We start from the raw sequence: 68,896 nt of genomic DNA, 5'->3' as shown, positions 1-68,896 counted from the left end.
CGCCTGCTGGACGCCCGCTGTCCCACTGCCCTGCTCTGCTGCTGTGCTGACCGCCAGCCTGCCCCTTCTATGACCCCAGTACCGGGGTGGGGGACAGAGGCCCCATGGGTGACTTTTGGCCAGTGGGCCGGGTGGTCCAGTGTGAGCGTCTGAGGATGTGCTTCTGTGCCCTGTGGTGCCAGGGATGGTCCGGGCATCCCAGCAGTGCTCCAGGGCGGCAACCAGTGACCTGGGATGGATCCAGGGTTGACCGCTTGCAAGGCCAGTTCCTTAACCCTTGTCCTGTCTCTGGCCCCTGCCAGGGTCCTCACCGCCACAATCCCCTTCTTGCTTCCTCTGCTCTTTGGTGCTGCTGCTGCATCTCTGCCGCCCCCACCACCTTCACTGCTGTGCCCACCTCCCCTAGAGCCCACCTCCCCCAGGCAGGCCTCCTGGAAGCCTTTCGTGCTGGGCTCAGGCTGGCAGTGAGCCTCCTCACGTCCCTGGTTCCTGCCTCTTGCTTTCACCCTCCACCTCATGCCTCGCTGCTAAGTGGTACAAGACCATTGAGCCTGGGACCAGAGAGACAGTACAGCGGGTAGGACGCTGGCCTTGCATGCGGCCAGCCTAGGGTCAAGCCTCAGCACCCCAGATAGTCTCCCGAGCCCTGCCAGGAGTGACCCCAAGCACAGAGTCCTGGACACCGCTGGGTGTGGCCCCCAAAAATCACCAAAAAACCAACAAAAATGATGGTCAAGCCTGGACCAACAATGACAAAAACAAAAACGGTCAAGCCTGCACAGTCAGGCTGTCTCCGTCCCCAACAGCTCTTTCAGCCGAGAGGGCGTGAGCCCACACCTTTGGGGAGCTGGTGAATTCTCAAGAGTGCGTCTTCTGGGGGCTGGAGCGATAGCACAGCCCTTGGGCTTTCTTTCGCCTTTCACGCGGCCTACCCGAGTTCGATTCCTCCGCCCCTCTCGGAGAGCCCGGCAAGCTACCGAGAGTATGGAGCCCGCGCGGCAGAGCCTGGCAAGCTACCCGTGGCGTATTGGATGTGCCAAAAACAGTAACAGTAAGTCTCTCAATGAGAGACGTTACTGGTGCCCGCTCGAACAAATCCATGAGCAACGGGATGACAGTGACAGTGATGCATCTTCTGGGGCTGGAGCGATAACACAGCGGGGAGGGTGTTTGCCTTGCACGTGGCTGACCCGGGTTCGATTCCCAGCATCCCATATGGTCCCTGAGCACCGCCAGGAGTAATTCCTGAGTGCAGAGCCAGGAGTGACCCCTGAGCATCGCTGGGTGTGACCCCCCCCCCAAAAAAAAAAGAGTGCATCTTCCCTGGACCAGAAGTGTCAGACTGAGTCTTGTGTCAGCCTTGGCGCTCTGAACCAGATCGGCCACTTGGGGGCACTGTCGTTCCACTGGCCTCCCCAACCGGGCCCCCCTGCCCTATATGCGAGTTCGTGGTGCTGCTGTTTTGCTTCCTGAAGAGGCAGAAGAGGCAGACGGAGGCAGGTTCTGGAGTCATCTGGGTCTGGGGCTCTTCTAAGGAAAGGCTGGTGGGGGCTGGAGAGACAGCAAAGGGGGGAAAGGTGCTTTGCATGAGGCGGACCCAGGTGCGGTACCAGATGCCAAACCTGGTATCTTATCCCCCGAGCATCGCCAGGAACGATTCCTGAATGCAGAGCCAGGTGTGGCCCCCTCCTCCAACAAAAACAAACAAAGAAGTGCCCGTGTTGGATGTCCTCACGCTGACACGACCCCGTTGTGTCGTCTGCCCAGAGAGGGGCAGGCCCGGAACGGTTCCGTCTCCAGTGCGGGTGAGACTGGACTCGGTCCGCACGTTCCAGCTTGGAGTCTCAGCTCTGCAGCCCTGCCTGGTGTGCGGCCCCACAAGTAGCCGCAGTGCCTGCTACAGGCTGCCGGCCAGGTGAGCACACAGCGTGCTCCCCAGAGGGGCGGTCTCCCCACTGCACGGCCTCCAGGGACGCGTGGCGGAGGCGGGCACAGGTGCCCTTGAAGCTCGGTTGCCTTCTGAGCAGCCGTGGCCAGGCAGGGGCGGCCACTGGGCAGATGCCACCGTGCCAGGAGCCCAGGCGTGCCACTGCCGGGGAAGCCCACACTTCTCGGGGAGGCACAGATGCCTGGGGGTCGCTGGGCCGGAATAGGGGTCCGGATTGGAGTGGCGGCTCCCCTGGGAGGCATCTCGGGCGCAGCCCGTCACAGGCAGCCAAGGACATGGGGGGCAGCCTGTGAGTGCCAGAGAAGGACCCCCGAACAGCGATCGGAAGGATCCAAACCAGGAACAAGCCAGAAAACAAAAGGGTCTAAAACATGCCTTTTCTCTTCCTTCCTTCCTTCCTTCCTTCCTTCCTTCCTTCCTTCCTTCCTTCCTTCCTTCCTTCCTTCCTTCCTTCCTTCCTTCCCTCCTCCTTCCTTCCTCCTTCCTTCCTTCCTTCCTCCTTCCTTCCTTTTTCTTTCTTTCCTTTGTCTCTTTCTCTCCCTCCCTCCCTCCTTCTCTCTCTCTTTCTTTCTTTCTTTCTTTCTTTCTTTCTTTCTTTCTTTCTTTCTTTCTTTCTTTCTTTCTCTCTCTCTCTCTCTCTTTCTTTCTTTCTTTCTTTCTCTCTCTCTTTCTCCCTCCCTTCCTTTCTTCCTTTCTTTCTTTCTTTCTTTCTTTCTTTCTTTCTTTCTTTCTTTCTTTCTTTCTTTCTTTCTTTCTTTCTTTCTTTCTCTCTTTCTCCCTCCCTCCCTTTCTTTCTTTCTTTCTTTCTTTCTTTCTTTCTTTCTTTCTTTCTTTCTTTCTTTCTTTCTTTCTTTCTTTCTTCCTTTTTCTTTCTTTTCTTTCTCCTTCCTTTCTTTCTTTTCTTTTCTTTCTTTCTTTTTCTCTCTCTCCCTTCCTTTCTTTCTTTCTTTCTTTCTTTCTTTCTTTCTTTCTTTCTTTCTTTCTTTCTTTCTTTCTTTCTTTCTTTCTTTCTTCCTTTCTTCCTTTCTTCCTTCCTTTCTTTCTTTCTTCCTTTCTTTCTATTGAATCACGGTGAGATGCAGTTGCAAAGCTTTCATGCTTGAGTTTCAGTCACACAATGATTAAACACCCATCCCTCTACCTGTGCACATTCCCCACCACCACGTCCCCAGTGTTGCCCCCTCCCGCCTCATCCCAACCCTACCCCTGCCTCTCTGGCAGACAATTTCCCCCATACTCTCTCTCTCTCTCTCTCCTTTTGTGCCTTATGGTCTGCAATACAGATACTGAGCAGCTATCACGTTTGATCCTTTTTCTGCTTTCAGCACACATCTCTCATCCCGAACGATCCCTCCAACCATCACTGACTTAGTGATCCCTTCTCTATCCCAGATGCCTTCTCCCCCAGCTCATGAGGCAGGCTTCCAACTATGGGGCAATATTCCTGACCCTTGTGTCTACTATCCTTGGGTGTCAGTCTCATATTATATTATTCTATATTCCACAAATGAGTGCAGTCCTTCTCTCTCTGTCCCTCTTTCTGAGTCATTTCACTTAGCATGATACTCCCAATGGCCATCCACTTAGAAGCAAATTTCATGACTTCGTCTTTCCTAACAGCTGCATAGTATTCCATTGTGTAGATGTACCAATGTAACTTGCCTTTTCCAACGTGACAGAATAAACATGTACCAACGTCTCCGGAGGCCCAGAGAGATTGTGCAGAGGTTAAGGGACCGGCTTAACCACTAGCATGCCCATGACACTCATTTTCATCCCTGGCACCATGTGATCTCCTGGGCACGGCTTGCAGCGACCTCCCAGCACAGAACGGGGCGTCGCCCCCACCACAGCTGGAGGGTGGTCTCGATCTCTCAAAAATGGCACAAAAGAATAAACACTAGGGGCTGGAGCAATAGCACAGCGGGTAGGGCGTTTGTCTTGCACGCAGCCGGCCTGGGTTCGATTCCCAGCATCCCATATGGCCCCCTGAGCACCGCCAGGGGTAATCCCTGAGTGCAGAGCCAGGAGTGACCCCTGTGCATCGCCGGGTGTGACCCAAAAAAGCAAAAAAAAAAAAAAAAAAAAAAAACACCATTCCGCCAACCTACTTCAGAAAGCACTGGGGAACAGAGAAGTACAAGAAAGCTTCTTGCCTTTCAGGCAACTGACCTGGTGGGTTCTGTCTCTGGCACCACACATGGACCCCGTGTACAGGCAAGAGTGATCCCTGAATGCAGAGCCAGTAAGCCCAGTAAGCCCAGTAAGCCCTGAGCACTGCTGGGTGTGGCCCAAAAACAAAGTTCTGGGGACCCCTCTCTGTTCCTTTGTCTATTTGCCTCTCCCCCATAAAGAAAGACACATCCTCCAGCCGGCGAGGTCCATTTCTTTGCTTTTCTTTATCTTACCACTATTTTTGGCCTTCGGCCCCCTCCCCATTTTTTTCTTTTATCTTTTCTTTCTTTTTTTTTTTTTTGCCCTTTGGCTCACACCCGGTGATGCACAGGGGTTACTCCTGGCTCTGCACTCAGGAATTATTCCTGGCGGTGCTCAGGGGACCTTATGTGACGCTGGGAATCGAACCCGGGTCGGCTGCATGCAAGGCAAACACCCTACCCGCTGTGCTATCGCTCTGGCCCCACCATTGTTTTTCTCAGGTATGTTTTTTCAACGGAATGATCAAGAGATACGTCTTTACAAAGCTGTCCAGGATTTGGTTTCAGTCATACAATATTCCAACTTGGGTCCACTGTTTCTGACCACCAAGGTCCCATTTCCCTCTACCCCCCACCGCCTGCCTCTGTGGAGGATGCTTCTTTCTCTTTCTCTTTCTCTTTCTCTCTGTCTCTTTTCTTTGAGGCATTGTGGTTTGCAGTTTTGTTACTGGAAGGTTATCAAGTACATCATCTTACCTCCTTCGAGTACTCAGTTCTTATCCAGAGCGATGTTTCCAACTATCACTGTCATAGTGGTCCCTTCTCCATCCTAACCGCCCTCCCCCACAACCTGTGACAAGCTTCCACTTGGCCCTCATTCCTATTGGGATTCGTCTCATGCTATATGTATTTTTTATATCCCACAAATGAACGCAGTCATTCTCTGTCCCTCTCTCTCTGACCCATTTCACTCAGTACTCTCCGTGTCCATGCATATACTAGCAAATTTCATGACTTCATTTTTTCCTAACAGCTACGTGTTTTATTGTGCATATTTTCTTTATTCACTCATCTATTCTCAGGAATCCTGAACCACTGGTTCTTTTTTTTTTTTTTTGTAAGGGGGAATCATACCCGGCGATGCTCAGGGGTTCCTCCTGGCTCTGCACTCAGGAATCACTCCTGGCGGTGCTTGGGGGACCATATGGGATGCTGGGGATCGAACCCAGGTCGGCCGCGTGCAAGGCAAACACCCTTCCCGCTGTGCTAGAGCTCTGGCCCCCGACCCTCCTTAGTTGACCTTTATAGAAGTGACATCCCTCAGCCTTTCTTGGTCACCGTTTCCTTCCATGGTAATTCATGTTGTGGGGGGCCTGAGCAGGCCGGTTTACTGTGCTGACAAAGGCAGAGAAGCACACTTCTCGGCTGTGTGAAGTGAGGATAGAACAACACAATATGGGGCTGGAGCGATAGCACAGCGGGTAGGGCGTTTGCCTTGCACGTGGCCGACCCGGGTTCGAATCCCAGCATCCCATATGGTCCCCTGAGCACCGCCAGGGCTCATTCCTGAGTGCATGAGCCAGGAATGACCCCTGTGCATTGCCGGGTGTGACCCAAAAAGAAAAAAAAAAAAGAACAACACAATACCCCAGAGCCACGGGTCCAGCTGTAAGAGGCAGGTTCAGGACTGCGATGGCAGCGAGTGGGAAGTGACCAGGGAATGGGAGGTGACCCCCCACCCCCACGCCCAAACTACTGTCTCGGATCCAAATTGCTGTTGTGGTGGTTTGATGTGGCTTCCTGGGGCTCACTACAGTGCATTCGTGGGTGGAGAAGCCCCTGGCCCTCTTCTGATTTGGGGGTCAGGGTGCAGGTTTGCAGGGACGTGGTGCCTCGCTCGGGCGCCCGCAGTGGCTGGTTTCCATGGACGCTTGGAGAGGTTCCTTTCCTGGGAGCCATCCTGCAGGGGGCAAGTCGGACCCAGAGCCGCACCTGCTGTGGTTCCTGTCTGGGCCGTATCGTTCTCCTCGACTTGACAGGAAGCCCGTGGCAGTGAGGATACAGTTACAGTGTTTCATCGCTTCTCGGCCTTTTGGCTAAGATCAAGTGTAGTATGTGCAGTTACAGTGTTTCCAGGTGAGGATACAGTTACAGTGTTTCCAGGTGAGGATACAGTTACAGTGTTTCCAGGTGTGTCCGCAGGCTTGATGGTGTCTTGTGAGAGTTCTGTTGTGAAGTTCTCATTTTTTTTTTTTTCGGGATGGGGTGGAGAATTCAGAGCCTCACACACAGCAGGCAGGTGCTCCAGCCAGGAGCCGCATCCCCCCTCCAGCCCTGAAAGGCTCATTTTATTTGTGACTGAGAGAAGCAGGAGAGACTTTGGCTGAAATTGCAGATATGCGTTTGCTTCTGGCGGAAGCCTGGGGGCTCATGTGGAGCGGACGGTCACCCTGGCTGGCAGCTTCCCTTGCAGCCCTCGATGCTCCTTTAATTTTATTTTGGTTTTAGTTTTTGGATCACACCTGGGGATGCTCAGGGGTTACTCCTGGCTCTGTGCTGAGGAATTACTCCCGGCGGGACTCAGGGGACTGTATGGGATGCCAGGGATCAAACCCAGGTTGGCTGCATGCAAGGCAAACGATTTGCCCACTGGACTATTGCTGCAGCCCAAAGTGTGACAATTTTTTTTTTTTTTGCTCCACATTTGGCATGCTCAGGGCTTACTTCTGGCTCTCACTCAAGAGTCACCTCTGGAAGGTTTGGGGGACCATATGAGATGCCAGGAGTTGAACCCACCAGGTTGGCTGTATGCTGAGCGAACACCCTCCCCGCCGTACTCTGCTGTTTGAACTTCTTTCAGAGGCTCTCCTCTTCCCTCCCCTGCCCTCCCCTCCCCTAGCTTCAGTACTGGGAGCACACCCCCTCCCCAGAAAAAGTCAGTGAACTGATTAGGTCTTGGGAGGTTGTTTTGTTTTTTTTTTTTGTTCTGCTTTTTAGTCCATTCAGCACCAAGAGAGGTCAGATGCCTTATCTAACGTATCTTGGTGCTCAATGACTTGCCCGTCCTGTGGGTTTATTTTTCCTCTCTGGAGGTCCGGTTCTGATAGAAGGTCCGCATCTGAATGCCTGCATTTAGCAGGCTCTGGACCCGCCAGGCAGGCCCCTGGACTCAAAACATGACGTCAGAGTCTCCAGGGCCCAGTGAAAGGGTCCAGAATAGCAACTGGTTTTCTTCCCAGGGATTTTGTTTATTTTTGAATAAACAAGATGAAGTGCTCTGCGTGTCCTTCTTAATGCTAGATCCGCAGAGGCTCAGACATTCATATATTCGTGGGTCTACAGTCTGGCATTTGAGTTGACTTCAGAAGATCGTTCCCGAAAAGCACTTTTCTGTGAAAAATAGCAGTTCTCAAACAGGGAGACACCCTTCTTGACCTGTGCTCTAAGCACGCATTCTCTGCAAGCTCCAGCTGTGGAAGTCTTTCCAGAAGTGTCTGGGCAGGGAGCCCCACTTTGAAGGGTGAAACATTACTTAGGAGCCAGAGAGGAGAGAGAGCTTAGGCGCTAGGCTCTGCCTGCGGCCAACTCTAGCTCGGGCCTCGGTACGTCATGTGGGCCCCGAGCACTGCTGGTGTGTCTCCAAAACAACAAAAACTGTTTTATGTTATTTTTTTTTTCCTTGTGGGCCACACCCAGCAATGCTCAGGGGTTCCTTCTGGCTCTGCACTCAGGAATTACTCCTGGCGGTGCTTGGGGGGACCCTATGGGATGCCGGGGATTGAACCCTGGGTCAACCGTGTGCAAGGCAAATGCCCTCCCCACTATCCTATCACTCCAGCCAGCTCCACAAGAAAAAAACTTAACTCCAAGCGGCAGTACCCCTCTGTGATATTTCTCCCTCGGTATTCAGAGCAAAGCACCTTGCCACGGAATTGACCTTCGTGGCCGGTGGGGCCCCTGGGTGTGTGGACTGTGTGGAGCTGCAGCCAGCCCTAGTCCACCCCCCTGCCCCCCCTCCCCAAAGGAAGGGGATGCAGGAAAAGAGAAAGGCTGATAAGGCCCACTTCCTGCCACGCAAGTCAGCAAAAGCACCGTTATCTGCCCGCATCGGGCCTGAGCGGGCTGTTCCCAGGCTCAGGTGCTCGTCAGTACCAGCCTGTGCGTGGAGCGGGGGGGGGGGGGGGGGGGGGGGCTCGGGGAAGGTGCTGACCGGGCAGCTCTGAAGCTGGACTTTGAGACTCCGGTGGCTGGCTGCCCCCAGGGAGAGCCGCGGTCCCGCCCCGGCCTGGCTTGGCTGAGGCACTTGATTTCCGCTCCCGCAAAATGGCCCTGCGAGGGGCTGCAGGGGGCCAGGGGTACCTGGCAGGAGGCTCCCTCCACCCCCACCCCGTAGGAGAGCCGTTTGCCAGGCTGCTTTCACGGAATCCCGGGGAGCAGGTCAGAGACACTGAGATGCCGCAAGTGGCCCCCGCGATGACATCTGGCTTCTTGTCAGAAAGGCTGGTGTGGGGCTGGAGAGATAGCACAGCGGGTAGGGCGTTTGCCTTGCACTCGGCCGACCCGGGTTCAAATCTCAGCATCCCATAGGGTCCCCTGAGCACCGCCAGGGGTAATTCCTGAGTGCAGAGCCAGGAGTAACCCCTGAGCACCGCCAGGGGTAATTCCTGAGTGTAGAACCAGGAGTAACCCCTGTGCATCGCTGGGTGTGACCCAAAAAGAAAAAAAAAAAAAAAGGCTGGTGTAGAAACCTGCTGGAGATCCGCTGATAAGGGCCGTGCTGATACGGAGCTGGTGGGGGCAGGGGAGGGGGTGGGCACCCCCCCCCACCCCACACACACTTTCTCAGAACCGGCAGGCCGAGGAGCGAGCTTTCACCAGCTTTTCAGTCGCTTCTCAGTCTCTTCCAAGAAACAGGCCTGCAGGGTCAGGCTTCCTTCATCACGGCCAGCCCTGGTTCTCCTGCCTCGACTTGGTGTCTATGGAAACAGGCAACCCCCCTGCTCCTCTTGTGGGGGACATGTGTCAGGAATGGCTAGGAAGGGCAGCGTGCTTGCGTGGAGGAACCTTCAGTTCCAGATCAATGGTCCTGGGCATCTGCAAAGGAGGCGGTTCTGGAAGCGCCCAGGGCCAGCCCCTGTGAGACCTTTTTTTTTTTTTTAACACCTGGTGATGGGGTTACTCCTGGCTCTGTGCTCAGGAAGCATTCCTGCTGGTGCTTGGGGGAACTCTATGGGATGCCGGGGATCGAACCTGGGTTGGCCACATGCAAAGCAAGTGCCTTCTCTGCTATTCTCTCTCTCCATCCCTCCTGTATGCTTCTGAGCTTGAGGGGTCAGGATGGGGGAGAAGGAAGAATTGAGTCCCGAGACCAGACTGATCAGCCTTCCCTGAGCCAGGCTCAGAGTCCTCCCTCACTCCCCCCCCCCCCCCGACCCTGGGAGAAAACTCCCAAAGGCCCCAAGGCGGCAGAAAGTCGGAAGGAACTTGGTCTGGCCCCAGCTGGGAAGACGCGGCCAGGGTGAAGCCACCACCCAGCACAAATCCCTGATCTTCCTGTTCCCAGACACCCTGAAGGACGCATTTAAAATTAAAAAATTTTAAACTACCGTGAGTTAAAGTTGTTCACGATTGTGTTTTGATTCATGCAATGTTCCAACACCTGTCCCTTCACCAGTGTACATCTCCCATCACCAATGTCACCAGTTGCCCTCCCTTCGCCCCCCACTTTCAGTCTGCCTCTACAGCATGCACTTTTCTTTCCTTTTAAAAAATTTAGAAATTTTATTAGCGAATCACCGTGAGACAAAGTTACAGACTTACAGGTTTTCACGCTTACGTTTCAGTCATACAACGATCGAGTGCCCACCCCTCCACCAGTGCCCATTTTTCACCACCCCCACCCTGTCCCCTTCACCCACCCTGCATCTGTGGCAGGGCATTCCCATTTGCTCGCTCTTTTTGGGCGTTGTGGTCTGCTACAGAGGTATTAAGTAGGCATCATGTTCAGTCTATAGTCTATTTTCAGCCCGTATCTCCCATCCCTAGTGGACCCTCCTAGCGCCCTTTGCTTGGTGGTCCCTTCTCTATCAGAGATGCTTCTTCACCTAGCGTGTGTCTCATTCCTTTTGGGCATTAGTTTGTAGGACAGGTACTGAAAGGCTGTCACTTATGTCCCTTTACCACCTCTTTCCGGACTCCGTTCTTGTCGAGTGATCATTGTCACAGTGGTCCCTTCTCTATCCTAACTCCCCCCCACCCCCCCCTTGTGATAAGCTTCCAACCACAGGCAAGTCCTCCTGGGCTGTTCCTACCATCCCTGTGTGATAGTCTCCTACTGCGCTTTTTACTAGGGTAGCGTATTGGAAGGAAGACAATGAATGACGCATTTTTCCACCAACTGCCCCGGCCTGGCTCAAACCCAGACGCTGCTCTGCGGCCATCTCCCGAAGCCCGGGCCAACAGACTCCTGAAGCCGAGCTCTGACTTGCCCCGGCCCCTTCCCCCCTGCCCCCATGGTGTCCCTATAGGTCATTCTGGAAAGTTCTGTGCCCGTGTGGTAGGCATGCAGAGGAGGTCAGTGGCCCCCTCCACTGGACATGTGGAGGGAGGGAAGGAGGTGGTGGTCAGCCACCTGTGTCCTTCGGGCCAGGTTTCGTTCTTCTGGCCTCCTTGGGGGCCTTGGCTCTCCTGACCCAGCCCCAGCAGCCGAGCTTTGAGGGGGCCTGTCTGGCTTCTGGGTCGGGTGACCGGGATTAACACCCCTGTTGCCGGGATTGGCACCTGCCTATTTTCTTTTGGGGACACTCCCGGTGATGCTCAGGGGTTCCTCCTGGCTCTGCATTCAGGAATTACTCCTGGTGGTGCTCAGGGGATCCTATGGGATGCTGGGAATCAAACCCAGGGCCAGCCGCGTGCAAGGCAAACTCCCTCCCTGCTGTGCTATTGCTCCAGCCCCCCTGCCCTGGCCTGTTTCCTTGGCCCCAAAGGCCACCTTTCCTTACGGGAACACTCCAAAGTCATTCTGGGGTGACTATCCACCCGTGTGTCGCATACAGAGGACGGGGGACAGGCCAGTCAGGGTTTGCAAGAAATACCAGGGTGCAGTGCTGGTCCCACAAGCAGCCTCGGCAGACCCGCTTTCTGGAGGTTTGAAATTCTTTATTGGAAACTGGAGTTCACCTCCCAGAGCCCTCCCAGAGCTTCCGGGCCTGGCGAAGGCCCCCGAGGACACCCACACCCAGGACCAGGGTGGCAGCCAGCAGCAGCAGGAACAGCCAGAGGGGAGGGTTCCAGCTGGGGTTCCCGGGGGAACCTGCGAGAGAGGCAGGACCAAGGATGTGGGACTGGCCACGCCAGCCCTTCCTGTGATCTGAGAAGGGGGTGGGGGCGGGTCTCTCCTGCTCTAGTTCTCCCTTGAGTGTGGTTCCGCTATCTCCTGCCCCCGGCTTGACCCGAGCGCCCCGTTGTTCACCACACCATGGGTGGGGGTGGGGCATGCCTCTACCTGCAGGCTCCGGCGTTGGCTCCTGCCTGGAAGCATCCTCGAAGCCCACTGGCCCCAGAGAACTCACGATGTTTTGGGGTCCGGCCGTGTCGTCACGGGGTCCCGAGGATCGGCGGCGCCCTACCCGGGGGTTGTGGGGTCAGGGGGAGGCGGGACGGTGTTTGGCTGGGGGGCATCCAGCCCCTTGCAGCCCAGAAGCTCAAGCCCATGGACTGAGGGGAGGAAGTGCCCCCTTCTCTCCCCACTGCTCGAACTCCTCCCCCCCCCCCCCCGCCCCTCCAGCCCAGACTCACTGTTATTCTCAGACTGGCAGAGGGGGGCGCAGTCCTGGGGCCCCGGGTGGGAGGAGACGGAGGCACTGCAGAAGAAGTAAACCTGGGGGAGAGGCAGGACATCAGGACCACAGCCTGAGGGTGCAGCCTGCGCCGCTCTTGCATCTGCAGGTTTGAAATCCACGCCTTGCCCCTCCTCCTGCTCCAGCTTGCCTCATTCATGCGGTTCTATCTTCGGCATCCCACGGTTCCCAACCCAAAGCCCGCCAGGAGTAACCCTGGAGCACTGTTGGGTGTGGCCCCCCCAAAGTTAAAATTAAGATCACCAATGGGAAAGGCACCTCCCCTGCCCTCTGCCCCCAGGCAGAGCCCCTGGGGGAGGCTCGGTTTCCGCCCACCGAGAGGAACACAGCCTGACCAGCGCCTCCCATCTAGCCCTGCTGGCCAGAGACGGGGACAGACGGGAGAGTAGCCAGAGGCCACGCCCCCTAAATGACAGTGGCAGGAGCGGGTCTGAGTCAGCACCCAGTGAGACCCCACCCATGAGCCCTCACTCCGCAGGGCGGGTTAGAGGCTCAGAGAGGAGCACAGCGGAATGAGCATTCTATGTTTCGCTTTTTGGGTCACACCTGGCGATGCACAGGGATTATTCCTGACTCATGCACTCAGGAATTAACTCCTGGTGGTGCTCTAGGGACCATAGGGGATGCTGGGGATCGAACCCGGGTCAGTTGCATGCGAGGCAAATGCCCCCCCCACCCCTGCTGTGCTATCACTCCGGCCCCCGGGATGACCATTAACCAGACAAACGGGCCAATGAGTGACCTCGTGAGGGCAGCCCCGTCCACTGGAGCCGGAAGGTGGCCGGAGCAGTAGATATGAGTCACGGAAGACCCCAGCTCTGCACTCCCTGCCCCCAGCCCCTCAGCCCGGCACCACCGGGCCCAGAATCCCTGGGTGGCCCTCCAAATAGATCTGTGTGTTTCTGGAGCTGCTGCCCGCTTCTGAAGCTAGATCCAGGCAAGCAGACCCCTAGAGACCTCTCCTATCTGGTGCAGGGCCCCCTCAATGCCCAAGGCTACCCGTCACCCACTGGAGAAGGTGACAAGGTCAGACACATTCAAAGCAGAATTCTGTATGAAGTAACAGAATAGGAGGATAACCGCTAAGGAGAGCAGAGAGCAGGGCCAGGAGGATCGCTCCACGGCTTGGAAGCCCATCTCACGTGCTGGGGGAAAAGGCAGGTGTGATGGAGAAGGGACCACCAAGTAAATAGTTGGAGGGATCACTCGGGATAGTAGAAACATGCGGAAAGTAGGCTATGGACCAAGCATGATGGCTTAGTGCCTATACTGCAAACCATAACAGCCGAAAGGAGAGAGGGAATGTGCCTGCCACAGAGGTAGGGGTGGGCAGGGGTGGGAAGGGACACTGGAACATGGGTGGAGAATGGGCAACTGATGGAGGGATGGGTACTCGAACACTGAAACGTGATCGAGAATTTGTAAGTCTGCAACTGTATCTCATGGTGATTCATTACAATAAGTCACCGTCACTGTCATCCTGTTCATCGATTTGCTTGAGCAGGCACCAGTAACATCTCCATTGTGAGACTTGTTACCGTTTTTTTGGCATATCAAATACACCACTGGGAGCTTGCCAGGCTCTGCTGTGCAGGTGGGAACTCTCAGGAGCTTGCCGGGCTCTCTGAGAGGGACGGAGGAATCGAACCCGGGTTGGCTGCCTGCAAGGCAAATGCCCTACCCGCTGTGCTATCAAATAAATAGAAACAAAGCAGGATTCTGGGCTGGCACACAGACTGGTTCGGGGGAGCTGGTTTCCACCCGCAGTTTCCACCACTGTTTCACCCACACCGTGAGGTGCCTGCCGGCTCCCCAGGGCTCTAGGGAGGGGGTGGGGGGCACAACTGTTGAGGCCCGTGGGCATCTCTTACCAGGCCCCTGAGCGCCTTCTCAGGGGTGGAGTCCAGGAGGGCAAAGGTGGCGACGGTGAAGCGTTGGTGGTGGCAAGGGAAGGGCAGTCCGGTCCCGTTCGTGGGCACCATTTGGGTCTGATAGCTGTCCCCTAAGTAGGGGCACCTGGGCGGGAGAGAAGCTGGGAAGTAGGGGCACAGGGAGGGGCCGAGGGGGCCTGAGGATGGCGCCTCCCCCCGGCTCTGGGCCCCTCCCTCCCCACTCACCCGCCCAACAGGATTGGCCACTGGGGCTGCTGGAAGGGGCTGGCGCTGGGCGTGGCCCAGCAGTGGTCCAGGGCCAGGACCAGGCTGGGGTCTGTCCTCTGCAGGAGCCGGACCTCCACGGGGACCGGCTGGCGGAGCAGCCGCACGATGGGGTAGTCTCTGTCCTCGAAAAAGGAGCTGAACGTCTCATCTGCAGGGGGAGGGGGTACCTGAGCCTCAGGGCTGCGGGCCTGGGTCTGTTCCCCGCCCCCGTCGCCCCCCCCCACACACACTCCGGCGGGGCTGGGGGCTCCGTACCCTTGGCGATCCTCAGCTCCAGCCGCAGTGGGCCAGACTGGGTCACGGGGCCCGGGGGTGGCGGAGGGAAGACAGATGCCTGGATGGGCAGGAAGTCCTGGGCCTTGAAGATGCAGCGGACGAGAAGCCTGGAGTCCCGTGGGAAGGACAGGGGGAGGCGGGGGCGAGAAGGACAGGGGGAGGCGGGGGCGAGAAGGACAGGGGGAGGCGGGGGCGAGAAGGACAGGGGGAGGCGGGGGCGAGAAGGACAGGGGGAGGCGGGGGCGAGAAGGACAGGGGGAGGCGGGGGCGAGAAGGACAGGGGGAGGCGGGGGCGAGAAGGACAGGGGGAGGCGGGGGCGAGAAGGACAGGGGGAGGCGGGGGCGAGAAGGACAGGGGGAGGCGGGGGCGAGAAGGACAGGGGGAGGCGGGGGCGAGAAGGACAGGGGGAGGCGGGGGCGAGAAGGCGGGTCAGCGCACCCCATTGGATACAGCGGGCACGCCTCCTGCCTCCCGTGCCGCCCACCCAGGTTCGATTCCTGGCACCTCGTACGGTCCCAACGAGACCGGCAGGAGTGAGTGAACCCTGAACACAGAGCCAGGAGTCAAGCCCTTAAACCAAAAATACCCTCTCCACAATGGGGTCCTGACTTCGCAGAGGCAGAAGCAGGATTCCTACCGGGAGGGTGGGGGGGGGCGGGGCATCTGCCCCAGTGGCCACTCACAGATACATCCCTGGACCAAGTGGCCCGGCTACTGCCTTTCTCGACAGCCGGACAGCCCCTCCGAGGCCACAGCAGGAAGGGGGCGGCGTGGAGGTCTCTTGGCACTGACCGTTTGAGGGACCAGCACGGGGTTTTGAGGCATGTGCCGGGGTCCACTCTGGACCATTACCAAGGACATGCCAAAGTCATGGTAAACAGGGGGGCGAGTGCCCTGGCCACATCAGCCTGCACTTGCAACTGGAGGGGCTAGTGTCCCTCATGGACCCAGAGGGGACGCAGGCCTGGTATCCCCCGGTATTTCGTGGGAGTTGACCGACACCTTCCCTGGTGCCCTGTTTCCTGAGTCCTCTGCCTTTGCCTCTTCGAGCCTGGAGTGACATCCCAGATGGAGAATGCAGCCTGGCACTGCCCAGTGGGGGTGCCCTCCTGCTCCCCACCCCCCTGCCCTTGCCCATGCAGCTGTTAGTCCTAACTAGGTCCCCTGAACAGTTATTTTGGGGGGGTCACACCTGGAGATGCTCAGGGGTTCCTCCTGGCTCTGCACTCAGGAATTACTCCTGGCGGTGCTCAGGGAACCATATGGGATGCTGGGATTCGAACCCAGGTTGGCTGCGTGCAAGGCAAACGCTCTACCTGCTGTGCTATCGCTCTAGACCACCCGCCCCTCCGTGAACAGTTCTTAAATCCAAGGATAGGTGGGAGACACATTTGCAGCCCACACCCTGGCTCCTAGCAGGACTTGCTGTCTGGGAACTAGAAGTCTGAGCCCCAATACCAGCTGTCTGGCCTCAGCCCTCATGGCTGGAGTTGGGGGGAGCCCAGTGCTCCCTTGGCCCGGGTTCACGTAACAGCTGTGTGGTGGGCTGCCTGGCCCCCACAATCAAAGGCAGGGCCCTTCAGAAGCTCCTGTGTACGGGGGTGCCACCTGACTCACAGCCCGAAGGCCCTTCTGCAGAAGGTGGTCTTCATCTGCCCCCAGTACACGGACATGCCCCCAGAGCCCCTGTCTCCTAACCCGAGCCCCAGAAAGGGAGGGGCCAGGGAAGCCTTGCTCTCAGCTGGGTTCTTTTTGGGTCACACCTGGTGATGCTCAGGGGTTCCTCCGAGCTCTGCACTTAGGCAGGACTCCTGGTGATGCTTGGGGGACTCTAGGGGATGCTGGGGATCGAACCTGGGTCGGCCACATGCAAGGCAAGCTCCCTCCCCACTGTGCTATGGCTCCGGCCCCCCTCAGCTGGGTCTGAGCTGGGAGAGGTTCTCCAAGAACATTGGGCGGGCAGATCCACACACGCTCGCACCAGCCCAGTGCCCCGCAGAGGTCACATCAGCCATCGGGAGCACGGGTGCACCCCCAGCCTGCCTGTCCCCAGCACCTTACCGGAAGGTGCCGTCCCGGGTGATGGAGCCCTGGGGTCCCGTCTGCACATCCTTGTCGCTCACCAGCAGGTTCTCATAGATGAGCTGGTTGCCCACCAGCTGCAGGAGAAGGAGACAGTGGGGTGAGGCTGGCCCTGCCCGGGGCATCCCCGGGAGACTGGCCCTGCCTGTCGCCCCCCCCTACCTGCAGGGTGGTGTTGCAGTGGGTGAGGGAGAAGCTGAAGACCAGGAAAGACTCGGTCTGCTGCACGGGCGGGCAGCTGTGGGGGGCGCCGGCCAGGCGGATGCTGCCCAGGGTCACCCTGTGTGCCGCGGCTGTATCCTGGGACACCACCAGGACCGCGCGGCCATCTGCGAAGCACTGGACGGTCTCTGGGGGGCAGAGATCAAAAGGTCAGTGAGGTCTTGGAGGCTCCTGTCCTAAACTGGGGTTCGAGGGGCTGGAGCGATAGCACAGTGGGGAGGGCATCTGCCTTGCACGCGGCTGACCGGGGTTTGATTCCCAGCATCCTATAGGGTCCCCCGAGCACCGCCAGGAGTAATTCTTGAGTGCAAAGTCAGGAGTGACCCTGAGCATCGCTGGGTGTGATCCAAAAAGAAAAAACCAAAAAAGAAAAAAAAAACAAAAAACAAAAACGAGTTCACTTGCCTTGAAACTTGAGTTTTTGTTTTGTTTTTGGATCACATCTGACAGTGCTCAGGGGTCACTCCTGGCGGCTGCATACAAGGCAAATGCCCTCGCCGCTGTACTATGGCTCTGGCCCCAGAGGAGAGGAGTCTGAAGTGGGGTCCCCCATTTCTCACAGAGACCAGGCTGGCTCGGGAGGAGGGTCTGTTGGGGGGTGGGATGGGGAGGTTGCTAGTTCTGGGCCACAACTGCTTAATTAAGGCCAGCTGGGACACGGTGCGGGGGTGTGTGTGGGGGGTCACGGCCTCCAAAGGTGCCCACAGTCCTTCCTGAGACGTTCACATGAGGGAGGGTGGTGGGGGGTGTTCTCGAACCCAGAATTGGGGGGCACTGTACCTGTGTTGCCATAGTAACAGGGAACCTCTCTGGTGTCGTCATAGCAACAGCCAGCTCGCTGACAGGCTTCCTGAGTCGGGGTCTCCAGGCAGGGGATGTGTCCTGAGACCAGCTGACACCGCTTCTGGGTCTGATGGGTCCCCGAGGCGGGTGAGAGGGCGGGAGGAACTTCCGGGGGGACTTCCAGTCAGATGGAGAAGCAGGACCACTACCTCCTGCTCCCCCACCGCCCTCCGTGCACCCCCAAAGGCCCCAGGCCCCGGAGAGGGAGCACCTACCTCCGTAGACTGGCCCGTCCACATCCCAGCCGGCCTGGGTGCCCCCCGGGGGGCGTGAAGGCGGGCTGGGGTGGGTGGGTCCAGGTTCTTGGGACCTGGAGGCTGAGAGGAGGCGGGGCTCTGCGGCCGGGAGGCTGGGGGAGGGCAGCAGGGGCTGGGTGGGCGGGGTGGACGGGCCCGAGGAGGCGGGGGACGCTGTCCGGTGCAGACTGAGAGCCCAGCCGAACCCGGGCTTGGGGCAAGTCAGCGTGATGTCGCGGGATTCTGCCACACGGCCGTCGGGCAGCGCCGTCTCCACGGACACCCTCAGGCGCCAGTGACTGTCCTGGAGGTGGGAGTGGGGGAGGGCCAGGAGCGGCCAGGTCAGGTCCCCTGGGTGCTGGCCCTTTCCCTGCCCAGACTGCGCGAGCCCCACCTTCTCCAGTACGTGGCAGCCTCTGTAGTCGGCGGAGAAGACCACCGGCCCCCGAGGTCTGGACGTGACCCAGTGGTAGCAGACGGAGCAGTTGTTCACCTCAAACCGGTTCCCAAATTCATCTGCGGGGAGGGTTCCAGGGTGTGGGAGGGGTGCGTGAGGCCAGAGCAGCTGCTGAGGAGCCCGACCCCCCTCCCTACTCAGGGAAATACGTGCTTCCATCTGAGCTTAGCTCGCTGTGTAACCTTGGGCAAGCTCCTTTCCCTCTCTGGTCTGTTTCTACCTCGGCAAGGAACAGTGTCCCCTGTTGCCCGCACAGAGCAGGTGAAGTTTTGTTTTGCTTTTTGGGTCACACCCAGCGATGCTCAGGGGTGACTCCTGGCTCTGCACTCAGGAATTACTCCTGGAGGTGCTCGGGGAACCATATGGGATGCCGGGGATCGAACCCGGGTTGGCCGCGTGCAAGGCAAACGCCCTCCCTGCTGGACTTTTGCTCTAGCCCCAGAGCAGGTGAAGTTTGGAGAGAAGACAGGTGGATAAGGCAGAGGAACTCGAGTTCGAGAACTTTCTCCCTTACCCTGGGCGGCCCTGAGCCTTTTGCCGGCTTACTTGGCCATTACAATCACCTGGAGGTACCTTCCCCGTGTTCACCTGCCATGTCCCCCCATCAGCAGCCGGGGTACCCTCTGGGCGCGCCCCCACTTCCTGTACAGCTGGCTCAGGCTAGAGGCCAAAGTTGGGTGGGGAGCGGGCAGGCACTTTTCTTACAGGTTTGGGTTCAGCTTACAAACTGCAGATTCAAACCCCAATTCCAGGTCCCCATTTTGCATCTCAGGCCATGCCCGGGTGGAGGCGGGGAACCCAGCAACCCCCAGGGGGTGTGAGGGCACACAACAGGGTGCCCGCTGGCTATGGTCACAGAGATGAGGGCACACTCACGGGCTGGGCCGAGTTGCACTGCAAGGGAAATCAAGTCTGCCTCTCCGGGACCCAAGGGTGAGTGAGGGGTGGGGTGCCCCAGGGGCCGGGGGACCCTCCCCCCACCCCAAAACGGTAGGTAGCTTGTGGGGGCCACACTCACCTACCACCCGGAAGTGGATCGTCTGGCCGGGCGGGGGGTACACTAGCAGCTGCAAGCCCTGGGCCCCGCAGTCATAGCTGTGCCGCAGGCCGGAGACCCCTGGCTGGAGGGGGGTTGGCTGCCCCCGCCCCAGCCCGGCCCCCAGCAGCAACAGCGGCACCAGGCACCAAGCTCCCGCCATCCGTCAGACGCCTCGACCCTCAGGACCCACCCGGCCCCGGCGCTTAGCCCAGGCTTTATATGGGGGAGGCGGCAAGGGCCGCCACCTGGGGGAGCCACCGCCCGCCCCGGGTTCCTCACAGCTGCCGCGGGTGTTGGGAGCAGGGGAGGGGGGTGGAGGGAGGGAAGGCTGCAGGCAGGGCCGGCTCCAGACCCCAAGCCTCCGGGGGTCCCGGGACCTCAGGGAGCTGTAGGGGCAGTGATGATGGTGGTGATGGTGGTGTGTGTGGGGGGGGATGCTGTCGGCTGGGTTCGTTGGCAGCCCACCCCTGAGGCCCCGCTAAAGAGTTTATAGGGCGTCAGGTGAGGAAGAGGCTCGTGGGCCCCCCCACCCCCCAACCCAGGCCTTCTGAGGATGAAGCAATGAGTGGCAACAGCAGGTGTTTCGTTTCTTTATCTTTTTTGGCTTTGGGGCCACACCTGGCAGTGCTCAGCGCCTTCTCCTGGCTCCGTGGCCAGGGGCCACGCCTGGTGGGGCTCAGGGGGCCACATGGGGTGCTGGGGTTTGAACCCGGTCGGCTGAGTGCAGGGCGAGGAGCATCTTCCCCATGGGACTCTTGGCTGGCCTCGATGACAGTTGTTTCTAATGAAGGGACCACGGAAAGCTAGCCACACCTTCCGTGTGGGCCTTGCTTTGTTTTTCCTTTTAATTTTAGAATTTTTTCTTTTTTCTTTTTTTTTTTTTTTTGCTTTTTGGGTCACACCCAGCGATGCTCAGGGATTACTCCTGGCTCTGCACTCAGGAATTACCCCTGGGGGTGCTCAGGGGACCGACCATATGGGATGCTGGGAATCGAACCCAGGTCGGCCTCGTGCAAGGCAAACGCCCTACCCATTATGCTATCACTCTAGCCCCCCAAATTTTAATTTTTTAAGTCCATCCATCCATCCACCAGTGCCCATTCTCCACCCCCAATTTCCCAGTGTCCCTCCCCCTTCCAACCCCGTCTCTGTGACAGGCACATTCCCTCTTTCTCTCTTTTTGCAACCACGAGTTAATTTGACAGGGAGGGCCCATGGCAACTCGGCTGGTCTCCTGCTCCCTCTCTTCCTTTTCATCCTTTCCCCTTTTTCTGTCTTGTGGTCTTAGCTTTTTTCTTTTCTTTTCTTTTCTTTTTTAACCCGGTTCCGTTTATTTAGTTGGCAGAGCGGCGGGAGCCCCTCCCGGCAGGGTTCCAGGGGCCAGACAAAGCCTGAGCCCAGGTCCCAGAGCCCTCTTCCCGGTTCCAGCCTCAGTCCCTTAGCTGGGAATTCTGTCCCCCCCCCTCTTGCTTTTTGGTAGGGCGAGGGATCAAACCCAGCGCCTCGGTGAGGCCAGCGCCTACTCCTGAGTCGGACTTGCTGCTTTTCAGCCCAGACAGAACAAGTCTAAGAAAGTCCATGGAGGGGCTGGAGCAATAGCACAGCGGGTAGGGCATTTGCCTTGCACGCGGCCGACCCGGGTTCGATTCCCAGCATCCCACATGGTCCCCTGAGCACCGCCAGGGGTGATTCCTGAGTGCAGAGCCAGGAGTAACCTCTGTGCATTGCCAGGTATGACCCAAAAAAAAAGCAAAAAAAAAAAAAAGTCCATGGGGAAAAAAAAAAGAAGGGCCGGGCATGAAGCTCGGGCATAGTGTTAGCACCTGCCCCGCTGCTGGGGGGTCCTGGGCCCCGGCTCTGATGGTCACAGACGCACAATTGCACATGCATGTGTGTGTGCGCGCGCATGCGCTGCTCAGGGTCCCCCACGTTTTGCTGTATCAGCAGCAGCCCACGGCTCCCGATGGAGGGGCGACACCCTCATTTCCTGCAGCCTCTGGCGCTGGTCCGTGCAGTGAGCACTGTTTGCTGTGACTCAGAGCGGCTGGAGGGGCGCGTGGCAGGGGCTCCCTGGGGCAGGCTTCAATCCAGCCTCCAGGGCTGCCAAGCTGCGATCTGTCCCGAACCCAAGGTCAGCTCGGGGCACAGTTGAGACACCGGACACAAGGTCTGCTGCCAGAAAAACAGGTTTATTCAGGGGCCAGCCACCTGGGAAGTGGGGTAGACGGATGGCCTAGAACCTTCTACCCTCAGGTGATGGCAGCTTGATGTGGATATGGGAAAATGTGTCAGGACAAAAATTCAGGAGTGGGCTTTGGGAAGCAGGGGGTCCGGTCTTGGAGGCTGCCCAGCTGGCGCCAGAGAGTTAATAGGTCACTGGGGGCGGGGGCTGGTGGTCTGTTGCTCGAAACGCCTGGAGATAACTTCATTAAGGAGCATCTGCCCCTGGCCTCTCCGTGGCAGGGATCATTCTGGAAGGCCTGTTAGCCGTCTCCCCTCCGCCCAGGCCTGGGCCCTGCACAGCAGACACCCAGGGCCTGGCAGCAGCCAGCAGTGCCTTGGCAGGGGTGCCCAGGAAGTTGTCAGGAGCACAGCCGCAGAGAACAAAATGGAGCCACTCGTGCCCAGTTCTCCGGGACCCAGGTTCCACTGGGTGGCTGGGGGGGTAGGTGATCAGGCGTACCTGCAGGAGGCCATCCTGAGGGACAGGAACAACCAAGGAGAGACCTCTGGAAGGCTCAGGGGGTGTCTCTCTTTATTTTTTTTTTTTTTTGCTTTTTGGGTCACACCTGGCGATGCACAGGAGTTACTCCTGGCTCATGCACTCGGGAATTACTCCTGGCGGTGCTCGGGGGACCCTATGGGATGCTGGGATTTGAACCCAGGTCGGCCTCGTGCAAGGCAAATGCCCTACCCGCTGTGCTATTGCTCCAGCCCCCATCAGGGGGCGTCTCTTGGTGTGAGGAAGGGGAAGAGGCCCCAAGCTGGGCGTGGGGGCCCTGCTTCTAGGAGGGCGCAGGGGTGGGGTGCTGGGAGGGTCACACTGAGCAGAGGAACTGACCCGGGGCCGTCCCCCAACAGCGGGCTTCAAGGCGACAGGGAGGGTGTGTGTGAGAGGAAACGGGCCCCAAGCAGGGCGCTTGTTTTCTGAGGGACAGTGGGAGTTTCTCAACTTCTGTTTTGGCACCATCTTATTTAGTTTTTTGTTTGGGGGCCTTGCATAGCCGTGCTCAGGGGTTACTCCTGGCGGTGCTTGGGGGACTATCTAGGATGCCAGGGATTGGACCTGGGTTGGCTGCATGTAACGTATTGTCGCTCTGACCCAATTTTGGCATCACTTTCAATGGACTAAAAAGAAGTTTCATCTACTCTCTCCGAGACCCCTCAGCTGTCAACTTTTCACACTTGCTGGGGCTCGGCCTGTATACACACACACACACACACACACACACACACACACACACACACACACACACACGTTTCATCTGTCTGCAAATAGGATTGGTTCTCCCTCTGCCTGAAGCACTGTGGTAAGCCCCCCAGCACAGCGCCCCATACCAGGCAGGTCCCACCAGGACGCTGGTCACTAGGCTGACCTTGGTCCACCTCTTTGGACTCTGTACAAGGGAGAGAGCTTTCCCAGCAGCAGGCCCCGAACCAAGGTCTGGAGCTCCCGGCCCTTTGTCTGTGGCTTTCACACCTTTGGCATTTCTGAGACAGGTGGGCAGAGGAGTCTGATCTGGCTGTGTGTGTGTGTGCTCAGTCAGTGCGCAGGGGACCACATTCCCCCTGGATGCATGGAAGTATCTAGATCAAACAGTCTGCACATCTCAGGCTTCTTCTGATCTCTGCTTTGTTGCAGTTTGTCCCCATCCTTGGAGATAACACCTCCTCACAGGTCTCACCCAGATGCATACAGTCCCATTCTTGTGTGTGTGTGTGTGTGTGTGTGTGTGTGTGTGTATGTGTGTATAGGGGGGTGGTCACAGCCAGTGGTGCTCAGGGATCATGCCTGGTGGGGCTTGGAGGACCATATGGGATGCTGGGGATTGAACCCAGGTTGATTGTGTGCAAGGCAAGTGCCCTACTTCCTGCACTACTGTTTTGGGTCCCCAGGGTCACATTCTGACGTGACCACTCAGTGCCGGCCCCTCCTGACCTCTGAGAAGGGCTGGAGCTGGTGCTTGGTCCCTAGTGACGCCTGGTTTCGACTGTCATGTCTGCGGAATTCTCAGCTACTCCCCCGGGATGGGGTTCGGAGCCCGCTGATTTGTGATCCTAAGAGGATTTGGATGGGTAGCAGCTGTGAGCTTCTTCCCACTGTCAGAACTGAGTCCCAGGGGAACGGCGAGGCCAGGAATCACTCCACAATAGCCCAAAGGGCCAAAGCAGAGTTGAAAGCTGTCAGCAGGCTGACACGCTCTTTGTAGCCGCAAAAGCCCCCAGCTGTGGCCTTCCCTCCAGGGTGAGGGGTGTGGTGGTGGTGGCGGTCGTGGTGGGCTGTTGGTTGTAGAGATGGTTCTAGCAACCAGTGGAACTTGTTTCCCTTTTGGTTACATCTGGTGGTGCCCTGGGATCACTCCTGGTGGGCTGCAGGGGACCATATGGGATGCCGGGGATTGAACCTGGGACTGCCGTGTGCGAGGCAAGTGCCCTCCCCGCTGTTCGGTCTTCCCAGCCCCTGTGGAACATACTAACAACAGGTGCTGGGGAGTCTGGATGAGTCGGTTCTCTTCATTGACTCACACGAGGATGCGGAGACCCCGCCCACCGGAAGTCCCGCCCCCAACCGAGGCGACCCACCAATCAGCGGCTCGCAGGATGAGGCGCGCTGCAGACTGGTCCTTGGTGCTGGTGCCAGCATCCTCTGCCCAGCTAGGTTCCTCCTGCAGCCTAAGCCAGTTACTTCCATTGTGATCGTGGCCGCCTCCGCAATCGTGGCAGTAGCGGGTGTGAATGCAAAGATGGGACCCACCGTGACCCCACGTTCCAAGCCATCGCAAAAGTTGCAGGACCGTGGGACCAGTGCCCAGGGGCGGGCACCTTTTTTCGGCGGGTCTGATGGGTCAGGCGCGGGCAGATCTGGGACTGATTACCTGTCCTCCTTCTCTTTCCAGAGAAGCCAGGCCCGGTGGGCGTCTGGTCCCCTCCACCTCTCGGCTCAGACTCCCTGGGGGCCCCTCACGGGTACTTTATCCCCCTCCCCAGGCCTGGCCACTCCGGCACCTGGAACACAGCACGCGCCTTGCCCACCTTGGCATCAGCTCCCTGCTGGCGGCCAGAGCAGCAGGGATGATGCCCGCAAGGCTGCCTGGGCTCGGAGTGTAGCCTCAGGTTTTTAGTGATGCTGCACCTCGCTCCTGGCTGGGACCCCCAGACCCAGGTACCCACGTGCCCTGCTCCCGTGGCTCTGCCCTCTCTGAGATGCCCACACCGGCACCCGGGAACTCTCCTGGGAATCTGACAGAGATGCCAAGGCCCCTGCCAGCTGTTCTCGATCTCCTGGCAGCCCCTGGCTGACTGACCCAGGATCAGACTAGATGTGTACCCTTGAGTGAAATCTGATAGGGAGACAGTTCCTGAGAAATGTATTTTAAGCATTGTTCCAGTTGATTTAAAAAGGAAAAATATACAGGGGGGAAAAAAAACAAACAAACCAATAACAGAATACAAGCCCAAGAGTATTATCCGGGATCTGATGCGGGCTGCCTTTTTCTGAGGATCTTCTATAGAAACTATTTTCATAAGCAAAAATTTAATAAAACACTAAACTAAAAACCTGACAATGTGGGTTGAGCCAAACTTCCAGAAAGTTCTGAGTCACTCTCAGGGTTGGGACCTGTTGACTGATACCATTTTAGATCCAGGTCAGAGGTGACAGATACCATCTGGTCTCAGCTCCAAAAAGGCACATGGGACCATCTGAGTGTCCCCCTGCAGTGCCCCCCACTCGGCTGCACCCCTTTCCATTGCTCCCTGCCAGCGAGGCCTCCTGGGATCCCACCACCCACCTTTGTCCCCACCCCTCCATGCCAGGCACCAACTTGGGCATTTCCTGTACGCACAAGCCCACCCCTTTCTGCCCTGCACCCCACACGTGGAGGCGGTGACTTTGGGGTCTCACAGTAGGTGCAGGAGGTCGAGTCCCCCGCTAACACACACATCACAGCCTTCTTCTTTGGAAATTCCTGGGAACAGCTTTTTCTGTTTGTTTTGCTAACTTTTTCTGGGTGCCCTGGGGAAGAGTCATGGCAGGGGAGGGAGGGGCGTGGCGTCCGGAGCACTCCGCTAAGGGAGCCGGGGAGGGCTGAGAGGGAGCTGACATGGCAGGGCATAGGGGATGTTCACGCACAAGCATCCCAGGTGGAGGGGTGTGGGTGGCGGCCGGGTCCCTCCCAAGTGCTAAGTCGTGCCTTCAGGAGGGGCGGGCTGGTCTGTTCTCCGCCCACAGAGCAGTTTGCACAAGCTCCCCTGAGCGATGGGGAGGGGGCTTTGCAGAAGAAACACCCACTTTTAAAAATTTTTTATTTTTTTAAATTTTATTACTGGGGCTGGAGCAATAGCACAGCGGGGAGGGCATTTGCCTTGCACGTGGCTGACCCGGGTTCGATTCCCAGCATCCCATATGGTCCCCCCCAGCACCGCCAGGAGTGATTCCTGAGTGCAGAGCTAGGAGTCACCCCTGAGCATCGCCAGGTGTGACCCAAAAAGCAATAAATAAATAAATAAAAAAATTTTATTATTACATTTTTTAAATGAATCACTGTGAGATAGTTACAGATTTACATAACTAAACATAATACTTTCGTGATTCCGTTTCAGTCATACAATGATCGAGTACCCATCCCTCCACCAGTGCCCATTCTCTAGCACCAATGTTCCCAGTATCCTTCCAGCCACCCCCACTCCATCCCATCCCCCCACCCCATCCCCCCTGCCTCTGTGGCAGGCACATTCCCTTTACTCTCTCTCCTTTTGCCACCCACTTTTTTTTTTTAATGCAGGAGCTATTGTTGTGGTCCTCAGGGCATGTAGGGGGGCCAGGCCCTACATTCCATGGCTGACTACCGCCTCTTGAGGTGCACCCCCATTCCAGAAGCTTCTCTGAACATCCCTGCCTCGCTGCCCACACCTCATAGCCAGGGCTGGGCTGGGGAAGGGGCTCCCAGGGGGCTCCACTTAGCTTTCTACGGCCTTCCTGGCTCAGAGGGGGTCTGGGTGGGGTCTAGGCAATTTCCACAAGGGAAGCAGAGATGCCCCTCTCTTTTCTAGGTCCCATGTGGGCGCTTGTCCCCAGATGTGGAAGGAAAGGGGTGGGTAGAGGGAAGGAAATTCTCCCAGAGCTCTGAGTTGATCCCTCAGACCTGCCACCCGCCACCTGGGGTGCAGTGAGGGATGCTCGGGGCCTCTTGGCTGGGAACATTCTGGAAATTAGAAAGCACACAACAGTCTCAGCATGCAGCAGGGCTGGCAGGGGACCTGCGTCTACACGAGGATTCTCGAACAAAAGGGAGAAAACCAAGAGACTCGGTCAGAGTCTAAGACCAAATTAGGGGCTCCTGGAAGGGAATGGGAAAGGGATCCAATGGATCCAAGTGGGATCCTATGGAGACAAAGGCATCGAGGGTGTGATGGGGGAAACTTGTCAACAGTTTTCACCTGTAACTCCTTTTTAATTTTGGTTTGGGCCATACCTGGCAATGCTTAGGGGGTCACTCCGGGCTCTGAACTCAGGAATCACTCTGGCCATGTTCCGAGGACCATAGCGGATGCCAGGCATTGATCGAGGGTTGGCGGCATGTAAGGCAAGTGCCTTCCCCACTGTATTATCGCTCCAGTTCCCACAACTCCTTTTTGTCCTATGTGTTGTGTGTCAGGTGAATAAAGAAGGTAGGATGTACAGGGGCTAAGGCACTTGCCGTCTACCTGGACCATATGTGGTAGCACAGAGACCCTGGTTCGAATCCCAGTGCCACGTGTGGTTTGCTAAGCATTGCCAGGAGTGACTGCTGAGCACAGAGCCAGGCTTAGCCCCAGGTGTGATCCTCAAACACACAAAAAATTAATAATTTTTAGTTAGATGTTGTTGGATTTTATTTTATTTTTATTTTTTCATTAAAATTTTTATTAATGAATCACTGTGGGGTACAGTTACAAAAGGTATTTTATTTTTTAAAAAATATCTATTTTTAATTGAATCACAGTGAGATTCAATTAAACCCAATACAAAATTGTTCATGATTCAGTTTCATTGTTAGAACACAGTCATATAATGTTCCAACACCTATCCCTTCAGCAGTGCACATTTCCTACCACCAATGTCCCATTTCCCTCCACCCGCTCCCACCTCTATCTCTTCTTCTCCTCCTTCTCCTCCTTCTCTTCCTTCTCCTCTTCCTCCTTCTCCACCTCCTCCTTCTCCTCCTCCTCCTCCTCCTTCTCCTTCTCCTTCTTCTTCTTTTCCTTCTCTTTCTCCTTCTCCTTCTCCTTCTCCTCCTTCTCCTTCTCATCCTCCTTCTTCTCCTTCTCATCCTCCTTCTCCTCCTTCTTCTCCTTCTCCTTCTCCTTCTCCTTCTCCTTCTCCTTCTCCTTCTCCTTCTCCTCCTCCTCCTCCTCCTCCTCCTCCGTCTCCCTCATCCTCGTCCTCTGTCTTCCTCCTCGTTGTCCTCTGTCTCCCTCCTCCTCCTCCTCCTCCTCCTCCTCCTCCTCCTCCTCCTCCTCCTCCTCCTCCATCTCCCTCCTCCTCCTTTTATCTTCTTTTGGGTATTATGATTTCCAACACAGATACTTCATATATATCCCTTTACCTGCTTTCAATACTCAGCTCTGTCCAGAGTGATCATTTCCAACTATTATTGTCATATTGATCTCTTCTCTATCCTAACTGCCCTTACCCCCCCCCCCACCACACACACACACATACACACTTGTGGCAAGCTTCAAAACATTGACCAGCCATCCTGGCCCATTTCCCCTGAACTTGGATATTAGTTCCATACTATTTTAAAAATAATCTTTGTTTTATAGTCTATAAAACAAAGCTCCCGGAAGAGAGAAATGCAGGATCTCGCACGGTAGAGCCTGGCAAGCTACCCGTGGTGTATTCAATATGCCCAAAACAGTGACAATAATGGGCCTCATTCCCCTGACCCTGAACATAACAGGGATGAATGGAGACATTACTGGCACCCGCCAGAGCAAATAGATGAACAATGGGACAACAGTGATACTATTTTTTAAATATATATCCCACAAATGAATGTAGTCATTCTACATTTGCCCCTCTCTTTCTGACTCATCTCACTCAGCATGACACTCTCCATGTCCATAATATAATTATTGATTATCCTTGCTCTTGGACGGGGCTGCTGAGCACCACATATGATCCATTGCCAGGCATGATCCCTGAGCATCTCCAGGCATCATACAATGCTAAACTTCTGCCCCCTTCCCTGCCACCTCCCCCAGAAGCTAGGATGTGCACAGCGCTGGTCTCTCACGTTCGTACTTCAGCAGAAAGGGGGCAGTGAATGCCAGTGGTGGGACTAGAGTGACAGTACGGTGGCTAAGTTGCGTGCCTTGCATGTGCTGGACCTGAGTTTGGTCCCTGGCATCCCATGTGATCTCCCCAAACACCTCCAGGAGTAACCCCTGAGCATTGCTGGGTGTGACCCAGAAGTGGAAAAAAAATGCCAAGGGAGAAACGCTGGTAGTGCCAGTCGTGGTGGGACCACAGGGTGCCTCCCCGCTGCGGTGCATGGCAGGAGGTGGGTGAGGAAGAGTCTCTGAGCATGGCACGGCTGGCTTCAGGCACGGCTGGACTCAGGCAGAGCTGACAGCTGACCTCATCCAAGGGCCAGGCCTATTAATAGTTATTTTATTTTTGTTCTGGGGCCACACCTGGGGCTAGCTCTGGCTCTGTGCTCAGGAATCATCCCTGACAGTGCTCCTGGAACCACACGTGGCACTGAAGATTTGGGATTTGAACCAGGGTCTCCGTGGACACAGCCACATGCAAGGCAAGAGGCTGGCCTCTGGTACCAGGTCTTGAGGGTCCATCGGTAGATTCCCCGGGTACCTCCTGCAGATCACTTACTAATGGGGGCAGCTTCCTGCTCCCCTGGGATCCAGATACCTACGTTCTGCCACCAGCAGCCAACCCAGGGCCTGGCCAGGGAAAGAGATGTGCCCCCCCCCAATGCCAGGCTGCAGTGGTGGCCACCTGTGTGTGCTCTCCCCACATGTTGGGGACTGGCCTTGGTCGCCCCTGCTTGTTTTCCCTGGGAAGGGAATGAGCAGGGCAAAAACTGGGCGTTTGGGAGCGCCATGCCCCGGCGGCTGACCCTGTAGAGGGGGGGGCCGTAGGGAAGGCTGCACCTGATCCGCCTTGGCCAGGACGGGAGCCACATTCTCATTCCCGAGAGTTCAAGGAACTGTCCGCATACGCAGCTGCAAGACAGAATAACAGAAAACATAGCTCGCTCAGCTTGTAACCCTCGGCTTTCCCACGGGGTGTCCACTGCATACTACAAAAGCCACTGAGCGTTGGAATGAAGTCGCTGTATGTCTCATACAGTCCTCCCTGCCCCGTCTTCAGCTCTTATTGCCTTCCTCCGGTTGAAGTTTGATTTGTCTGCGTGGGACACAGCCAGTGGCACCCGAACACAGGGACCGGAGCACGAGGGAGCCGATGAAGAGTCCCAACAAGAGACGCGTCGTAAGTAATTCGCGGAGTAATTGAGAGAGTCTTGGGGTATGGTGTAAATTGGTAATAGGGAGTAAAACTGGGGCGAGCTTCTGGTCACCCAAAAGCTGTTTGCACAGACTTTGCAGATGATGTTTAGAGCAAAAGGCTTCAACATTCAAGAGAAGCAAATAGAAGCTTTCCTTGAGCATGTAAGAAACGCTTGTCCTTGGTTTCCTGAGGAAGGTGTCTTGAATGAGACAACGTGGAGTCAGGTAGGGCATGAGCTTCAGCAATATTATAATAATTGTGACCCAGCTGATAAGCCGGTAGATGCTTTTGCGCTTTGGGGATTTTATAATAGATCATTTTAGCTTTGCTGCCATTCCGGAGAACAGCGATAGAACAGCGGGAGGAGGAAGGAGAGCAGTTGTATGAGCTACAGGCTCCCAGGAGATCTCCCAGTGCCGACTCTGGGATACTAGTCTCCAGTTATGGGAACAATTGAAAAAACTTGGCCTACTAGACAATGGAATATTTTGCAGCTGTTAGAAAAGATGAAGTCATGACCTTTGCATAAGTGGATCAGCATGGAGAGTATCATGCTAAGTGAAATGAGTCAGAAAGAGAGAGACAGACATAGAAAGATTGCGCTCATCTGTGGAATATAAAATAACAGAGTAGGAGACTAATGCCTAAGAATAGTAGAAAGAAGTTCCAGGAGGTTGGCTCCATGGCTTGGAAGCTGGCCTCACATGCTGGGGGAAAAGGCAGCTCAGATAGAGAAGGAAACGCCAAGTGAAATGTGGTTGGAGAACCCGCTCGGGAAGGGAGATGCATGCTGAAAGTCGACTAGAGATTGAATACGATGGCCACTCAATACTCCTATTGCAAACCACAACACCCAAAAGGAGAGAGAGAACTAAAGGGAATGCCCTGCCACAGAGGTGGGGTGGGGTGGGGGGGGATGGGATTGGGGGGTGGGAGGGATACTGGGTTCATTGGTGGTGGAGAATGGGCACTGGTGGAGGGATGGGCTCTTGAACATTGTATGAGGGAAACACAAGCACGAAAATGTATAAACCTGTAATTGTACCCTCACGGTGATTCACTAATTAAAAATAAATAAATAAATAAATAAATTTTTTAAAAAGAAAAAATTTGGCCTACAGGTTCAACCTATTCAACCTATTCAACTATTCAACTATTCAACCTATTCAACTATTCAACCTATAAAAAATTATAAAGAAAAAACTACTCAGCCTTTAATTGCTGACAAGCATGCCAACCTTTCTCCCCTTATTAAAAGGCCACCGCATTGTCAGGAGAACAGGGTGAGCACGTGACTGGTTTCTCTATGTTTCCCATCCATCTTAATCAGCAAGGTGGTCGGATACATGAGCTTCTTCCTTCCAAGGAAATGAAAGAGTTAAAGTTGGCATGCTCTCGATATGGTCCGACCACTCCTTCTACCTTAATTGTCATGGAAAATTTAACAGAAGACAACTTGTGCCCTAATGGTTGGAAACAATCAGCTCGAGCTGTCTTTTTTGGGGGAAATGATCTGTTATGGAAAGCTGATTTTTATGGTTTATACTGAGAAACGGCGAGATTAAATCGGGCGCAGCAGATACTGGTTACTGAAGAGATGCTGAAAGGGGAAGGAATTTATCCGGACTCCCAGAATCAATTAGGTTTTACAGCAGCTGTTTATGCTCAAACTAAGGGAGCGGCAGGAAAGGCTGGGAGGGCTTTGCTACTTCCAAGTGTTAGGCAGGGGCCTGATGGACCATTTGCTACATCTGTTGATAGGCTGCTTAAAGAAGTAGGTAGAATGATTCCAGATCCCGCAGCTGGAGAATTAATAAGTAAACAATTGGCTTTTGGAAGTGCAAATCAGGCTTGCCTGGGCAGCCATCCCTCGTTATAGGAGGAGGAGGCAGGCCTACTAGATTACATTAGGTTATGCGCTGAGGTGACACCATCAAGAGTCCAGGGCATTGCCATGGCCGCTGTCATGAAGGAAACAAGTTATCAGACCGAGCTGCAGAGACAGCTAGGTCAGGGCCAGAGATCCAGAGGATGAGAAGCAAAAGGAGGATTTGTTGAGTGATGGATTAAGGGAACAGAGGCTCTCAGATGAGTGCTCTCTTTCACCTCCCATAAGGGAATTAAATCCATAGTTAGTTGGGCACTTAGAGCCCCTGACTAGTTAAAAACGAGAGTGTTTCGCTGAAGGTTTGGCTAGGCGTTCTGAGGCATTGAGATAGGCACGAGAAAGAAATAATTTACGGAGGATCACAAACTATCTCTGGCATTGTGACCCAGAGCAGCCTGTTCAGCCACTTTTATTAACTAGCTTAATGTCCTAACCAATGATATTCAGCCACATAAGGCAGACTATGCAAATTAGCTTAGTCAACAGAAACAGAATCAAAGTCAGTTACATAAATGGAAACATAGTCAGTTACAGTAAGGGAAAAACAATTTTTACATCCAAGCCTAGCTAGACCTGAGATTGTGAGATGTTGTACGCAAACAGGAGAGCTTTGTGAAATAGTGTGAAAATAAAATTAGTTTGGGTGTTTTCTTATGCTATTTAAAAGTTTGGTGCGTACAAATGACTTTATGAGTGTGTCCGTGTGTGTGTGTGTGTGTGTGATAGCGTGTTTGTAATATGAAATTGTTAAAGGGTCTAGTGTGAAAATTTTATGATTTAATTAAGAACTTTTAAAATTAAGCCAAAGAAGGACTATAAGAAACCCAAAACGCATAAGGATGGGTCCCCTCTAAATTTATTTTGCCAGCCTTATATTATCAAAGGACTAGGGTGATAGCACAGCGGGTAGGGCATGTGTCTTGCACGTGGTCGACCCGGGTTCGATTCCTCTGTCCCTCTCAGAGACCCTGGCAAGCTACTGAGAGTATTCTACCTGCACCTGCATGGCAGAACCTGGCAAGGTACCTGTGGCATATTGGATATGCCAAAAACAGTAACAAGTCTCACATGAAGATGTTACTGCTGCCTGCTCAAGCAAATTGATGAACAGCGGGATGACAGTGCTACGGTGCTATATTATCAAAAGCGCTTTCTTGACCCATTTTTAATAATCAGGAAACAGACTGGTCAGGCTGGGAAACAAAGAGCAAGGACCTAATCAGCCTCTTCCTTTCTCAGTCCATCAGTTTTTCCCCTGCCATTTTTGAAGGGTCAGATCAATTGATCAGATATATATGTGTGCACATGTACATGTGATGTTCATTGTATGTCTGTCTGTGTTGAGTACTCAAATGCTAGAGTCAGGTTAAAATTAGAAGTAAAAATCCTTAAACCTGGGCAAGCGTCATCATAAGAGGTCAGAGTTATGTGCAACCCAGCAATTTAAAAGGTCCAGGTGTTTTTGGAACTTTTTAGACCAAGTTTAAACAAAGATGTCTCAGCAGAATGTTGAGCCTACAGAGAAATTGAAATTTCCAATTTAAAATTTCTTATTGGGAAAACATTAATGGCTGTTAACAGTAGACATCCTTTTGAGCTTCAGGATCTGTATTATCTAGAAAAGAGCTGCCTAATTAGAGCCTGAAACTAAAGTAAATAAAAAAGAGCTCAGAGAATGCAAGGCTTTATCTTACAAGCCACTGTGAATCTTAATAAAAAAATTAGGTCGTTTTTTTTTTCACAAACAACAGAGGTACAGAAGTCATTAAAACAAAGCTTTCTCATGTTTTCATAAAAATTGGTTCCAAGTTTTTCTTATGTGCTATGTCAATATATGTATATTTGTTTGCATCTGCATTGGATTGTAAAAAATGAGAATTGAAAAAATTGTGGTATCTAAAAACAGGTTCAGGGGCTGGAGCGATAGCATGGCAGGTAGGGTGTTTGCCTTGCACAAGGCCGACCCGGGTTCGATTCCCAGCATCCCATATGGTCCCCTGAGCACCCTGCCTGTGTGCCTGATCCTGCCAGTATTTATTTGATCTCTGAGACTTTCGGTAAGTAAAATTTATAGAGCTATTTAGCAGGTCAATTGGCTGTTCCAAACATTGGAGTCATGGGCTTTAACTTTTTTGTACTTTTCTGGAGAAATTGATAATCATTATCCGCTGATAAATTGCTACAGTTTTCTTTGAGGACTCCATATATTTTTCCTAAAATTATTGTAAATGTTCCTTTAAACGACGCTCTGTTTTTACTGATGGTTCCTTAAATGGCTTTGCTGCCTATACTGTGAGTGAAGAAACTACAGTTTTCCCCTCTACCTTGGGAGCTGCTCAGATTGCAGAACTTCTTGTAGTTTCAGCTGTTATTAAAAATATTAGTCAGAGGGGCTGAAGCAATAGTACAGTAGGTAGGGCATTTGCCTTGCACGTGGCCAACCCGGGTTCGTTTCCCAGCATCCCATATGGCCCCCTGAGCACCTCCAGGAGTAACTCCTGAGTGCAGAGCCAGGAGTAACCCCTGTGCATCTCTGGGTGTGACCCAAAAAGCCCCCCCCAATTTTTTTAACCAAAGGTCGAATATATATATATATATATATACATACATACATACAGATAGATAGATAGATAGATAGATAGATAGATAGATAGATAGCCAATATGTTGCAAAAATTAAAAACAAAATGGGGGGAGATGGTGGTGAAGTATAGACTCAAGCCACATAACCTGTTAACTCATGCCCTCCTAACCTTAAATATTCTTAATTTGGATCAAGGTGGCCTGTCATCACTAGACACATTTTTGGAAACACGTTCCTGGACAGTGCCAGATGCCTGAAGTCCTTTGGAAGGACCCTATGACCAATCAATGGCATAGTCCCGATTCCTTGCTAACCTGGGGCAGGGGGCACATTTGCGTATTTTCCAGATCCCAACATGAGGCGAGATAGATACCGGAGATATTTGTCAGGCCGGTGGAGAAGAAAGAAGAAATGGCCTTTGAGAACACTGACAAGGAGCATGAACAGGATGACCCTGAGCCCAGCGACCGCCCTGAAGCCGAGTCAGCTGCCTGCAGCAGTGCCCGTGGCCACCCTGGAGAAGGGGGACACAGAGCTGCTTCATAAGGCAGGAGCCAGCCCTACACCTCTTCCTAGCTTCCTTGGCTCTGGGGATTGTTCAAGCCAATGGAGAATTGTACTATTGTACTGGACCTTTGTTCCAAATCCTCCTGCTCTTCAAGCGGCTTCCTGGGGTGGGGACGAGGTTCCGATTTATACTAATGCTACTAAAATTGTAGGAGGTTATTCAGCCTCTCATTTATTTTTTTTAACACTAAATCCTTTTTTTAAAAAAAAATTTATTGAATCACCATGTGAAAAGTTACAAAGCTTTTAGGCCTAAGTCTCAGTCATACAATGATCAAACACCCATCCCTTCACCAGTGCACATGTTCCACCACCAAGAACCCCATTATACCCCCCATCCCCCCCACCTGTGTGGCTGATGACCTTCACTTTATTTTCTCTTTACTTTGATTACATTCAATATTTCAACAGAAAACTCACTAGTATTTGGAATTTAACCCCAACAATCAGACCTGCTGAAAAGGCATCATTTGATAATTTGTTTTCCATTGCTGAGAATGAATTGCCAACAAGGTTTTGGATTTCTGGTATTTTAGTAATTAAATCCAGAGAAATTTCTGCCAGAAGTCACATCATTGCCAGCTTGTACCTCTCTTTAGTGGGCCTTATAAGATGGAGGTCACCATGTTGCCAGGGAATGGAAAGGCCGAGAGAGAAAAACCTTTCCTCTCCTGGGGCGGCATGGGGCCGTAGCTCAGTTCACAGTCTAGAGGCATTTCTGCAAGAAGTCACTGGGTGCTGAAAGTAGTTAGTTGGCCTCTGGGATCATGGGCATTCAGGAATGGGGAGCAATTAATATGCGGCTGCTCGGGGTCACATCGGGGCGGAAAGCAGTGCTCTCATTTATCTTGGGAAAAGGGATCCATAAATCTTTCTGACATGAGTTATTTAACCCCTATGTGTTTGCATAACAACAGGTCACAAAATGCTGTTTTAGGATGCCTGCCTCTGAGAACTTTGGTGTACCCCACAGACCATGACAAGGGACCTGGCTGGGAACTAGGATTTCCTTCAGTACCATGCATATTCTTTTTTTTTTTTTTTTTTTTTTTTTGCTTTTTGGGTCACACCTGGCGGTGCACAAGGGTCACTCCTGGCTTTGCACTCAGGAATCGCCCCTGGCGGTGCTCAGGGGACCATATGGGATGCTGGGAATCGAACTCAGTTCGGCCGCGTGCAAGGCAAATGCCCTACCCGCTGTGCTATTGCTCCAGCCCCAGAACCATGCATATTCTTGTGACTGGTGTGATGGTCCAGGACTCTTCCATCCAGAATGACAGCCAGCAGCTCTGGCCGAGACCCTTGCTTCCCCAGAGTGAACTTCCTACCCAGGAGAGGTGGATGCCCACCTGGCCACGTTGCCGAGGCCAGAATGCCACCCTGTACACCTCCGAGAACACTGCATAGATTTCCTGGCACCAACAGAGCACAGGGTATAAGTGTGCCCATTTTTGGATGACTGAGTCCCCTTGGGGAGTCCTTAATGAGGGACTACAACTGGACATTTGGAAATTGGCCTTGGCCATGACTAAGGACAACTACGTGCGGCCTGACAATGAAGAGAACTCTGAACTGCAGGGGGACGGTGATGTAGATGTTCAGGGGTCTGTAAATGGGATTCACCGTCGCTTTGGGGGGATCTTTAAAGGTCTGTGTCCCTTTTCCTTGGGAAATAATGACGGGTAAGGTAAATATCGGACTGGGACTGGAGCGATAGAACAGCGGGTAGGGCGTTTGACTTGCACGCGGCTGACCCAGGTTCGATTCCTCCATCCCTCTCGGAGAGACCGGCAGGCTACTGAGAGTATCCCGCCCGCATGGCAGAGCCCGGTAAGCTATCTGTGGCATATTAAATATCCCCATGGCAAGTTACTGAGAGTATTCTACCTGCATAGCAGAGCCTGGCAAGCTCCCTGTGGAGTATTCAATAAGCCAAAAACAGTAAGAACAAGTCTCACAATGGAGACATTACTGGTGCCCGCTTGAGCAAATCGATGAACAATGGGAGGAGAGTGATATACAGTGCTATAAGGTAAATATCAGTATCCTGCCTGCAAGGCAGAGCCTGGCAAGCTCCCTGTGGTATATTCGAACAGTAAATACACCAACAGTATTTACCAACAGTAAATACTGTTAAACAGTAACAATGATGGGTCTCGTTCCTCTGAACCTGAAAGAGCCTCCAATGCGGCACTGCTGGGAAGGATGGGTAAAGAGAGGCTGCTAAAATCTCAGGGCTAGGACGAATGGAGACATTACTGGCACCCGCTCGAGCAAATCGATGAACAAGATGACAGCGATACAGTGATGGTAAATATCAGTAGAGCAGATCATGGATGGAGTATTTCCTGTCAAAATTGTACTTTGACTAATTGTATTATGAGAATCAAGTTTTGTTTGTCCGTCAGCCAGCTTTCCTGTTTACCCCCACTAATGTATCTGAGGGTTGGGTGAATGAGAGCAGAGTGCAATTATGGGACATTACCAAATCCGGGACATTACCAAAGCATTAAGTAGGGAAAAGAGATTTGTTGGCTTGTAATTGCAAGTACACTTGCTTTAATTACAGTTATTGTCTCAGCTGCCACTGCCGGAGAAGTTTGGCCAAAGAAGTACAAACTGCCCATGTTGTTGACTCTCTTCGCAGAAATGTTAGTAGAGTTTTTGGTATACAAGAAACCATGGACAGAAAGATCGAGGAAAGATTGAATATGTTAGGGGATACTGTACAGATATAGGAGATGAAGTGCTTGCACTGGAAGTTAAAACAAGCCACAAACGTCATAAGAGTTTTCAATGAATTTGTGTCACCCTCAAAGAATATAATAACACTCAGTACCCTTGGGAAAAAAAATTAAGAAACATGTCTTAGGTATTTGGCATCATGTAAATACTAGCCTTGACTTACTACAATTGCATTAGGAAATTGTTGATATATAAAACTCTCTGCCATTGAGTATCTGGTAAGCGAGTTAAAGCAGGCTCTTACAAAATTTAATTCACCAAACTGACTAATGCATTCTTCAATAGTCTTGGGAAGTGCTATTACTTTTCTTTGTATTGTTCTCATTCTTGTGCCTTGCTTTTTTTTTTAAAGTTTTTATTTTACTGAATCACCGTGAAAAAATACAAAGCGTTCAAGTTTAAGACTCAGTCATATGATTGAACCCCCCTCCCTTCACCAGTGCGCACACGTTCCACCACCAAGAACCCCAATATACCCCCCTCCTACCCACCTCCCACCTAAGTAGCTAATGATCTTCACTTTATTCTCTCTATACTTTGAATACATTCGACATTTCAATAGAGAACTCACTATTATTGTTTGGAATTTTACCCCAACCATCAGGACTGCTGAAAAGGCATCATTTAATAATTTCTTTTCATTGCTGAGAATGGAGACTCTATGAGCTCTCTGATATTTTAGCTCAGTTCACAGTCTAGATGCATGTCTGTAAGAAGCCGCTCTGGGTGCCAGAATGGGTTAGAAGACCTCTCGGATCATAGTCTTTAGGAGGGGTCCATTTTGCGCGAGGCAGCTCTGGATCTTATCTGGGCGGAGGGCATTCTTGTACCTTGCTTACTTAAGAGAGCGACGGATAGAATCAGACAATTACGGTATAACATGCATACTTTGCAGGTGCGCACCGGGCAGCGTATTGAACTTGGATAAAACAGAAAAGGGGGAGATATTGGGGACTGGCCTTGGTCGCCCCTGCTTGCTCTCCCCGAGAAGGGAATGAGCAGGAGAAAAACTGGGCATGTGGGAGTGCCAGGTCCTGGCAGCTGACCCTGCTAAGCGGGCTGAAGGAAAGGCTGCATCTGATCTGCCTTGGCTGGGCAGGAGCCACGTTCTCATTCCTGAAAGAGCTTATGGAACTGTCTGCATACGCAGCTGCAAGACAGAATAACAAATAACAAATAACTTGCTCAATTTGTAACCCTCGGCTCTCCCATGGAGTGTTCACTGCATACTACAAAAGAAAATGAGCTTTGGAATAAAATCGCTGACTGGAGTGATAGCACAGCGGGTAGGGCGTTTGCCTTGCACGTGGCCGACCCGGGTTCAATTCCTCTGCCCCTCTCGGAGAGCCCAGCAAGCTACCAAGAATATCCCGCCCGCACGGCAGAGCCTGGCAAGTTCCCTGTGGCATATTCGATATGCCAAAAACAGTAACAACAAGTCTCACAATGGAGATGTTACTGGTGCCTGCTCAAGCAAATCGATGAACAACGGGGATGACAGCTATACAGTGAGACAATAATGTTTCACACAGTCCTCCCTACCCCGTCTTCAGCTCTCATTCCCTCTCTTTAACTGAAGTTCAAGTTGGCTGCATGAGATGCAGCACCAATGGGTCCAAGGGGGTGGTGTCAGCTTGTGGACAGATCGTCCCTCTGTTGTTTTGTTTTTGGGCCACTTGCCACAGCGCCTGGGGCTCCCTCCTGGCTCTGTACTCAGGGATCACTCCCGTGGGGCTCAGGGGACCCTAGAGGGTTCTGGGAACCAAACTCGGATCCACTGTGTGCCAGGGAGCACCATACTCGCTATATTATTTCTCCAGTCCTCATGATTTGTCCTCTTGCTCAGGGGTCTCTATACCGGTTTCCCCCTCCCCTCTGTGCATGGGTTCCTGCACCCCCCCAAACCCTGCCCCCATATCTGCACATACACTGGCCTGAGGCTTCTGCCAAACCTCCTTCATAAAGGGTCGCGGTGAGGGCTGGGCTGCAGCGTGCTGAGGACCCGGTGCCCGGGGTGACGGGGATGCTCCACCAAGCCAGGGTGACACTCGTCCGCTGTCCCCGCCTCCCTTGACCCCACCCCTCTCAGCGTGCTCAGCACCCAGGGCGGACTGCAGGCTATTTCCTCCTCAGCCCCGCTGTCCTGCGGCTGCTCCAGCTGGCGCTCACCAGCGTCCCGGCTCCCTCGCCGCCCAGGGAAGGCGCAGTCGAGTCTCGGCAGCTGGGCCGGCAGCCTGCGTGGTGGCCCCCCCGTGACCCGCTGGAGAAGGCAAGTGGGACCACTGGTGGGGGGCGGGGGAGGGAAGCAGAGGCTTGGGGCTCCCCCCAGCTGGAGGGGCAGGTTGCTCGGGTGGGGGAAGGATGAACTAACTAGCTGTGAGACCACCGCAGGATGAAGCCCCTCAAGCTTCTCCAGCTCATGAGTGCCGGTGCAGGGCGGGGAGAAGGGGAGTCACTGGCCCCAGGAGACCCAACCAGAGAGGCTGGGATTCGAACCTGGGTCTTTGTGAAAGCTGGTGCCCCTGCAAATAGCAGTGCCCTGGCCCAGCCTCCATCCCAGACTGCCCAGCTGGTGGGTGGGGAGTCTTAGGAGAGGGGCTGGGTTCCACGAAGCCAGAAGGACGAGGCTGGGTGGGCCCCTGTGGGCAGCTCAGTGTTCCCGAGATGTACCAGGCTGGAGTTTGGATGAGCAACTATCTGCTGCTGGGCTCTTAGTCCCCGTGTGGCCACCACAGCTGAGCAGTGCGGGCAAGCTGCCTCTCTAAGCCTCAGTTTTCTCTTCTGAAAAATGGGGTCGCAGCCAGTGAGAGTGCTTGGCAAATCGCAAAGTGTAGGGAACTGTGCCTTCCTGGGGCTGCTCGCTGGCCAGGCACATGTTTGTTTGACTGGCTTGGGGGCCTCGCTCAGCGGTGGTCTCTGGAGAAGGGGGTGCATCCTCTCCTCCTGTCCCTGGGGAGGTAAGGTCCACACAGAAGACTCCTCCACCTCTTCCTCTGTCTCTGTGCCAGCTGGCACTGCACCTGACTGCGTGGTCTGCGGGCGGGGTGCTCTGGGCAGTGATTCCCATACCTGAGCCTCAGTACCTTAACCTGGGACCTGGCTTGTCCCAGCCCTGGGGGAAGGAGAGCACCGGTAGCATGCCTCCCTGCTGTCCAGGGCAGTCCCCATCCACTAGGACCTGGCCCTTCCTGTCCCCTGCTGCAGGCGGCCACCCTCCCCGGCCTCACCCCCTGATCACGACCCTTAGAAGGCCCTGGGTTCTACGGGACCGGAGCAATACTACAGCAGGGAGGGCGCTTGCCTGACGAGAGGCTAATCTGGATTTGACCCCCAGCTCCACACAGCATCCCCAAGCCCGCCAGGCGTGATCCCTGAGTGCAGAGCTGGGAGTTAAGCCCTGAGCATCGCCTGGGGTAGCTCCCCCCTGCCCCCCCCCCCAAATCATCATCATCAACAAAAAAGGTGGTGGGTTCTTGGTGAGGGGACAGGCGGGCACATCTTAGCCGGGGACTTAGGTGCCTGGCTGGCCTCTCCCGTGCTGAGCCGGAGCTCAGTGAGTGCCCGAGTGGGTGAGGACAGGAGGGCACCGGCTGTCACTCCTGCACGGGCCAGGCGGGGTGGCCGCAGCTTCTGTGGACAGAGCAAGAGTCGGGGGGGGGTGTTCTGCTGGCCCCTGTCTCGGGCGCTCATACCCCGACCCGGCAGTTCCTCCTGCCCGACTCTCCCCTGCGCTTATCTCGCTTCCTCCCCATGGTCAGAGGAGGGGCAGGTTCCACTCTTTGCGGTCAACACGCCCCCACCAGCCGCCGCTGCGGGCCCCAGAGGCCATGTGGAGAGTCTGCAGAGGAACAAGATCTGGGGGTGCTCTGGGTGAGCACGGGGCAGCCTCCCTTAAAGACACAGAGCCGGGGCCGGAGTGACAGGACAGAGGGCAGGGCGCTCGCCTTGCGTGGGCTGACCTGGGTTCCGTCCGGGCACTCTGTTTGGCCCCTTGAGCCCCGCCAAGCATGATCCCTGAATGCAGAGCCAGGAGTAAGCTCTGTGGTGTGGCCCCCAAGCCAAAACAATGAAAATTTAAAAATGACACAGGAACCCCTGCCCTGTATGTGTGTGAGAGTGTGTGTGTATGTGTGTGTGTGTGTGTGAGAGAGAGAGAAAGAGACAGAGTGACAGAGAGAGAAAGAGGAGAGGCAGAGAGAGAGAAAGAGAGAAAGACAGAGAGACAGAGAGAAAGGAGAGACAGAGAAAGAGGAGAGACAGACAGAGAGACAGAGAGAGAAAGAGGAGAGACAGAGAGAGAGAGACAGAAAGGCAGAGAGACAGAGAGAAAGGAGAGACAGAGAGACAGAGAGGAGAGACAGAGAGACAGAGAGACAGAGAAAGAGGAGAGACACAGAGAGAGACAGAAAGGCAGAGAGACAGAGAGAAAGGAGAGACAGAGAGACAGAGAGGAGAGACAGAGAGACAGAGAGACAGAGAAAGAGGAGAGACAGAGAGAAACAAAGAGAGAGAAAGAGGAGAGACAGAGAGACAGAGAGAGACAAAGAGAGACAGAGACAGAGAGAGAAAGAGGAGAGACAGAGACAGAGAGACAAAGAGAGAAAGAAGACAGAGAGACAGACAGAGACAAAGAGAGAAAGAGGAGAGAGAGATAGAGACAAAGAGAAAGAAGACAGAGAGAGACACAGAGAGAAAGAAGACAGAGAGAGATAGAGAGACAGAGAGAGAAAGAGGAGAGACAGAGAGACAGAGAGACAGAGAGAGAAAGAAGAGAGTAAGAGAGACAGAGACAAAGAGACAGAGACAGAGAGACAAAAAGAGAAGAGACAGAGAGAGACAGAGAGAAAGAGGAGAGAAAGAGACAGAGAGACACAGAGAGAGAAAGAGGAGAATAAGAGAGACAGAGACAAAGAGACAGAGACAGAGAGACAAAAAGAGGAGAGACAGAGACAGAGAGAGAAAGAGGATAGAGAGAGAAAGAGAGAGAGAGAGAGAGAGAGAGAGAGAGAGAGAGAGAGAGAGAGAGAGAGAGAGAGAGAGAGAGAGAGAGAGTCAGGCTTCTGGCCCGGGGCTACTGTGCCTGGGTGGAGCGAGCCTGCATTGCTGGGCCTCGTGCTCTCTCTACTCAGTGCCCCTGCTATAGCGACCAGCTTCCTCAGGATGCATGGACTCTGCTGGACAGCTCGCCCACCGGCGTGTCTGTCTGAATGCCCCGTGGCAGCATTCCCCATGCCAAAGAGAAATAGGGTCGGGGGCGGATGTGGTTCGCCCAGGGCTGCAAAGATCATGCCGCCCCCCTCCCTGATCCTGGGGGCTTCAGCTGCAACACGCAGGGGGCCCGGGTCTCCGGGGGAGGGGGGGGGACAGCCTGGTAGTGGGGGAGGGTGTGCCCTGCGCTGCCAAGAGCCAAGAGCATTGCCCTTGCGTTGCAGGGCCCAGCATGGCGACCAACCTCACGCAGAAGCCGCTGTGCCCGCTTCTGGAGGAGATGAGCCAGACGCAGAGCCACCGGAACGCCAGCCTCCGCTACATGGACTACGCCGCGGTGCTGCTGCACGGGCTGGTGGGGCTGGTGGGGCTGACGGAGAATGGCCTCATCCTCTTCGTGGTGGGCTGCCGCATGCGCCAGACCGTGGTCACCACGTGGGTGCTGCACCTGGCGCTGTCCGACCTGCTGGCCACCGCCTCCCTGCCCTTCTTCACCTACTTCCTGGCCGTGGGGCACTCGTGGAAGCTGGGCACCACCTTCTGCAAGCTGCACTCGTCCGTCTTCTTCCTCAACATGTTCGCCAGCGGCTTCCTGCTCAGCGCCATCAGCCTGGACCGCTGCCTGCAGGTGCTGCGGCCCGTGTGGGCGCAGAACCGCCGCACGGTGCCCGCGGCGCACCGCCTGTGCCTGGTGCTCTGGGCGCTGGCCGCGCTCAACACGGCGCCCTACTTCGTGTTCCGCGACACCATCCCGCGCCGCGACGGCCGCATCATGTGCTACTACAACGTGCTGCAGCTGCACCCGGGGCCGGACCGCGACGCGGTGTGCCACGCGCGCCAGCTGGCCCTGGCCGTCAGCAAGTGCCTGCTGGCCTTCGTGCTGCCGCTGGCCGTCATCGCCTCCAGCCACGTGGCCGTGAGCCTGCGGCTGCGCCACCGCGGGCCCCGGCGGCGCTCGGGCCGCTTCGTGCGCCTGGTGGCCGCCGTGGTGACGGCCTTCGCGCTCTGCTGGGGCCCCTACCACGTCTTCAGCCTGCTGGAGGCGCGCGCGCACGCCCACGCGGCGCTGCGGCCGATCGTGGGCCGCGGGCTGCCCTTCGTCACCAGCCTGGCCTTCCTCAACAGCGTGCTCAACCCGCTGCTCTACGTCTTCACCTGCCCCGACGTGCTGCACAAGCTGCGGCGCTCGCTGCGCAGCGTGCTGGAGACGGTGCTGGTGGACGACAGCGAGCTGGGGGGTCTCGGGAGCGGCCGCCGGCGCCGCGCCTCCTCCTCGGCCAGCGGCCCGGCCTCCCACGTCGCCACCGCGGCCGCCGCCGCCGCCGCCACCGGCGCGCCCCGGCCCGCGCGCCTCCTCCGCTGGCTGCCCTGCGGCCGCGGCGCGCCCCCGCCCGGGGACCCGGCCCGCGGCCAGGACGAGGGGGCCCCCTTGGAGCCCAGACGCCCCTCCGCCTGAGACCCGGGCGTGGCCCCGGGATGCCGAGCACCGGCTCCCCCCGGAGGAGGAAGGTTCGGATCCCGCTTTCCATTCCCCCCCCCTCCGCCTCGTGCCCTGCGCCCGTCCCCAAACCACCGCGTCCCACGGAGCAGCGCCTCCCAAACGTAGACTATGGTCGCCGAGGGGATACGGGTTCAGCACTTCTGACCCGCCTTCGGAGCGGGATGAAGCATCCGGGGTGGGACCGGAGTGATGGTGCAGCGGGAGGGCGCTTGCCTTAAACGCGGGGTTGGGGGGGGGGCGGGTTCCACCCCTGGTATCCCATAGAGGCCCCTGGGCACTGTCAAGAGGGAATCCTGAGTGCAGAGCAAGGAGTAACCCCTGACCGCTGCCCAGGGTGACCCCTCAAAGCAAATTATAAGACTTCTTGGGCAAAGGAAGGATTCCAGAAACGACTAGAGCAGATGAGTCCAGGGGCGGGGGGTGGGTTTTGGAAGGGCGGGTGGATGTTCAACCACCAATATATTTTCACTGCATCACTGTCCTCTCATTGCTCATCGATTTGCTCGAGTGGGCACCAGTAAATATCTCATTTGTCCCTGTCGAGTTCAGGGTCAGGGGAATGAGGCCCATTATTGTTACTGTTTTTTTTTTTTTTGCATACTAAATAGGCTGCGGGTAGCTTCCCAGGCTCTGCCATGCAAGATTCTACATTTCTCTCTTCCGGGAGCTCTGTCGTATAGTCTCTGGATCTTGGCCATTGATGAGATTACATGGTGGGGTTTGTGGGGGTGGCTGCCAAGCTACTGGAAAACAGCACACACACACACACACACACACACACACACACACGGACACCTGTGTAGTGGGATTACTTAGAGCACGAGGAGTATGTAGGTGCAGGATGTGTCCTGCTTATCTTGCTGGTAGGTTTTACCTTCAAGGCCCCTCTTTCAAGAGGCCCTCTGCACAGGACTCTCCCAAAGCCCCCAGTGCAGGTCATACAAAGTTCATTGTCCCATGCTGGTCTCTAGTCTCTAGTCTATGTGCTCCAAGCAATCCCACTACACACCTGGGTGGAGGAGGCCCAGTCCTGATATGAGCAAGCTTGGAGATCTCAGTCACGGGTCCTGCATGCCTGGTGAGGCTCGTCCAAGTGTGTGGAGAGTGACCTTGGGCACGACTGTGACTGGGTTCTGGAGGTTTATGGCTGCCGAGGTTCTGCTTGGCGTGGGGAGGGAGACTCAACCAGCCCCCCCACTCCTCCGAGGGGGCCCCAGTGGAGACAGTCTGGCATGGAGGCAGAAACCGGTGACTAAAGGCTTGCAAAACACAGTGGAAGCTTGACCTCTTCGTTTAACCACTGTCTTGAGGGACATGCTTGTTTGCTCCAATTTTATTTGGGGTGAGGGGGTGGGGGATATAGGTCACTCCTAGCAGTGCTCATAGGACTATATGCTGGGCCAGAAATAGTACCAGGTTGGCAGCATGCAAGGCAAGTGCTCCCATTACCTCCCGTACTCTATCTGGGCCCCTTCAGTTCCAAGCTGCCAGTGTCCAATAAGCAGCACACTAGTCAGCACGGGAAGGAACGCCCTGGCACGGGCCACACATGAGAGAAGAGCTGCTCGGTGCCTTGTTGCCACCCATGTTTATGAGGTGGAATAAGAGGTGCCATGATTTATTTTGTGAGTGCCCCAATACACCAGACATCCTTTTTTCTTCTTTTTTTGGGGGTCACACCCAACGATGCACAGGGGTTACTCCTGGCTCTGCACTCAGGAATTACCCCTGGAGTGCTCAGGGAACAATATAGGATCCTGGGAATCGAACCTGGGTTGGCCACATGCAAGGCAAACGCCCTACCCGCTGTGCTATTGCTCCAGCCCCTACACCAGACATCTTTACTGAGGTTCACAGCCATAGTCTATGCATGTGCACCCCAGCACAGGGCGGGTCCCTCCTAGCGTGGTGAACCTCAGCTCTGCAGCAGCTGCTTCCAGCTCAAGTCGGGGTGGGGAGGCTGGGGGGCAAACAGGGGACACTATCGCGTCCGTCTGTCAGCAGGGCAATGTGGAGGGCACTCCATTGCCACTGGATTGCCCGTTGCCTCTACCCCTGGGACTCATGGACAGGCCCAGTGCCCATCTGAGCTGATGCCATCCATGTGTATGGCGGGCAAACCACTGGCAGAACTGGGAAGAGCCGTTGTTACCTCCGTGCACGGGTCCTGGGGTTGCCCCGGCCCCTGGTGTGTGCTCAGCGAACCCACAGTGCACCCCGACCCCCACCCGGGCTCCCTCCTCCCACCCTACCCCACGCTCACCCTCAACTGATAGATAGTATTGTTCCCTTGTTTATTCTTCGCCATCAGAGCGGGAACTCGGTGCCAGCTGTGCCCTTGGTACCTGCCACGTGCCTGGGTGGGGCCGTGGAGCCAATAAATATTTGTGCTGTCTCCTGGGGCGGGGCGGCACAGCAGACCTGGGGGCTTCTGCGGACGAAGCCCAAGAGAAACGCTGCCCCTCACCATCTCCTCCTGGTCATGTCCAGGGAGGGAAGAGTGGGCTGGCTTCGGGCTGTCTGCGGGGCGACCGGGACACGGGCGCAGGGAGGGGTAAGTGTTTGCTGGCAGGTCTGGCCTGGGCGCAGGCATTTGGGAGCCCACGACCAGGCTCCCGGAGTTACCCGAATGGACTCGGGTGCAGGCACTTGGTGAGGGCGGGGCGGAGCAAAGGGCACGGCCCCTCCCTTCTCCCTGCTGCCGGTCCGGGATTTCCCTGGTCCCGGATTTCCCTGCCGTCTCTGATCCTGCTGCCCCAGGACCTCCGGGGCTCGGCCCCGGCCGGGGTGTGGGAGGCGGTTCAGGGAGGCCCCTGCCCCCCAGCCCCCCCGGCCCCCTGCGACCCGAGCTCGGCCTGTAGCTGCCGGGGCGGCGTCTTCTGCAGCGCGAACAGGGTGTCCCGCTTCTGCACGGAGCGCAGCTGCTGCTTCTTGGCGCGCTTCAGCTTGGCCGGGTTCCGGATCTGGGGGAGGCGAGATGGGGACATCAGAGTGGCGGGCCTCTGCCCTCGGCCCCCGGGGAAGGGACGAGGACCCCCATGCCCCATCCTCGCGCCCCACCCCCGCGCCCCGGCGCCAGGACACTCACCACCTGCACCACCTCCGCCCTCCGCTCGTTCTCCAAGCGGCGCCTCAGGTTCTCGGCGCGGCGCTGCTTCTTCTCCTGGAATCAGAGGGCAGGGCTGGAGCTGGGGGGGTGGCGGGGAGAAGGGGGGGTGTCCCCGGGAAGGGAGAGAAACCCCAGACCCCCGGGGGTCCCCACTGGGAGGGTGAGCAGAACCTGGGTGCCTGGACACAGCGAGTTGCATCCGAGTCGCCAAGATGCGGGTCAGAATCCACGCAGACTGGGGCGCATGTGCCGTTACGCCCAGACAGCCCTTGGGGTCTCCCCGCTCCCTCTCCCCCCAACTGGGTGCCCCTACATGCAAGGCGAGTGGTGGGGGCTGGGCTTCTGAGGTTGGCCGGGGCCAAGACTGGGAAGGCTGGAAGCGGCAGGGAAGGGGCCCCCTTCCGAGTCCCACCCTGCCCAGCCCAGGACGTCAGCTCCGAGGGTCCAAGCGCTTCCCGGCAGCCACAGAGCTACGGGCCCAGACCCCCGCGCTATCAGAGCATGACAGGGTGAACCCAGCACGCTGCCCTCTGTTTGGGGTTCCCTAGTAGAGGGACCCGATGTTGGCCCAGTGACTTAACGCCCCCAGGGGCAGAGTGTGAGGCCGAGGGACGGTGTCCCCCTGATGCTGCCTGGTCCCAGGTTGGTCTGGATGAATCAGGTACCCGGCAGGGCCGCACACTGGGGCCGGGCGCAAGTTCCCGGGGGTCCGGGCAGGGTGGCCCTCCCAGGCCCCTGTATCTGATGGGGCCTCTCTTTTGCTCTGGTCACTCTGGGGGGACAGGGGGGAGGGGAAGAGAGCCCTGGGGTCCCCATGAGGGGAAGGTCTAGGCGGAGGGCTGGGGGGGGGGGGAGTAGCCCTGGTGCCACAGGAAGTGCAAGAAAACCCCGCAGCACCCTGTCTGCAGGGCCTGGCCAGGGGCCGAGTGGGGACAGATGACCACAGGGCTGGCTGGCCCTTCTGCTCCCCCAGTCACTGGGCCAGCTTGGTTCTGGGGTACAGCTGCTGACCTGGGCGGGCCACCATCTCCCTCTCTTGGTCTGCTGCCCACTGGGCAGGTTCCGGGGAGGCGGGGGGTGAACCTCGCAGGGGGCATCTCTGGCCCAGGCAGCGGTGTTAGGGTCGGCACCCATGTCACCACCGTGTGGGAATGCGCCACAATACCTGCCAACCGGTGCATGCACCCCGACGCCCCCGGGCTCCCAGGCTCCCGGCCGGGTCATCCCCGCCCTCACCTCGCGGAGCCGGGCCTTCTCCTCCTCCAGGTGGCGTGCAAAGTCCTTGACCATCTTCCTCTCCTGCCGCTCCTTCATCTTCCGCTGCCAGGACGTCCGCAGGGGCTTGTCCTGTACCATGTGGGAGAACCTGGGGGGGGGGGGACAGGGGAGTTTGTGGGCTCTTGGGTTGGGGCGGGTGGGCATTTTCTTAGCCCAGATCCCATCCGTGCCTCCAGCAGGCACTCCGGGCTCAGAGGAGGGAAAGAAGGACCCAAAGACCCAAAGCACGTGACCAGGCAGGAATGACCAGAGTGGCCCGCTCCATTTCAGGGGGCCAGTTCCTTTTTTTTTGGGTGGGGGGCACAACTGGCAGTGCTCAGAGCTTACTCTGGGCCCTGCACTCAGAAATCACTCCTGGAAGGTTCAGGGGACCACATGGGGAGCTGGGGATTGACCCCAGGTTGGCCGTGTGCAAGGCCAGCACCGTATCTGCTGTACCGTTGCTCTAGCCCTTAGGGGTCCAGTTCTCTGCCGCATCCAGAACCAATATGGGAGATGTGAACAGGAAGTGGTAATGCTTTTTTTTTTTTTTTCGGTGGGGGGAGGAGGTTCTGGTCATACTGGCTGTGCTCAAGGCTTACTCCTGGCTCTGTGTTCAGGGGTCACTCCTGGCCAGGCTCAGGGGCAATTGTGTCGTGGGGATCAAACCCGGGTGGGCTGTGTGCACGGCAAGAGCCTAACCCATCAGACTATCTCTCTGGTCCCAGGAAACAAATCACTAACTTGATTGAATGCGCTGATGCTGGGGCTGTATTTTGGGTTCATTGAGCCACATCCAAGGGTGAGCCAGGGGTGGACTACTCCCAACGCCTCCGGCCTTATGCGGCTGGTGCTTACGCACCGCAGGGCTGCAGCTTTGGTGCCATCTGGAGAATAAAGGAAGTTGCAGACGGGCCTGGAGTTCCAGGTTCCCTGGGTCTGAATCCACCGCTTCCTCCCGCGGCCGCTGTGAGACAGGCAGTCCCGGAGAGAGAGACAAGAAATGGGTCCCACCCCAGAGGGGGAGGATGGAGGCTTCACTCAGACCCCGTGGATGCTGCCCTCCCTCCAGAGGTGGGAGGGGGCCAACTGCGGCCCAGAGGGTGGGTGCCACCGAAACAGGCGCTGAGGGGTAGAGCGGCAGATCACTTTAAATCTGCGCCCATAGGACAGGTAGCCAATCAGAACGTAGAATAGGAGGGCTGGGGGTGGGATTTGGCAGCGGATAAATGGAAGCCCCACCCAGCCCGGGGCCACATCAACCTCTCGCCCCATCTCCCTTGCTCTCTCTGCCTGACTCTCTTCTCTTTCCCCGGAGCAGGTAGGGCAGCTCATCCAGACCCGGGGCCAGTCCAGGTGGGCCACTGGGGGGCCAGACAGGCGCAGGCGCAGTAGGGCTCGGGTGCCCGGGATAGCTCCGGTGCAGGCGGAGGTATCTGATGCGCAGGTAGTGACACGGTGCTGGGCACAGGACTCTCACCCACGCGCAAGCGACCGCGGCATGAGAGTAGGAAAATTAGGAAAACCGGGACTACACAGGAACTGCTGGGGTGTTGGGGTACAACCAGGAGGCCCGGCGATGGTGGGAAACGTGGATCTTGCCTGCGTGGATCCCCGTGGCCGGAAACAGAAGAAAGCGTCCACGGGGTAGAGAGCAGCGCGGGGACAGGGCTTGGTCCTTGGTCACGGGTAACGGAGAGGCCTGGACCTCTGGGGAGGGACCTGGAACCATCTACCTTTTCTGTAGAATAAACTTTCAATCTCCCAAGTTCTGTACGCAAATCCTTCATACAGTTCTCAAGCACCCACTTGAGTGGAGGAAAACCCGCTTTCACGCTAACAGCCCGGGGCCTTCCCAACTCACCCCCGATCCCCTTTTGCTGGGTCGTCTGGAGCGGCCTCAACTCACCTGCATTCAGTCACCGCCTACCAGGGGTCCCCCCCCAACCAACGCCTCTGGCTGTCTGGCCCTTAGCCACCAGCTCCCGAGGGCTTTCACCCCGGGCTCTCTGCAGAGCCTGTGCTGGGCTTGGGACCAGCGAAAGGGGGAGAACCCGGGCCTGCTGCTCCTTGGAGCCGAGAGCAGATGCAATGGCACGGCGCCCGCGGTGCCCTGGGCCAACCCTCCCTAAAGTGCCCCCCAAAGTGCCCCATACACCCTGGGCTGAAAGCTCTCAACGGGAAGGGCCACATTTAAAGTCTAAGGACCGAGGCGGGTTAGTGGAAACCAGGTTCCCGAGAAACCTTTCCTTGCCCTGGGAGTGGCGATTCCTCTCAACCAATGTGAGAATGACGTCGAGGAGGGGGTCACAACGGGGAGTCCCTGCTTTTGATGACCGAGGCGACAGAGGACGAAGACCTCCCGGCGTCCTCTCCAGTCAAGACCTCAGGGCGCTGCATCCCCTACACAGGCAGGACTGGCAGCCTTTTGAATGAATTCGCACCTGACTGCTGGCTTCAGGGTGCACCGGAGGGAAAGGGCGCAGCCTTCCCAGGACCCTCCACACTGCAGGTCACTGTGTGCAACTCCCTGTCTCTACCCAGATGGGAGTGATCTCTGACCCAGAGACTCTGCAGGCAGCCTCCCGGCCCTTCCCCAGGACCCCCACACCCGCCCTCTGTGCCCCCATCTCACCTCTTTTTGGAGCGATCCTTCCACACGCGCCCCGACTTGGGCTTCCCCTTCGGGATCACGGGCACCTCCTCCTTCTTGAGCTTCTTGACCGCGGGGGCCTGGGCTGCCGGCCCTTTCCGCTTCTCGGCCCCGAGGCCGTCCGTGGCCGCGTCCCCGGCCTGGGGAGGCTTCCGCGGCTCAGGCAGCGCTCGAGGGGGGTCGGGGGACGGGCGTGTCAGCTCCTGCCGGGGCCCCGAGGGCTCCGGACCCGGGGCTGGCTGGCCCGGGCAAGGCTCCAGGGATGCCGAGCCCAGCTGCGCCTGACGTCGGGGGGACCCCGGGCCCAGCCCCGAGCCCGGCTCCTCGCGGCCCTCGCGTCTCGCCGGGGGCTCCTTCTTTGGCGCCGGCTCCCGCCGGGGGGCGTCTGGACTCGACTCTGGCGGGCTCCGGGATGACTCCAAGCTTGGCTCTTGCTGACGCTGGGGGGGCCGTGAGCACGGCTCTGGCAGCCTTTTGGGGGGCTCCCGGGCTGCACACTGCTGCGGACGGGGAGACCCCGGGCTTGTCTCCGGCTGATGTCCAGGGGACCCCGGTCTTGCCTCCGGCTGGTGTCCCGGGGACCCCGGGCCCGGCTGCCGCAAGCTCCGAGGAGACCCGGGCTCCCTGGTTGCTTCTGGATCGCCCGTTTCGATCTTCACCAGGGCCCGTTTCACCCGCAGAACTGAGGTGGAACTCCCAGGGGGCTCCGGCTTCAGGCCCTCCAGCCGCCTGCTGCGCCTCCGCGGCGTATCCATGATTGCCCCGAAGGTTCCAAACCTGGGCACATGTGCGGACTCGGGCGCCCCGCAACTACCGGCGCCGACTTATGACGTCAGGACCCACCATGGCTGTGCTGGACTGTTGCTGGGGTCGCCATGTTGGTAATGGGCAAGGGGCGGGGCGGGGGAAGATGCTAACGGTCCAGGCGCATGCGCAGAGGACTTTGGCGCTTTTATTTGATTGATCGTCAAGTCCAGACTTGAGATCCTAGGGAAAGAAAGAGCAGCCCCGCATCCCCAGGAGGAATAGTCGGGGACCCTTTTCCGGAAGAGGGGAGAATTGGGAAGCGATCCGAGGACCCCGAAGGCAGAGCTGGCTGGAAATGTTGATAAATCGCTTGGGCTGGGGAGCCCCTCCCTAGTCCTTGCCTGGGGCTCCCATCTGTCACACTTATTGTTGGTAATCCGCTCATTTTGCGCTGGCTCAGTCTGAAATGAACCCGTCGGAGTACTCCCGAGCACCGGAGTGAGCGTTAGTCACCTGGTGGATCCGAGAGGGGGCACGCAAAGCCTCCAGGTAGATGTTAGTGCCCACGCCCTTGCCTTCTCTCCTCCCATGGCCCGCTTGAGTATCACATCTGTGTAGTGCTCCTTTTGCAACTCTTTAGTGCAGTTGTGGTACTGGTACCGTGTGCCGGTTTTCCTGCCCCAGTTCTAGAGACAGCTTGGATCATCCTGGAGCTCCAGCCTTGACAGTGACCTTTGCCCCCGTGTGTGTTCAGCTTCCTTAACTCCTTTGAGGATGCCCAGGAGGGGACTTGAGTCCCTCCTTCACAGCAAGCATCTTTCTATGGCCGGCTGTGCTATTATGCTTAGATCTGCCTGCAAGGGTGGTGGTGGTGTGTGTGTGTGTGTGTGTGTGTGTGTGTGTGTGTGTGTGTGTGTGTGTGAGACTGGGGTGAGGGCAGGACAGTGGCACCGGGGGCTTGGTGGGTTAGTGGCACAGCTGCACCACTGAGCCACGAATCTCTTGCCCCTGCAGGAATGGAAGTGGAGGGTGGGTGGGGGAACCTAGACACAGGTCCTGGAGGATGGAAAGGCGGCTTGAGAGTCCCCTGATACTGCCCTGTCCCTACCAGGTGCCATGCAGCATCCAAACTGCACCCCGGCAAGTTCCACCTGCTGAAATACCTTCCTTAAGGCAAGATGGCGGCATAGTGATGGTGCCAACCTTCCTCTATAGAGTCAGACATAGTCCCGGGGGCTGCAGAGAGAGTCCAGGGATTAAGGCGCTGGCCTTGCATGCTGTCAACCCAGGTTTGATCTCCAGCACCACACATGATCCCCCGAGTCTTGTTCCATTTCCCCACTCTTTTCGAGGGGTTTGCTGGGGTTATTTTCTGAATCAACTGACTGTTGGTTCACTGCATCCCTTAACTCTGAATCTGTGCTCAGCCTCCAACTCTCAAACTCTGTGCAGGAACATATACAGTTAACCCTCACAAGAGCCACATTCTATTGTCATTCCTCCTATCTCACACAGTCTGGAACTTTTGCAAAGGTCCCACAGAGAGAGCCAGCAGTGGAGGGAGGCCCCACCCTCCCCCCCACCACTAGGCTGTCTCGGAGACGACCCCTCAGAGTACCTCTCCCTGGAATCAGGGAAAGGGATTGAGGCCCAGAGAGGGTGAAGTGCTTGCTTAGCATCACACAGCACCGCAGGGAGGAATCTGGATGACGGTGCTGGGCCAGGGTGCCCAGCTGCTTTGCATGTGCCCTTCTCATGGGCTTGTGCCTCCCATGGATCCTGCTCTGAATGCTGGAAAGTGCCAGCTATGGCTGGGTGTGTGCGAGCGGGCAGAACTGCGGAGTGGGCACACGGGCTTCCGGGCTTCCGTAGTAACCGGACTCAGCTGACGGCAGGAAGTGCTTTGCCGCAGGTGGCCCGAGATAGGGCTCAGATGCACATCCTGGAACCCTGGTCCTGCACCCAGCCCAACTGCTGCCTGGGAAGCATGCCACGGGCCTCAGATGCCAGGGGCCTGTGTGCCCATGACATTTCGTTCAGAGCCAAGGCCTGGGCAGGGGAAGGGAGCCTGACAATTTGCCCGGGAACCCGGGCGCTGATTTATAGCCCACATTTATTTTTGCTTTGCTTTTTTTGGCTACACACAGCAGTGTTCAGGGCTGATTTTCTGTCTGTGCTTAGGGAGCACTCTTGAGAGGCGCAGGGATCAAGTGGGGTGTTTAAGATAGAATCTGGGTCAGCCGTGTGCAAGGCAAGCACCCTGCCTGCTGTCTCTCCGGCCCGCTGTATCCCACACATGAGAGAGAGAGCTTTCTGTAGCTGTCCTTCTCCTGGTGGACTTTATTCAGATCCATCCATGTAGTTGCAAATGACTTGATTTCATCTTTTCTTTTTTATGGCTGAGTAGTATTCCATTGTGCATATGTGCCATGTCACCTGTTCTTGGACCCATGAGTTGTTCCCAGATTTTGGCTGTTGTGAATAGTGCCGCAATGAACATAGGAGTCTTTTTTGAATCGAGTTCTTGGATCCTTTGGGTCAATACCAAGAAGCAGAATTGCTGGGTTACAAGGAAGTTCAATTCTTGGTTGTGGTTTGTTTTGCGGCCACACCCCGGTGGTGCTCAGGGCTCTGCACTCAGGGATCACTCCTGGAAGGACTTGGGGGACCATATAGAATGCCAGGGTTTGAACCTGTCAGCTGCATGCAAGGCAAGCACCCCACCTGCTGTACTATCACTGCAACTCCCTTAATTCTTAGGTTTTGTTTTTGTTTTTTTGCGTCACACCTGGCGATGCACAGGGGTTACTCCTGGCTCTGCACTCAGGAATTACCCCTGGCGGTGCTCAGGCGACCATATGGGATGCTGGGAATCGAACCCGGGTCAGCCATGTGCAAGGCAAACGCCCTACCCGCTGTGCTATTGCTCCAGCCTCAATTCTTAGTTTTTTTTGAGGCGCAACCACATTGTTTTCCAAAGAGGTGGGTTGCATTAGACTTGAGCTCCCTATCTCTCCACCCAATGTGTGCGCCTCCCCCTTTCCCACATGCCTGTGGCCGGCTGGCCCCTGACCCATGGTCTGTGTGAGTGTGCTCAGGACAGGGCCAGCAGGACAGTGCTTATCCGGAGGTTATCTCACAGATTCATTTCTCTCAGTCATCCCCATGGTCCGCAGGGAGTCGCAGGTCTTCAAAAGGCAGGACAGAGACCTCAGCATGGGGGGCAGAACTTGTGTGTTTTGGTGAGGGGCTCTTCCGGAGGGAGCTACATGAAAAGGCCAGGTGCAGCGATGCTGCTTGCATGAAGAAGGAAGCTGCACACGCTCGTGCATGTGTGCATACCTGCAATGCTTATCTCCTGGGCCCCCCGGCTGCAACTCCTGGGTTTGCTCAAACAGGAAGGGGAGAGACCTGCTACCCTAGGCTGCACCCACGGCTCTGCCTTCTTTCCCTGCATGCTCTCTGGCCCTAACCAGGCCAAGGGAAGGGTGGGAGATGGTGGGAAATCGCTCCCCTTAATAAAAAAAAAAAACAACAACCCAAAGTCAGGATAGTCCTCTGTGTAAAACTAGCTTCAATAGATTTTGTTTGTTTGTGTTTTGGGTCATACCTGGTGGTGCTTGGGCTCTGCATTCAGGGATCATTCCTGGAAGGGCTTGGAGAAACCTCTGTGGTGCCAGGGATTGAATCTGGGTTGGCTGTGTGTAAGACAAGCACCCTACTCACTGGGCTATTGCTCCGGCGTACCCAACCTTAGATAGATGCATGATGCTTTGCAAATGGGCATCTGAGAAGGAGAATTCCCGCTAGAATAGAATGGGAGATGGCCACAATTTCAATGCTGTACAGAAAGGAACTTGTTGGTTGTTTAGCATCCTATGGGTAGCACTGGATCACTGTCATCCCGTTGTTCATCAATTTGCTCAAGAGGGCATCAATAACGTCTCCATTGTGAGACTTGCTATTGTTTTTGGCATATTGAATACATCACGGGTGGCTTGCCAGGCTCTGCCATGTGGGCGGGATACTCTCGGTAGCTTGCGGGGCTCTCTGAGAGGGACGGAGGAATTGAACCTGGGTCGGCCATGTGTAAGGCAAATGCCCTACCCGCTGTGCTATCGCTCCAGCCCTCCGGCCTTAAATTCTTAATTCGTATGGCCTTGGTGACAGGAGCCAGGGGGATGGTGATGCCAGAAAGAAATCAATAAGCCAAAATTGCTCCTTGCAGGGAGCTGTGAGACTACTTTCTTGGCAGTCTCTATCCATCTCATTCTCTGGGACCAGCTCTGCTGGACAAGAGCCAAAGGTACGGGTCGAGTGGCTGTGCAGTGGCATCTGCAGGGCACAGCCTGTGCCCCTGGGAGAGAGTCATGGTAAGGCCGACCAAGAGTAACGCTGCTCTCGCTTTAGTGAGCAGCCGTTCACGGGGCGTGCGTGAAACCAGGAGTTCTGATTCAGTTGGTTTAGGACTGAGATTCTGCGTCACCCCCTCCGCCCTCCAGTCCATGTGGCCTCCCAGCCGATGTTCAGGGATCCCCAGGGGTCACTCTCGGTGGTACTTGGCCAAGAGGGCCTGTTGGTCGTGGGGCTTCAGCAGGGCGGGGCCCCTGCCCATCCCCCTCCCGAGGGCACCCTAGGATTCTCAGCCGGAAGGTCACTTTCCCCGTGAATTTTAGCAGCGTGGCTCGCAGCTCCTCTGAGATTTGTTGTGAATATGTGAGGCTGGGCCGACAAGTCCACGTGACAGCGGCTGTGGGATGTACACTCGGGTCATTTCTTAACCAGAAAGAACCAGATAGACCCACGCAAACTTCCCTATTCTTTCAGATTGAACAGTGTATGCATTACGGTAACTTGTAAGGACATAACCACAATAGAAATATCGTTGAGAGGACAGTTCTAATTTGGTGGTGGGGGCGGGGGGAGTTGAGCCACAGGGGCTATGCTCAGGTCCTTTTCTGCGTCAGTGTTCAGGAGTGAGCCTGGGTGATGCTGGGCGTGGCATATGTTTGGTGCTGGAGACTGCAGTGGGGCTGGCGCATGTAAGACACATGCCTTCGACCCTGTACTATCTCGGGGCTGGAGCGCTAGCACAGCGGGTAGGGCATTTGCCGTGCACACGGCCGACCTGGGTTCGATTCCCAGCATCCCATATGGCCCCCTGAGCACCGCCAGGAGTAACTCCTGAGTGCAGAGCCAGGAGTAATCCCTGTGCACCACCAGATTTGACCCCCCCCAAAGAAAAAAGCAAAAACAAAACAAAACAAACAAAAACACCCTGTACTATCTCTCTGCTTCTCCCCACTTTAAAAAAAAATTACTTTTTTAGGGGCTGGAGCAATAGTACAGCGGGTAGGGCGTTTGCCTTGCATGCGGCCGACCCGGGTTCGATTTCCAGCATCCCATATGGTCCTCTGAGCACTGCCAGGGGTGATTCCTGAGTGCAGAGCCAGGAGTAAACCCCTGTGCATTGCCAGGTGTGACCCGAAAAGCAAAAAAAAAAAAATCATTTTTTTAGTGGTGCCAGAAATTAAGCCCAGAGAAGACATGTTCTACCTCTAGACCCTCTACCTCCCACTGCACATGGCCATACCAGTTCTGTTGGTGGTTTCAGTGACTTGAAGTGTGATCAGATAGTTCCTACCCACCTCAGGCCTTTGTGGGGATCACAGAAGGCCTTGATTCTGCTGCCCTCTGTTCCAGATGTAAAGGAACTGGTGTGGGTGCAGGTTGGTGGGAAAAGGCCGAGAGAGAATTTGAATTCAGAATTATTGGATTCCGGTATAGGTGTACCTTCAAAGTCTCCGAATTTTAGGCACTTTTTTTAAAATCACCAATATATCCTCTATGGAGCCAGAGCAATAGTATAGTGGGTAAGGCATTTGCCTTGCATGCAGCCTACTTGGGGGTCAGTCCCCAGCATCCCAAATGGTCCCCCAAGCACTTCTAGGAGTGATCCCTGAGCACAGAGTCAGGAGTAAGTCCTGAGCGATGCTGGGTGTGGCTCCCCACCCCCCTCCCTGCCCAAACAAAATAAAGCCCCATGTAGCATAATTTAAAAATAAAAGGAAAAGGAAAAGAACACATCCTCTCTAGAACCTGGGCCTTTTCCCTGTCCCTTAAAAATAAGGCCCAAAGCAGAAATGTCAGGTCACTTAGGGAGGCCACTTAGGGTGTCTTCTGTCTGTGGTCAGGGGCTGACCTGTCAAAAGGTTACTTGGCTGCATTTTTATTTTTCTGTTCCAGCTGAAGATACACAGTGCTCAGATAAGATCCAGCGGTTTCAGTTCTCGGAGATAAGGCCAGGGACTCCACCCTCCCTCTTTGTTTTGTGTTTCTGAAATTAGACCCAGAAGGCAGAGGTTTCACTCGCCAAGGTTGCTGCGACAGCACTCTTGTGTTGCTGCGAACACGTTTCCCTTCAAGTCCTGGCTTCTGTGTTCACACATTCCCAAATTAGAAGCAGACTCGAGATGCCTTGGCCCAGAGGGTGTGGCGGAAAGATTGCGATGTGACACCTGAAGCTAGGTGCTGCCAGTGCCAGGTACTTTGGCCTGGCTCTCCGGGAGATGCTCTCGTTCAGCCACCATGGGAGATGGTTGGGCTCCCTTGAAGGAGGGCGGTTGAACACGAGCACCTCCCATTGGACCACCTGGCTGACTGTCACACTCCAGCACCCTTGAAGATGCTTCCAAATGATTTTTCACTGCCAACATTTGAGTCTTCTTTGGAAGAAGTCCCAGAAGTGTGTGTGTGTGGGGGGGGTGGTGGTGGACAGGGACAATCTTTTGCTATGTCCCATCCAAGTTCTGGGTCGGGGCTGGAGCGATAGCACAGCAGGGAGGGTGTTTGCCTTGCGCGCTGCTGACCCGGGTTCGATTCCCAGCATCCCATATGGTCCCCTGAGCACGGCCAGGGGTAAATCCTGAGTGCAGAGCCAGGAGTGACCCCTGAGCATCGCTGGGTGTGACCCAAAAAGCAAAAAAAAAAAAACCAAAAAAATACAAAAAAAAAACCAGTTCTGGGTCATGGAATCTGGGAGCCTAGAATAATGTTATTTTACCGCTGAATTCTGGGGTTGTTTGTCATACAGCTATAGTAACTGGAATAGAAGGTGTTGGTTGCGCAGGATCAGGAGTCTGTTTCTATGAAGGGGAATCTTGTGGCCTCTTCTGCTGGGAAAGATGTGTTTGGCAAGGATGATACCAGATCATAGCCCGACTCTTCATCAGGGCAACTTGGAGGGCAAGCTTTATCTTGTTCCTTGGTTGCACTAGATCTTGCTGATTGCTTATTTCCCACTGGCTATCAAACCAATTTCCTGTGGACAGGATTTCCCCCCTATTTTGTTACTGTGTTTCCAGAACCATCACTCAGTAAATAATTATTGAATGAATGAGTCAAGATGAAACATCAGGAGGCACCGGCCCCTCCCTCCGCTGAGATGTGACCCCGGGGGCCGCACGCATGTGCGGCTCCTCTGCAGCTGCACGAGCGTGAATCCAGACCCAGCTGAACCAAATTCAACATGGGCAGCTCCTTGCAGAATGTCTCCAGCCTGAGAACCAAGTCGCGACCCCATGCCTGCCCAGGAGGGGAAAGGTATTTCTCTCTCTCGCCTGTCCCTTCCCGGGGACGAAGGGCGTGGGGACGCCATATTATGACGACCACAGATGGGGTTTACAAGCTTGCAATGATCCAATATCCGGAGGAAATCTCCCTGGACTTAGTTGTTAAAGTACAGAAATCCAAAACCTCATTTCCCTTCACAACAGGTCTGACTCTAGTGGGGTGCTCCTAACAATAATGGTGAGGATTATGTTGAAATATTGAATGTAACCAAAGTAAATAGAAAGTAAAGTGAAATTTATCAGTTATAAGGGGGGGGTGCGGGGGTGGGCGGGATGGGAGGTGTACTGTGGTTTTTTTTTTTTTTCGGTGCTGGGATATGGGCACTGGTGAAGGGATGGTTGTTTCAGCATTGTATGACTAAGACGTAAGCCAGAAAGCATTGTAATTTTCCACATGGTGATTCAATAAAATAAATAAAAAAAAAAAGATGAAACATCAGCCAGACTTGCTTTTCGGTGGCAAATGATCAGGAGGACTTTGCTTACATCTCTTTGTTCTCTTCATGGTGATGCATGGTGAAGTGATTCTTTCCAGTCAATGGTACACCCACAGCATGGGGGGAATTTCTTGAGAAAATGGCAAAGAATCGAATCAAAAAGTGAATAAAAGAGAATAATTAAAGGCACGAGGGGGCGAATGATTAAGAATTATTGGGTTCACCATTAAATCATGACTGTGGTTTGGAACCATGATGAGTTTATCATTCAATGTTTGATGAGTGGTGAGTTAGCGGGGTTCTGCTATATAGATTGTGGCCTATGGATTATACAATCTAGAGTAAGGGATTTGTTCCTAAACATTTTCTAAGGGGCTGTTGGTTGAGACAACAAATGAGAACCAGTTTTACAACCATTTTTTTTTTTGTGTGTGTGGACTTGGTATTATGGGGGCCCCACTAAAACACAAGATGGTGACATTATCCACAAACTGTGTGACATCCAGCTAGAGAGATGAGGCTGAAGTCTCAGAGAAAGGCAGCTCAGTCAGGCAGAACAGGGCTCAATGGTAAACCAGTAGGCTTATTGGTAAACCAATAGGGTTTCCCTAAGCAGGGCCTCCTGAGGCCAAAGGGGAATCAAGGAGAACTTCTTGGAGGAGGCAGGTCCAACTGGGCTGCTTTTCTAGCCATGCATTCGGATGAAGACAAAATCCCACAAGGATTTGTCAGAAATCTATGGTCTGTTAACTCAGGTTTCCATCTTTTGATTTTCAAATAGCAGGTAGAGAACAGTAATCAATGAAAAAGAAAATACCTAAGCAGGTAACACCCGTTCAGCTAGAAGGAAAATGTTTTCACCCCGACCCCAGCCTGCATCACGGGGCATTCTTATGAGGTGAACTGCAAGGTGTAGCATCCACCAGCCTTTCTGTTACCGAGACTAGCCAGCAGATAGCCCCTCAGTGGGCCTTCCTGGGAACCCAGACTCTCAAACCCATGACGCAGGGAAAAAGGTTCATTTGCTAAGAACATATGTGCAAACATTTATTACACTCCCCCAGGGGGTTCGCTTGCAAACAAGAAATAATCAACCAAAGAGTTAATTATGACTGCCAATAGGTAAATCATGAACAGCCAACACAAGAGTGGATCTGGCCTGTAGCTGTTGGTACAGCTACGAGACTAGCACTGATGGCTCAAAGATACCCACACCATGGAGATACCATCTGGGAGATACCGTCCCCGAGGGTCACAGGCTGATGGGCATATGACAGAGGTTATTAGGGGAGAACAATGCTTTTACGGGGGCAAAAGGAATGCATTATGTGCAGATCATGAGATGGGAAGAGGAAGGTGAAATCTATGGATACATGGGCTAGATGGGATAGAATGTCATGAGGTGTCATGGGGTTTCTATGAGCTAGTGCAGAGGTGGAACAATGAGCCTTGCAGACACTACAGGTGTTGGCTCTCCCTATCTCACCCCTCCTGGGCACACAAGTCATCAAGCCATGCTAATGGTCGGGGAGTGCAGATTCCCATGGCAACAGCTCACCCCATCAAGGACTTTCCTGCACAAGCCCCTCAGCCTAGATGGTCAGGGAACTGTGCTAGGAAGTACTTCACACAAGCCCCAGCAAATCTGTCCTCTGTAACCCCGGGGACGCCAAGCTCTCCAGGTCAGGATGAGAAGAACCGAGCAAGCAAAGGCAGTTAATTAAACTTGGCTTCTATTTTAGGTGCATGTAATAATCTCCACCTTGAACTCAAGAAAGAGGATTGTAACTCCCCAAAGCATTGTACACATTCAATGTGATCCCTATAAGGATACCCATGACATTCTTCAAAGAAATGGAGCAAACATTCATGAAATTCATATGGAACAATAAGCCCCCATAAATAGCTAAAGCAACTCTTAGGAAAAAGAATATGGGAGGAATCACCCCCCCCAACCTCAATCTATACTACAAAGCAGTAATAATTAAAACAGCATGATACTGGAACAAAGGCAGAGCCACAGATCAATGGAACAGGATTGAATATCCTGACACACAACCTCAAATATATGATCATCTAATCTTTGATAAGGGAGCAAAAAATGTGAATTGGAACAAATAAAGCCCCTTCAACAAGTGGTGCTGGCAAAATTGGACAGCAACATGCAAAAAAAGGGCTTAGATTTCTACTTAACGCCATGTACAAAAGTCAGGTCAAAGTGGATTAAAGATCTCAACATCAGACCAGAATCCATAAGGTACATGGAAAACAAGGTTGGCAAAACCCTCCACGACATTGAAGCCAAAGGTATTTTCAAAGATAACACACCACTGGCCAAGCAACTGAAAACAGAGATAAACAAATGGGACTACTTTAAACCAAGAAGCTTCTGTACCTCAAAAGAAACAGTGACCAAAATACAAAGACAGTCTACAGAATGGGAAAGAATATTCACTCAATACACATCTGATAAGGGGTTGATATCAAGGATATACAAGGCACTGGTTGAACTCTACAAGAAGAAAACTCCCAACCCCATCAAAAAATGGGGGATGGAAATGAACAGAAATTTTCTCAAATAAGAAATTCGAATGGCTAAAAGACACATGATAAAATGCTCTACATCATTAATCATCAGGGAGATGCAGATTAAAACAACACTGAGATATCATTTCACACCACAGAGACTGGCCCACATCTAAAAGAACAAAAGCAACCGCTGTTGGCATGGAAGTGGGGAGAAAGGGACTCTCCTTCACTGCTGGTGGGAATGCCGACTGGTTGAGCCCTTTTGGAAAACAATATGGACGATTTTCAAAAAATTAGAAATTGAGCTCCCATTTGACCCAGCAATACCACTCCTGGGAATATATCCTGGAGAGTCAAAAAGGTATAGTAAAAATGACATCTGCATTTCTATGTTCATTGCAGCACTGTTTACAATAGTCAAAATCTGGAAAAAAACAGTGCCCAAAACCAGATGACTGGTTAAAGAATCTTTGGTACATCTACACAATGGAATATTATGCAGCTGTTAGAAAAGATGAAGGCATGAAATTTGTATATAAGTGGATCTACATGGAAAGTATCATGTTAAGTGAAATGAGTCAGAAAGAGAGGGACAGACATAGAAAGATTGAACTCATCTGTGGAATATAAAATAACATTGTGGGAGACTAACACCTAAGAGTTGTAGAGATAAGGATTAGGAGGTCTGCTCCACAGCTTGGAAACTGGCCTCAAATTCTGGGGGAAAAGGCATCTCAGATAGAGAAGGGAACAGCAAGTAGAGGATGTCGGGGGGACCCATTCGGATTGGAAGATGCAAGCTGAAAGTAGACTATAGACAGAACATGAAGGCCACTCAATACCTCTATTGCAAACTACAACACCCAAAAGGAGAGAGAACAAAGGGGAATGCTCTGCCACAGAGGTAGGGTGGAGTGGTGGGAGATGGGGTGAAGGTGGTGAGAGGGATACTGGGATCATTGGTGGAGGTGAATGGGCACTGGTGGAGGGATGGGTGAACGATCACTGTATGAGTAAAACGCAAACACAAAAATTAATAAGTTTGTAACTGTACATCACAGTGATTCTCTAATAAAAATTTAAAAATAAAAATAAAGAGTATTGTAGGGACTGAGTCTATGGTTCTGAGAGAGGTCACATGCCTCACGTGTATGAGGTATCACTGTATCACTGTCATTCGTTGCTCATTGATTTGCTCTAGCAGACGCCATTAACATTTCCATTCTTCCCTGTTGCATTCAGGATCAGGGGAATGAGGCCCATTGTTGCTACTGTTTGGGGCATATTGAATACCCCACAGGTAGCTTGCCAGTTTCTGCCATGCGAGATTCTGCATCGCTAAGAGCTTTGCTTTATGGTCTCTGGATCTTGGCTATTGATTAGATTACATGGCTCTGAGGGCAGTTTGTGGGTTGCCATTTTGTGGCAGTTTGTGGGTTCCCAGCTGCTGGAAAACTGGGGATCTGGGTGGAGGAGGCCCAGTCCTGATCTGAGCAGGCTTGAAGTTCTCAGCCAGGGGTCCCGCATACCTGGGTTCCTCTCATGGTTCCTTCATGGGTGAGGCTTGTCCGAGCATGTGGAGAGTGGTCTTGAGTATGGATGCAGCTGGGTTCTGGAGGTCTTCAGTTTCCGGGGCTCTGCTTGGGCTGGGGAGGGAAACTCAACCCGCTCCCCTCTGAGGTGCCCCAGTGAAGACAGCCTGGTGCGGGGACTGTTGATTGTATAAGGTATTGGGTTTGAACTCCAGTATTTCCAAAAAGCAAAAAGAAAAAAAACTTTTTAAAAAACCATGGATATACAATTTTTATGAGCAGTTGACTCATTTTTGTCCTCACAAAGTCAATAATAAGCAAATGTTGAAGGTCTTTCATTTGAAGGGGTGCTTCAGGGTGCCCTGGGATGCTCAGGGATTCCATTTGGTTTTATTTCCCACCACATCTGTCAATGTCCAGGGCTAATTCCCAGCTCTGCACGCAGGAATTGCTCCTGGCAGGGCTTGGGGATCATTTGGGATGTTGGAGATTGAGCCCGGGTTGGCTGTGTGCAAGGCAAATGCCTTACCAGCTGTACTATCACTCCGGCTCCTGTATCTATTTCTGACTGATCTGCTTTGCAGTTTATTTAAAACTGCTGTGGTTTTGCTACACCATCTTTCCATCCATTTCTTTAAGGGAAGATGCAAGAACTGGGGACTTTTAGGGATGGGGAGGCAGGGGGCGTCTCAGTCCCCCTCTCCCATGTGTTCTGAAGTGGTGTTGCATTATGAATGACCCCGTATTACTGGGAAGGGTCAAACAGGGCTGGCTGCTGCCTTACTGCATGGTCCAATTTGGTGCTCCAAGAGTCTGGACTCTCAGTACCCAAGTACTGCAGGTCTCCAGAATTTCTGGTGTTTGCTCCATCTTGGGGAGAGATGATGGAAGAGGATGCTTACTCTTCTTCTATCTCGAAGATTCCCACCCCAGGTCCATGCTACAGGAGAGCAGTGTGTGATTCCTTTATGGCTTTCCAAGGGCAGAAACTCCAGATGAGAAAAGAATTTGCTTCCTGTGTCTAAAATATTGGCAAACAAGATGGAGCTTTTGGTTACAGAACATAGGGCAACTTAATATGCAGTTGCATGTGTGACTTATTCTTTGTCCTCCTGGTAGGGCTTTCTTTTGGAAAGGATGGTCCACATTCTTGCAGAAACATATTTTTCCCCCCAATAAAACTGTAACAGAGAAGACCATTCGAATCCCATCTTCCTCACAAAAGCAAAAGCAGCCTTAATAAGGAGATGTCAGGAGGTTGTAAACTACGAAGAGATTCCCCAGAAAAATTCTTCACAGTAAACAGTTTGGGGCATTTTTATTTATTTGCCTTTAAGTGCTTTAAAGCTAATCTTCCTCTCAAACAAACTGGGTGGGCAATTTCCTTTACAGGGCTGGAATTAGTTCGAGTTTGAGTATCAGGCTGACTTTTATTATTGTTGTTGTTTTTTGGGTCCCAACTGGCGTGCTTAGGGGTTACTGCTGGAGCTGCACATAGGAATTGCTCCTGGTGGTGCTCAGGGGACCATACAGGATGCTGGGGATCAAACCTGGACTGACCGCATGCAAGGCAAAAACGAGACCCACTGTGCTATCGCTCTGACTCCTGGGGCTGACATTTTAAATTCCCGTAAGTGCTGAAAGGATCAGAGAAAGCCCAGATTACATCCCACTAGAGGAAGAACTATAGGGCATGGTTAGTTGAACGAGCTAATGACATGGTAGTTAGGAGCACCAAGCCTAGGTGAGGTAAAACATTCCAATGTAATTCTGGCCTTCCGTCTAAACATAATTGTTGTGGACAATGCATGCACTGGACTTCAGTGCATTTATTGGTGAATTTTCATGTAAAAGAGGGCTGCATAGTCCAAACACACAACACCTCAGGACTGCTTCATTCTAGTTCATTCTCAAGTAAAGACAGGCTGGAATTAGGGGCTGGAATTCGGACCCCAGATTCCTTTCCCCAAATTTGCTGGTGTTTGCTCCATCTCAGAGCAAAGTGTCATTCCTAAAATGACGTTTCTACTATACTTTTTTGCTCCTCTGGGATATATTCCCAGGAGTGGTATTGCTGGGTCAAATGGGAGCTCAACCTCTAGTTTTTTGAGAATCGTCCATATTGTTTTCCAAAAGGGCTGAACTAGTCAGCATTCCCACCAGCAGTGAAGGAGAGTCCCTTTCTCTTCTCCACACCAACAGCGGTTGCTTTTGTTCTTTTGGATGTGGGCCAGTCTCTGTGGTGTGAAATGATATCTCATTGTTGTTTTAATCTGCATCTCCCTGATGATTAGTGATGTAGAGCACTTTTTCATGTGCCTTTTGGCCATTTGTATCTCTTCCTTGGAAAAGTTTCTGTTCATTTCTTCGCCCCATTTTTTGATAGGGTTGGATCTGCAGTTATATGTTCATCACAGCACTGTTTACAATAGCCAGAATCTGGAAAAAACCTGAGTGCCCTAGAACAGATGACTGGTTGAAGAAACTTTGGTACATCTATACAATGGAATACTATGCAGCTGTTTGAAAAAAGGAGGTTATGAAGTTTGCATATAAGTGGATCAGCCTGGAAAGTATCATGCTAAGTGAAATGAGTCAGAAAGAGAGACAGACATAGAAAGATTGCACTCATCTGTGGAATATAGAACAATAGACTAGGAGAGTAACACCCAAGAATAGTATAAATAAGTACCAGGAGGTTGACTCCATGGCTTGGAGGCTGGTCTCTCATTCTGGGCAACTCAGAGAAGGGAACACCAAGTAAAATATGGTCAGAGGTCATGCGGGGGAAGGGTGATGTGTGCCGAATATAGACTAGAGACTGAACACAATGGCCACGCAACACCTTTATTGCAAACCACAACACCTAATCAGAGAGAGAGAACAAAAGGGAATACTCTGCCACAGTGGCAGTGTGGGGTGGGGGGAGACGGGACTGGGGAGAGTGGGAGGGACGCTGGGTTTACTGGTGGTAGAGAATGGGCACTGGTGAAGGGATGGGTTCTCGAACTTTGTATGGGGGAAACATGAGCACAAAAATGTATAAATCTGTAACTGTACCCTCACAGTGATTCACTAATTAAAAATAAATAAATTATAAAAAAATAAAATGACGTTTCTTTTAAAAACAAAAATTCCAAAACCAAAAACAAACCCAACCACTATAAAACCAACCTCCACTGCATGCTCCAAAGTGGTAGCTTGATGTCTAGAAGAAATAAGATCAGAACGAAGAGCCTTAATGCCTACTCTGGTCAGCTTCCTGGGAGCATCCTTTCCAGATGGCCCACAGGACTTCAATTTTGTGGCCACCCTTAGTTAAAGGGGAGAGTCAGGACAATGGAGACCTCAGTCAAGTTCTCTGCTGCCCGGCCAAGGCGCTGAATGAGAGAGAAATGGCCACTGGCTGGCTGTGCCCATCTTTGCCCCAGCCACTGGCGGATCCCGGGCACAAATATAAACCATGGGATGGGAGTCAAATTTGTGTTCAAGTTGGTAGTACCCACCAAATGGTCACCAGGCTGTAAAATAATCAGGAAGGCATTTTTTTCCTTTTTGAGTCATACCCAACAATGCTCAGGGGTTTCTCCAGGCTCCGCACTCAGGAATTATTCCCGGCGGTGCTTGCGGCCATATAGGATGCCAGGGATCAAACCTGGGTTGGGCACCTGTAAGGCAAATGCCCTCCCTGCTCTACTATTGCTCCAGCCCCGCCCCCCCGAAGGCATTTATTTGTGAGGACACTCGTGACCTGCATTGACACCTGTGTCCACACCTGCAGTGCCTCCCAGGTGGGGACGAGGGATGGGGGAAATTGTAAAGGGTCCATCAGGGAAGGGACTTGCGTCTGGGCTCGCAGGCACCTCACACACGCATAGTGTGTGGTGCAGGGAGCATGAAGCAAGAGGTAAGGGAGGTGCTGATGCCTCCCCCGTGCACCTGAGATGGATCCAGAACCAATGACAAGCTGTCAGAATCCCCAGGGGGAAGGACCAGGAAGGTCTCAAGCCAAAAGAAGTCACGTCTGGGGAGAGGGTCTAGGGCTTGGGGTGCCCAGAGAGGGTCTAGGCCTTGGGGTGGAGAGCAGATAGGGTCCCACATGGAGCTCACTGGGTCTGGGCATACCCCAGAGGCTGAGCCCCTTCCAAACCCAGAGCAAACAGCTGCTAGGGGCAGAAGCGGGCTGACTGTGTTTTCAGTGAAATCGGGAATGCTGGTTTTCTTGCAGTGAAATCTTCCGTGCGTAGGTGAAGATTCCCCCACCCCTGCCCCAGGGCTCTGGGGAGGGACCCCTAGAACAATCATGAATGGTTTATTTATCATTGATGATGGGGTTCTGTTGGAGTTCTTCCTGACGCAGCTCCCTGAACACCTGGGCCGAGGTGCTCGTGGGCAAGCTCCGAGCACCGGCCTTGAAGGAGGGTGAGCTGCTGTCGGAGGGAACCGGCGTTCCCTGACGAGTAGTGCAGTTTGACGGCCTTGCAATTGTCAGCAGC

General features: G+C 54.3%; 3 protein-coding genes across 3 annotated transcripts; 1 reads left to right on the top strand and 2 right to left on the bottom strand.

Moving 5' to 3' along the window:
* Positions 1-11,279: 11,279 nt before the first annotated feature.
* Positions 11,280-19,438, bottom strand: ZP1 (zona pellucida glycoprotein 1). Its single transcript, XM_055143813.1, has 12 exons — positions 19,258-19,438; positions 18,177-18,298; positions 17,762-18,086; positions 17,484-17,651; positions 16,644-16,831; positions 16,461-16,558; positions 14,378-14,505; positions 14,081-14,270; positions 13,835-13,979; positions 11,902-11,983; positions 11,609-11,728; positions 11,280-11,416 (listed from the first exon to the last, which is right to left on the bottom strand). The coding sequence occupies exons 1-12, from the start codon at positions 19,436-19,438 to the stop codon at positions 11,280-11,282; spliced, it is 1,884 nt and encodes a 627-aa protein (XP_054999788.1).
* A 23,798-nt stretch (positions 19,439-43,236) lies between these two features.
* On the top strand, positions 43,237-45,802 carry PTGDR2 (prostaglandin D2 receptor 2). The gene is made up of 2 exons (XM_055143812.1): positions 43,237-44,328; positions 45,779-45,802. The coding sequence occupies exons 1-2, from the start codon at positions 43,237-43,239 to the stop codon at positions 45,800-45,802; spliced, it is 1,116 nt and encodes a 371-aa protein (XP_054999787.1).
* Positions 45,803-46,503: 701 nt separating this feature from the next.
* Positions 46,504-52,337, bottom strand: CCDC86 (coiled-coil domain containing 86). The gene is made up of 4 exons (XM_004620814.3): positions 51,507-52,337; positions 48,851-48,980; positions 47,594-47,668; positions 46,504-47,468 (listed from the first exon to the last, which is right to left on the bottom strand). The coding sequence occupies exons 1-4, from the start codon at positions 52,277-52,279 to the stop codon at positions 47,307-47,309; spliced, it is 1,140 nt and encodes a 379-aa protein (XP_004620871.3). The 5' UTR covers positions 52,280-52,337; the 3' UTR covers positions 46,504-47,306.
* Positions 52,338-68,896: the final 16,559 nt, after the last annotated feature.

This window comes from Sorex araneus, chromosome 6 (genome assembly GCF_027595985.1).
Source record: "Sorex araneus isolate mSorAra2 chromosome 6, mSorAra2.pri, whole genome shotgun sequence".
Taxonomy (NCBI): domain Eukaryota; kingdom Metazoa; phylum Chordata; class Mammalia; order Eulipotyphla; family Soricidae; genus Sorex; species Sorex araneus.
The sequence above is the reverse complement of the archived record's forward strand: the minus strand, read 5'-3'. Positions and strand labels throughout refer to the sequence as shown.

Bases quoted from the DNA above. Each gene is read 5' to 3' on its own strand.
- ZP1 (XM_055143813.1), bottom strand. From the start codon at position 19,438: ATGGCGGGAGCTTGGTGCCTGGTGCCGCTGTTGCTGCTGGGGGCCGGG. The intron at 17,652-17,761 runs GTAGGTGCTCCC...TCCCCCCGGAAG, and splicing joins GGACGGGCCAGTCTACGGAG to TTCCTCCCGCCCTCTCACCC. The intron at 11,984-13,834 runs GTAAGAGATGCC...CCTCTCCCCCAG, and splicing joins AGAAGGCGCTCAGGGGCCTG to GTTTACTTCTTCTGCAGTGC.
- PTGDR2 (XM_055143812.1), top strand. From the start codon at position 43,237: ATGGCGACCAACCTCACGCAGAAGCCGCTGTGCCCGCTTCTGGAGGAG. The intron at 44,329-45,778 runs GCCACCGGCGCG...TGCAAAACACAG, and splicing joins CCGCGGCCGCCGCCGCCGCC to TGGAAGCTTGACCTCTTCGT.
- CCDC86 (XM_004620814.3), bottom strand. From the start codon at position 52,279: ATGGATACGCCGCGGAGGCGCAGCAGGCGGCTGGAGGGCCTGAAGCCG. The intron at 48,981-51,506 runs GTGAGATGGGGG...CCCCCCCCCCAG, and splicing joins AAGGATCGCTCCAAAAAGAG to GTTCTCCCACATGGTACAGG. The intron at 47,469-47,593 runs GTGAGTGTCCTG...CGCCTCCCCCAG, and splicing joins GGGCGGAGGTGGTGCAGGTG to ATCCGGAACCCGGCCAAGCT.